At 46.8% G+C, this 60,948-nt stretch overlaps 1 protein-coding gene across 2 annotated transcripts; it reads right to left on the bottom strand.

Annotated features, from left to right (window-relative positions):
- Nucleotides 1-1,131: 1,131 nt before the first annotated feature.
- On the bottom strand, nucleotides 1,132-41,806 carry LOC140719426 (uncharacterized). 2 transcript variants are annotated; one of them, XM_073034082.1, is made up of 8 exons: nucleotides 41,300-41,356; nucleotides 24,203-24,300; nucleotides 15,213-15,400; nucleotides 13,249-13,838; nucleotides 11,177-11,299; nucleotides 10,574-10,653; nucleotides 4,319-4,573; nucleotides 1,132-2,368 (listed from the first exon to the last, which is right to left on the bottom strand). In XM_073034082.1, the coding sequence occupies exons 3-8, from the start codon at nucleotides 15,374-15,376 to the stop codon at nucleotides 2,321-2,323; spliced, it is 1,260 nt and encodes a 419-aa protein (XP_072890183.1). In that variant the 5' UTR covers nucleotides 15,377-15,400; nucleotides 24,203-24,300; nucleotides 41,300-41,356; the 3' UTR covers nucleotides 1,132-2,320. The 2 variants fall into 2 exon arrangements, with proteins under 2 accessions (XP_072890183.1, XP_072890182.1); XM_073034081.1 differs by lacking the exons at nucleotides 24,203-24,300; nucleotides 41,300-41,356 and adding an exon at nucleotides 41,704-41,806.
- Between the last annotated feature and the right edge of the window lie 19,142 nt (nucleotides 41,807-60,948).

Genomic DNA, 60,948 nt, shown 5'->3' with positions numbered 1-60,948 from the left:
TTACAATGCGTTTTCACTGATACCTCCAGATGCTCTTCTGCTTTATAATCATATTGGACCACTGAGCCTCTTGTCCACAGATACCCACAGGAGGTAATACCTATAGATATGGCACTAGTTTCACCGTACTCATCTGTCAATCAGAGGGCCCATTATAAGACCATAAGACATAGGAACAGAAATGGGGCCATTCAGCCCATCGAGTCTGCTCCATCATGGCTGATTATGCTCCATTGTCTCTGGAAACTTTGACACTCATACTAATCAAAACATCTGTTAGAAGTTGAGGAGATTTGGTATTTCACCAAATACTGTTGCAAATTTCTACAGACGTGCAGTGGAAAGCATTCTGACTGGTTGTATAATTAATGTAAGCCCCCCCCCCCCCCCCCGGCCTATGGAAGTATACAAGAAAAAACATCAGGCACTTCTTAAAAAACCAGCTACATCTTACTGAACCTCCAGGAGGACCACAACTTTGTCATAGGGTTTGGAGGCTTGCGTGCCTCAATGACCTGGAGTCAGGGCTTTATGCTTTGGCTCTTGTTAGGGTCACCCATGCCAAACAGGTCAAAGGGTAAAGGTCAGTCTAAGTGGTCCACCAATCCTTCAGGTTTGTGGGGTCAGCTCAGGGCTAACAACCTTGACTGGTAAAACAAAATTGTTACAGAGATAGCAATGAAGATTCCTTCTACATCTGAGTGCAAAGGAGTCCTGAGTCTCCGCCCAGGAGTTGCACGACTGACCGTCAAGAAAACCGAGCTACTGGCACGATGAAGGAAGCCCTGAGCACTGTCAGGGGTGGAGGACCTTCATTGCTGCCCGAAACGTCAGTGGCGTAACAGTCAGTAGGTAGGTAGGTACATCTTCCTGAACTTAGTTTGATTTACTCATGGACATCCACTAAAGTTACGGACCATCAACATGATCCAAACCTTGTTATGTACAGCTACATACTACAGGCTACTGAAACAAATCAACAGATTAAAACTTTAAGTGGCAAATCCTTTACATTTTAAACATTAATGTACGCATCATGAAGAGTGTAGGTGAGAACGAGGTAGATTTCTGAGCAAGATTGTCAGGTACATTTCCCCCCCCCCCCCCCCCCCCCCCTCAATAACTCCCTGCTCATCCATTTTCCTTGAATCAATGATATTCTCTATGGTATTGATAAAGTTTCATATTTAGAAATCAAGATATACAGGAAAACTCCATTAATCTGCTACAACAAAGAAATTCCAAACTGGCACTTTGTTTGGACCACCAGATATTATTCCAATTAATACTCAAAACTTTTTTTTTTAATCTTAAAAGGGAGAAATAATGTTCTACACTCAGTGGCCCCTCTATGAGGTACACTTGTTCGTTAATGCAAATATCGAATCAGCCAATCATGTGGCAGCAACTCGATGCATCAAAGCATGCAGACATGGTCAAGAGGTTCCGTTGCTGTCCAGACCAAACATCAGAATGGGGGAAGAAATGTGATCTAAGTGACCCTGGCCGTGGGATGATTGTTGGTGCCAGTCGAGGTGGTTTAAATATCTCAGAAACTCATGAGATTTTCATGCACAAATATCCAGAGGTTACAGAGAATGGTCCGAGACACAAAATAAAACCATCCAGGGAGAGCAGTGCTGTGGACAAGAAACCCCGATAATGTGAAATGCCAGAGGAGAAAGGGCAGGCTGCTTCAAGCTGACAGGAGGGCGACAGTAACCACACGTTACAACAGGGGTGTGCAGAAAGGCACAGTACACTGAACCGCGAAGTGGACGGGCTACAGCAGCAGAAGACCACACCGCAGTCCACTCCTCTACCTAACAAAGTGGACACAGTGTACCGTAGACTAAACCCCCCCACAGTGAACCCGGTGAGCTTGAAGGGAAACAGGTGCCAAATCTCCAGGATTTGACAATGATTTTCGGGAATTTTACTGCATATATTAGTAGGATGGAAATTTCCTCCTCTGGATTTTCCCAGAAGGATAGAATGGAAAAGAGTGCATTTAAAAAAAATCATGTACACTCAACGGCATACACTCTACCACAGCTTATAACAATCTTCCCATCATCAGTAGCAACAATAAACACAACTTCTCTGCGACAGTCCCCACACGAAGCTGGTTTCTTCACCCTCATTTGGTTTAGGTCACCTACCCACTTTACCCACTTGCATGTTTGATGGCTGAAATCCATTTGAATACCTTTGGCATTTTCCAGCTTTAAAAGACAGTTTCTTTCCTTCGTTCGAATAGCCGAGAGCAAACTTGTAGGAGTGCCCGAGTTTCATCTTAATTCCCTGGGTTTGGCTCAAGTCAGTCTACCGGGTGTTTGGCGAAGTCATCCAAAGGCAGAACCTTTTTCTGTTAGAGGAACAAACAAAAACAGCCAAGGTTAATAAACCTTAAACACCAACAGTCTGCAGATGTTGGAAACGGAAAGCAACACACACAAAATGCTAGAGTGACTCAGCTGATCAGGCAGCATCTATGGAAATGAATAAACAGTCGATGTTTTGGGATGAGACCCTACTTCAGGACTGAAAAGGGGGAGGCTGGCAGAATAAAAAGGTGGGGCGGGGGAGACAGGAAGGAGGCTAGCTGCAAGGTGATGGCCTCACACCATCAGGTTCAGGAACAGTTATTACCCCTCAGCACTTCAACCAAAGGGGATAACTTCACTTGCCCCATTATTGAAATGTTCCCACAACCAGTAGACTTACTTTCAAGGACTCTTCATCTCATGTTCTCAATATTTATTGCCTATTTATTTATTCATTATTATTTCTTCTTCTTGTATTTGCACAGATTGTTGTCTTCTGCACTCTGGTTGACTGTCACGGGCGGTCTTCCATTGACTGTTATGGTTATTATTCTGCAGACTGACTGGCTATGCCCACAAGAAAATGTATAGGGTGACATATTTGTACTTGGGAGGATAAAATTTACTTTGAAAATTCAAATCGTGGTATTAAGGAGGAAACAGGGTGCAGAATTTCGTGTTACAGTTACAGAGAAAGTGCAAAGCCCGTCAATAAATAACGTGCAAGGTAGATGAGGAGATCCTGAGTTCATTGTTCAGCGTATGGGAGGTCTGTTCAAGCGTCTGTATCTCTAAATAAAATGTATTTACTGTATATGCATTTTATAACGTATTAAAATAAAAGATCCATAGAAGAGATGTTTCTTTGTCAGTTAGAAATATCAGAACAGATAATCAAAGTTTGGTCAAAGTAATAGATATTGAGGGCATCTCAAAGGAATAGCAGAACCAAAGTTCAAAGTACATTTAGATCACAGAACAGAGATCTACAGCACATTACATGCCCTTCAGCCCACCATGTAACCTATACTAGAAACTGCCTAGAATTACCCTACCGCATAGGCCTCTATTTTCGAAGCTCCACGTACCTGTCCAAGAGTCTCTTCAAAGACCCTACTGTATCCGCCTCCACCATCACTGGCAGTGCATTCCACACACCCACCACTCTGTGTGAAAAACTTACCCCTGACATCCCCCTGTACCTTCTTTCAAGCACCTTAAAACTGTACCCCCCTCGTGTTAACCATTTCAACCCTGGGCTATCCACACGATCAATGCCTCTCATCTTTTACACCTCTATCAGGTCCCCTCTCATCCTCCGTCGCTCCGAGGAGAAAAGGCCGAGTTCACTCAACCTGTGGCACACATTTACTGTCAAAGTGTGCAAGTGTCTAGTTACTGTCGAGCATTATATAACCTTGAGGTTAGTCTCCTTTCAGGCAGCCACAAACAAAGAAACCCCCAAAGAACTTGAAAACTGTGTGAAGATAGTCCATTATCTGCACTAGGTGTCTGCGCCGATTTCCTTCATTTACAGTCGATCAAAAGAACACGTCAGTGTACACTGGGTGAATTCCTCCACTGATAGCTATCGGGAACTAACACACAGTTTTATAGCACTGTTGTACTATTCGTAGTGTTCTAATTTGTTCTGTATTTCATTTAAATAGATAATTTGTTACTTAGTTAAATGGTAGTTGACCTTTTTAACTATTTTAAGCCAACTGGGGCAGCTGCTTCATTGGACCAGAATGTGCTGCCCCGATGTATCCCAGAGCGGGGAGTGTGGGAGCGGATTTGGGGCAAGGACTAGATGGGTATTGCCTGGGAAGCTGCCTGCCACAGTCAATTTGCTCATGAACACTCATCAGTTGCTGGAGGAAGTGGAAACTTTAAGCAGTTGGGTTTTTTTTTTGGAAATGAGGATCGGCCGCCGGGATCTTGGACTTTGTAAGCGAGGTGTCCTTTCAGAAACGGGCACGTGGACTCACCCATCCGCCTTGCTCCTGCAGCCAGGGGACGAACATGTCCATGTACTGCATACTGTATCCCATCAGCTGCTGCACCGGGTGGCTGCTGATGCCAGCCACCCTCCGAGTGAGCTCCATGGTCAGCGCGATCTTTGCCAGCTCAGGGCTGCTGGCCTGACACTCCATCTGTCCTTCAACATCGGCCGTAAAGGCTTCGACCAGCTGCTTAAAACTCCTGAAGGACATCGGACGCTGCAGAATAGGGTCGTCCTTCACCTATGAGGGGGCAGGCAAACATTAATAGGTTTCCGACATCAAATCTGTAGAACATTACTGAGGCCACATCTCGGAGACATCGCAGGAGGCCAGCCAACCCTAACCCTCGTACTGAAACCCTCTAAATTACCGAACTAATCTCTTCTCCCTAGACCATCACATCAACAGTGGAGGGCAATGATATACAAAAGCTTGTTTTAGTGAAAAAAAAATCCTTTAAAGGTTCAAAGGTTAATTTATGCAATATTTAACTCTGAGATACTTCTTCTCAAGATAGCCACAAATACAAAGAAAATAAAACACCAAACCCCAGCACAGGAAAAAAAAACAAACAGGCAAAAACACAGAATATATAAACTATAAAACTGAACAAGTCCAAATCCATGAACACAGAACATCAGTAACATCCTCCGACGAGACAGAGAGACAGATCTCCCCTCTGGGCACAGTGATGGGCAACTCAGGCTCTGTCACCTGTCCTCTTACTGGTTATCCTCCAAGAGGACCACAGCCTTGTCATGGTTAAGAGGCTCGTGTATCTCAATGACCCCGGAGAGCTGGAGTACACTGGCTGGAGTCATAGCTTTGGCTCTTGGTAGGGTCACCCATGCCAAGCATAGTAAGCATGCCAAACTAAGTAAGGATAGAGGCCAGACTAACAGTGGTTCACCGGTCCTCCAGGCTTGGGGGTTCAGCTCAGGGCCAACCACCCTGACTGGTAATGAAAACAGCACCGAGGAATTCTTCTACATCTGACTGAGTGTGACGGTATTTCCGAGTTTCCACTTGGGACGTATGGCTGACAGTAGTGAAAACTGAGATGATTAAGGAAGCCCTGAGCTGGAGGAGATTCGTTGCTGCCCTAAACGCCACCAGCGTAGTGGGCAGCATTAGCAAATTAAAAACATTCTGTAGAGTCACAGGAGGTTACACTTGGAGGAAAGGACCAAGTCCAGGATATGGTGGGAGCACAAAGTTTGAATACATTATTAAAGTACTGTATGCAAACCTTGAGATTCATCTTCTTGCAGGCAGCCATAAAACAAAAGAATTCATTACAAAAAACCCACACAAAGACTGCCAAACACCCAACTGCAAAAAAAAAACCCAAATAATGCAAGCCATAAACAAACAACACACAGGATGTGAACCATAGAGACGTTGAAAGACAGGCCACAGCTAACGGGTCAGTTCAGTATTGAACCGGGTGCCAATGGCTGCAGGCCACAGCTAAAGGGTCAGTTCGGTATTGAACCGGGTGCTGATGGCTGCAGGCCACAGTTAAAGGGTCAGTTCAGTGCTGACCAGGTGCCGATGGCTGCAGGCCACAGCTAAAGGGTCAGTTCGGTATTGAACCAGGTGCCGATGGTTGCAGGCCACAGCTAAAGGGTCAGTTCGGTATTGAACCGGGTGCTGATGGCTGCAGGCCACAGTTAAAGGGTCAGTTCAGTGCTGACCAGGTGCCGATGGCTGCAGGCCACAGCTAAAGGGTCAGTTCAGTGCTGACCAGGTGCCGATGGCTGCAGGCCACAGCTAAAGGGTCAGTTCAGTGCTGACCAGGTGCCGATGGCTGCAGGCCACAGCTAAAGGGTCAGTTCAGTGCTGACCAGGTGCCGATGGCTGCAGGCCACAGCTAAAGGGTCAGTTCAGTGCTGACCAGGTGCCGATGGCTGCAGGCCACAGCTAAAGGGTCAGTTCAGTGCTGACCAGGTGCCGATGGCTGCAGGCCACAGCTAAAGGGTCAGTTCAGTGCTGACCAGGTGCCGATGGCTGCAGGCCACAGCTAAAGGGTCAGTTCAGTGCTGAGCGGGTGCCGATGGCTGCAGGCCACAGCTAAAGGGTCAGTTCAGTGCTGAGCGGGTGCCGATGGCTGCAGGCCACAGCTAAAGGGTCAGTTCAGTGCTGAGCGGGTGCCGATGGCTGCAGGCCACAGCTAAAGGGTCAGTTCAGTGCTGAGCGGGTGCCGATGGCTGCAGGCCACAGCTAAAGGGTCAGTTCAGTGCTGAGCGGGTGCCGATGGCTGCAGGCCACAGCTAAAGGGTCAGTTCAGTGCTGAGCGGGTGCCGATGGCTGCAGGCCACAGCTAAAGGGTCAGTTCAGTGCTGAGCGGGTGCCGATGGCTGCAGGCCACAGCTAAAGGGTCAGTTCAGTGCTGACCGGGTGCCGATGGCTGCAGGCCACAGCTAAAGGGTCAGTTCAGTGCTGAGCGGGTGCCGATGGCTGCAGGCCACAGCTAAAGGGTCAGTTCAGTGCTGAGCGGGTGCCGATGGCTGCAGGCCACAGCTAAAGGGTCAGTTCAGTGCTGAGCGGGTGCCGATGGCTGCAGGCCACAGCTAAAGGGTCAGTTCAGTGCTGAGCGGGTGCTGATGGCTGCAGGCCACAGCTAAAGGGTCAGTTCAGTGCTGACCAGGTGCCGATGGTTGCAGGCCACAGCCATGGAGCCATCTCAGTGCTGGAGCGAATAAAGCCTCCCACAGCAGTGAGCTGAACACTGGCCTGTCCTTCGCCCTCAGCCTCGAACACTCCATATTTTAAGCCTGGCTTGGCGTTTAATTGGTGATATGTCAGATCTTTATCTGCTTTCAGACCTGGGCTCCGCCACTTCGATCTGGCCCCAAGTCTGCTTCAGCGATGGCTGCCACGGCTGTATCTGCACTCTCACCAGTCCAGTTTGCTGAATCGCTCAGGATACCGCAAAAGCGCAAGGTCGTACAGACACTTCGAAAGCACCAGTCCAGAAGGGGAACTACACAGTCATCGTGTCCAGAAAAAGAACAGAAGGGCTCGTAGTTTTGTTTGCTGACCACCAGGTGTCGCCGTGACTCACCAGTGACTGTGGAGTCCTGAGGCTCAACCTCACCATGGCAGGTTGTGGAGTTTCAGGAAGAACAAATCGCCGTAGGCAACGATTACCGGATTGTCGTGTTAAATGAAACACTGGAAGTTCCTCCAGCATTTTGTGTGCGTCCATATCTCTCTGCAGTTTGCTGCGGCCACCGGATAGGACGCTTTCAAATCTACGCTAATTCCATTTTACTGAGCCCTCATTCCTCACCTACACACCAGTGACCGAGTTTCCGACCAGCACGCGTTTGGGGGGGGGGGGGGGGGGTGGTCATGGGGATAACACCGAGGGTCAGGATCGAACCTGCCTCACTGGAGATGAAGGCTGCGCCATTTGTGTTTACCCTCACGGAGACTGGCGCATTCTCCACATTTTTTCAATTACTTGAATTTAAATTCCCAGCTGTTGTGGGGAACTTCAAGCTCGCGTCGCTGACTTGGTAGATCACGACTCCGGTTGTCAAATTAGCAACCTAACCTTCATACTCCATGCCTCTCGTGTATTTGCTATTTAATTAAGGAGTTAGAATAAAAAGTTAAAATAAAAAAAGCAGATTAATGACTTTAATATGACAACCCAGTTAGAAGTTTACCACAGGATCAGTTTCTCCACTTTCTTTCTACAGCTGCGCGGGCCAACCATCGCTCTGAGCGGGTTTTTTTCTTTTAAATATACACAGCCTGAAAACTGCCCGGCGCATTATACAATAGAAATAGCCAGCTGCGCGGCAACAAGGCCACGTGCGCGGGAGCATTTCGGTTACCGTGTGGCCGCGCATCCCAGTGCAAGGGATCCAATTAATCCTTCAGTTTTTTGGGCATAAAGTGTGGAATTAGGAAGTATGACGGGGGGGGGGGGGTGGGGAAATGGGAGAAACCTAGCGGGTGAGGCCTGACGCAGATTGGGGGACTGCTTCATCTGCCGCAAAAAAAAAGACAGGATCTCCCAGTGGCTAACCATTTCAATTAAACTTCCTGTTCTGACAGGACTGTTGATGGCCTCTTTACTGTCTCAATGAGGCCAAATTCAAGTTGGAGGAGCAACATCTCTTATTCCGTGCCTGACAGCATGAACATCGATTTCTCCAACTTCCAATAATTTCTCTGCCCTCTTTCCTATCTTTCTCCATTCCCACTTCTCTCTGCACATCACCTCCTCCTTGTTGCCCTCCTCATTCCCTTTTAGTCAATGGCCCTCCGTCCTCTCCTATCAGATTCCTCCATCTTCACCCCTTTATCTCTTCCACCTATCACCTCCCAGCTTCTTACATCATCCCATCTCCTCCACCCCTACACTTCCCCCCCCCCCCCCTCTCATTCTGGCTTCTGTTCCCTTCCTTCCCAATCCTGATGGGAGGTCTCAGCCCGAAACATCCCCTCCATAGATGCTTCCCGACCAGCTGAGCTCCCCCAGCACTCAAAACTTGGCACAATTTCTCTTTCAAAGAGAAGGACGTCCCCCGAGAACGGAGAAGAGGAGGAATTTCTTCAGCCAGAGGGTGGTGGGATGTGTGGAATTCATTGCTGCGGACAGCTGTGGATGCCAGGCCACCGGGTACATTTAAAGCGGGTCGGTTCTCGACTCACAAGGGCGTCAAGGGTTAGGCGGGGACGGCAGGGGAATGGGCAGAAATGAAATAGCAACGAAGGAACGCAGGAGAAAACTCAAAGGGTCGAATCTGTTCCTGTGTCTTATGGTCTTAAAGAGCTGGTACTGAGAAGAGCACCTGCGTTTTGCAAGTCCCCATAATCCTCAGACACCACATGGGAGTGCGGCACATGTCCGATCACTGGATCTACCTCATACCCCTGGGCACGGCCACTGTGGCATTAGAACTTCAAATAACATTTCTACGTTACGAGGAAGCAGGTTCAGGGGTTTGGTGAGCGAGATGGAAGACAGTGGCTATGAATAAGCATATTCAACACTTATGTACAAACAGTAAAAGATTTGACCAAACATCCAAGTCCCCCCCACCCCCCCTCCGAAGTTACACAAACTACGAAACTAAGTATTTCACAAACAGGTTCTCCACTTGCTTTACGCCCATGACTGTGGGGTTCAGTACAGCTCCAACACCACGTACAGGTTTGCTGACGGCCGTGTCAGAGGTGGTGACGAATCGGCAGACGGGAGGGACACTGAAAATCTGAGTGGCATCATAACAACAATCTCTCGCTCAATGTCAGCGAGACTAAGGAGCTCAGAGTAGGCTTCAGGAGAGGGAAAGCAGAGGTCCTTGAGCCGGTCCTCACTGGAGGATCAGAGGTGGACAGGGTCAGCAACTTGAAATTCCTGGGTGTTATTGTTCCACAGGACATGTCCTGCACCCAGCACACAAGCATGGCAGCCTCCACTTCCTGCGGAGATTTGACACGACAGCAAAAACTCTGACAAACTTCTATAGATGTGTAGTGGAGAAGTGTATTGAATACCTGCATCACGGCCTGGTATGGAAACACCAATGCCTTTGAGTGGAAAATCCGACAAAAGGTAGTGGATTTGGCCCAGTACATCACTGGTAAAGCCCTCCCAACCACTGAGCACATCTACACGAAATACTGTTTTAGGAAAGCAGCATCCATCATCAGAGATCCCCACCACCCAGGCCATGCTCTTTTCTCACTGCTGCCATCAGGGAGAAGGTACAGGAGACTCAGGACTCACACCACCAGGTTCAGGAACAGTTACTACCCCTCAACCATCAGACTCTTGAACAAAAGAGGATAACTACACTCACTTGCCCCTTCCATTGAGATGTTCCCACAACCAGTGATCTCACTTTAAGGAATCCATCTCATGTTCTTGTTATTTATTGCTATTTATGTATATTTGCAGAGTTTGTTGTCTTCTGCACTCTAGTTGATCTTTCACTGATCCTGTTCTATATCTGCAGCGTACCTTCCCAAAGGTCGTGACCTCAGGGTGAAAATGAGTGCCCGAGGATGAAAGGCAGAGACAGAGCCACCCACTCATGCTATTCTTATGCCCCCGAGCTGCCTAAAATTGGACACCCCTGCTGGAGCATACGAGTGCTTGCCACATACTTCAAACGGGCCAATCGACGACCGGCGCGGCAGAAGTGGCTTTTGACAACCCCCCCCCGCCCACACGCGACACCACAGCGAGCCTTTGTGCCCACCGCTGCCCCTCACCTTCTCGTTGATTTTGTCTCCTTGATCCTGCAGCACCTGCACGATCTTCTCGATTGCGCTCTGGTGGACGTTATTGTTGGCTAGAGCAAGTCAAAGGTCAGTGGACGTGAGAGGTGGTACATTGAGAATTTTGTCGTTCCTCCTAATCAACTGTCCACCTCTTTATTCCAGAACTAGAAATGTAAGAGCTATAATCTACCAAGAACAATACCTAGAAGCATCGAGTCCCATTTATACCTTCCATTCTTCCCAACCCTCCACTGATTTTCCACTTCTCCCTCCCTCCTTTTTGGTGTGTTTATATACCAGCGGCACTTTGGCGCAGAGGTAGCCAACAGAAGGGCTTCAGTGTTGTTCAAATGGGCCACTCGATCACTGATACGATGGCAGGGGCTTTCAACCGGGAGAAGGCGTTACATCACCCCACCCATCACAATTCTCAAACCCGATACCTTTCGTCCCAGGTACATCAGGCCTCCAACAAGAGACCATTCCCCCCTCCTCTCCATCCTACTCCCCCCTCCCACTGCCGAACGCCGACGCTCTCTCCCCCACCAGATCACATCTTCTTCCACCAGACCCCAGGTACCACATCACTGTTACCTATCACTGGCCCCTGTAAATGGATGCTTGGACTGTGATCATTCCCAGTCCGGGTGAAGCACTTTTGCGCCAACTTTTCCAGCTTCTTTGCCGCTTCTGTGTAGAATTCCGAATTTTCATCCTCTGAAATCAACAGGAAGAGAGCACGATTAAAAAACCGAGGTAAATAACACGAAAAAGAATGACAAACCATCAGATACAGCAGCAGAATGTGGCCACTCAGCCCATCGTGTCTGCTCCGCCATTCCAACATGGCTGATTTATTAACCCTCTCAACCCCATTCTCCTGTCTTCTCCCCGTAACCTTTGACACCCTGACTAATCAATCTCCATTTTAAATGTACCCAATCATTTGGTCAGACAAGTGACTCCAGCTCTGGAGAACACACACAGAGTATTAGCCCTGCTGCTCTCGTCACTGAGTCACAAGGACCAGGATTCAAGTCCAACTCCAGGATGCCCACATCCACACTGAGCTGCCTTTCAGAACGGACATTAAAACCAGAGTAGCTCGGGAGTCCCATGTTGGAGGCAGTTTGGAAGATTATTAAGTGTTCGGGTGGTGCTTGGAAGCACTTCTTCACACAAAGAACACTCTCTCCTTAAAACAGCTGCCAAGCCAGAGACTGAAAACTTAAAAAGCAAGATTGAGAGTGGTGAGCGAGAACAAAGCATTTGGAACTGCGGTAGGCAAAAGAATACGACTTATTTATAGAGATAAAACACAAAAACAGGCCTGTCCAGCCCTTTGAGCCAAGGCATCCAGCAACCCACCCATTTAACCCTAGCCTAATCACGGAACCACTTACCATGACCAATTAACTGATTCACTAGTACGTCTTTAGTTGTGGGAGGAAACCTGAAAACCCGGGGGAAACCCACGCACACACGGGAAGGATGGAATATCAGTGCAGACTCGATGGGCTGAATGGCCTACACTGCTTCTATGCCTTTTGGTCGTAAAAGCGGGCCCAAGGGGAAAATATTTCTACCCGGAGGTTGGTGAGTGGAATGAGATGCCAGCGGAAGTGGTACAATTGCAACGTGAGAACAGATTTACCGACAGGATAGGTTTAGAGGGATATGGGCTACGTGCAACTAAACAGGAGGCACCTGGGCTAGCATGGAAGAGTTGGGCCGAAGGGCCTGTTTCTGTGCTGTATGACTCTCTGGGGTAAAGGGGCCCATAGGAAAGAGTGACCATGATACCATAGAATTTTATATTACACAATGTACTTGGAAGCTCAACGTTCCGCCGCCTGCTTAGCGTGCCTAGCCTCGCCCCAGCACGCCTCCCCATTGCTAGCGGTAATCGTTACTAATAAGGTGCTTAGTAATTTTCTCTGCTTTGCATCTTGCGGCTGCTGCTAAGTTGTCGCTAAGCATGACTTACATTTCAATCGGCATCAGGGTTTGCATTCTGAAAATATGAAGATACAAAGAGCAGGCTGGCAATGATAAATTGGGAAAACACGAGTTGAACAAGCAGTGACTCGCGGTTAGAGAGATAAAGCATGGTTCGTACAACAAATGTACATTCCTTTAATGCACAGGCTCAGCAAGAGTGTGGACCACAGGATATTATTAGGCCAAAGGAAAAGGCTGACAAGGTTGCCCAATTCTGAATGAAACCTAATCCTTGGACTTCCTGGCAAAGGATAAAAAAAAAGATAATTAAAGAGAAAAAATAGTATTGGAAACTATACCAATCTCAGGGTTCTATACTGCACACACACACTCTGATAGTAAACCCTTGAAATCTTTTACACTGAAGCCAATTCTGAAACCCACGTGGTCGTGGGGAGAACATACAAACTCCTTACAGGCAGCGGCAGAAATTGAACCGGGGTCGCTGGTACCCCAAGAGCATCATGCTACCGTGCTGGAAAAGAGAAAGGCTAGCCTCGGCAATGTTAGCCCGTCTGGTTTCACTAGTATCTCTCAGGGGAGAACCTCAACCTTTTCACACAGTCCTGACCCCCAGATCCACCAGAGCTGGACAGCCTAACAATCCCCAAGTGGCAACCGGCCGATACCAGTCGATAAAATAAATTTTTGAAAGTATGACTGACCTGTAGGAGAGAGTTTTAGGGCTAGAGTTGTAGGCCGTGATGGCGGTGAAGGCACTTGGTCTTTCTCTAGGAGGTTATCACCACTTTTCTTGTGCCCTTTCCGTAAAAGATTTAAAAACCATTGTCCATTCTTCTTATGCTTGCTGCTCTCCTCCCTGATATTCAGTCCCTCGGAGACAGATCCCTCGAAACACTCCACATGTGCAAAATTACTTGCAGGCATAGTGGTTTTAGTGTTTTCCAGCCCCTTTAAGGAATTGGCCTTGGAGTCGGGCTTAGTGGTTCCTGCTGGAGGCCCATAGGCCTCAACGAAGTCCAAAGAGTCCTTGGACTTTACCAAAGTACTGCTTCCCTTCCTCTTCTTCTGTCGTTTAATCAGTTTCTTGATGGCTGTTTTGAAGCCATGTTTTTTTTCCTCGGCCTGGCAGATTTCCTCATCGGATGTACCCCAACCGGTATCATCCTCGGTCCCTTGGGAATGCTTCAGACTTCTCCGCTTTTCCTCATCTTCTCGCTCCAAGGTCCCTTTCCAGAGTGACCGTCTGTGCTTGTGGACTTTTACGGAGATGGAATCCTGGCTGTCGGGAGTCCTTTGGTCAAAAATGGGAAAATGTTAAGCGAATGAAGTGACTTAAGCATTGCACCATGCATGGTGTCGAAGGTTACAGGGAGAAGGCAGGAGAATGGGGTTGAGGGGATAATAAGTCAGCCATGATGGAGCAGACTCAATGTGCTGAATGGCCTAATTCTGCTCCTATGTCTGACGGTGCTAACGTCATAAGATCACAAGATATAGGAGCAGAATTAGGCCATTTGGCCCATCAAGTCTGCTCTGCCATCTCATCATGGCTGATCCATTTTCCTCTCAATCCCAATCTCCTGCCTTCTCCCCATATCCCTTCGTGCCCTGACTAATCCAGAATCTGCCAACCTCTGCCTTAAATATTCGTAAAGACTTGACCTGTGCCAAAAAATTCTACAGATTCACCATTCTGGTCTTAGACTCCCCCATGATAGGAAACATCCCCTCCACATCCACTGTATCAAGGTTTCAATGAGGTCAACCCCATTCTTCTGAACTCCAGTGAGTACCAGGCCCAGAGTCATCAAGTGCTCTGCATACGTCAAGCCGTTTCATCCTGGAATCGTTTTCACGAACCTCCTCAGAGGCCTCTCCATATCTTAGATAAGGGGCACAAAACTGCTCACAATACTCCAAGCAAGGCCTCAAACCTCGGCCGACTGGATCCTTTCGAATCCATCTATAGGGGAGATGCTGAACAAAAATGTAGCTTTTCTAAACACGTCATATCTCAAGGATCTGCTGAGGGAAGCATAAAAACTTAAGAAATAGAAGATGTTGCATGACACCTTAGTCACTCAATAAAGCTATCTTCTAAACCAGCACTATTTTCTTGTACCAATTACATATCCTACAATTCTCTTGATATCTAATAATTTTGTATGCACCTAAAACTGTTGATGCGGTGGTGGATCACGCAGTATGGAATGCATCGTCAGGAGAACTTAAGTTCTACACACCGCTGGCCACTTTATTAGGTACACCTGCTCGTTAATGCAAGTATCTAATCAGCCAATCACATGGCAGCAACTCAGTGTATAAAACCATGCAGGCATAGTCAAGAGGCTCAGAAGGGGGAAGGAATGGGAATCTGAATTTGACCGTGGAATGATTGTTGGTGCCAGATGGGGTGGTTTGAGTATCTCAGAAACTGCTGATCAAACTGCACAACAGATCAGACCTCGAAGTGGATGGGCTACAGCAGCCGAAGACCACAGTGGCCTCCTGTACCTAATAAAGTGGCCAATGAGTGTACATACACAACCCTAGATATTCCTTGCTCTACACTTTCGAACTATACCTCTTTTTCCACCCCACCTCTCTTGTCAACTGCCCCCAAACATCTTGCAAAGACAAGGGAAGACCGTGACAACAGACTTACTTAGCTTTATACTTCTTTTCGTCGTGGTAGTAGCGTCCAACATGGCCGATGATAGCACCCTCCATCTGCACCCTCCTCAGGAAGGCCTCCATGATGAGCTTGGTCTCACTCTTCAGGACCGTGAGGCTGCACGTCTCCTCCCCGACGCTCGTACTCTCTGCCATCCTGAAATTGAGCAGGCTTCCGTTCTGGAAAAGAACAGCCACTGTGTCTTACACCCCCAACGAGCAAACAACATTTACAGAAAATGTCAAAGGCCGCAACAAGTTGTGCACGCAGCCCGGTCCATCGCGAAAACCAGCCTCCCTTCCCGCTAACTCCATCCACACCTCCCACTTAGTCAGCTGGTGGTACAGTGGAATCAGCTCTGAACCTCGGGGCAAATGGTCCCGGGTTCGAATCCAGCCGGCTCCCTGCACGCTTTCCATCCATGCTGGGTAGTAAAAAAAAAGTCAAATGCTACAGAAATGGCAGAAGGCCTGTCCAATGTGCCACAAGGCGCGGAAAGGAACAAAAACCCTTCCCACTGCCACAGGCAAGCGAATGCCTCCGTGCGTTCTCTCCCATCGGGCAAAACATACGGAAGGATTGAGGAAACATATTTACCAGGAAACACACACAAAACAGAGCTCAGCAGGCCAGGCAGCAGCTAGGGCAAGAATACAGTCGATGTTTTGGGCTGAAACTCTTTTCCTAGACGCTGCCTGGCCTGCTCAGTTCCTCCAGCGTTTTGTGTGTGTGTTCTGCGTGCTCCTCAGATTTCCAGATTTTCTCTTGTTTGTACAGCTTCCACCCTGCTGTTACAAGAGACTTGAATAAACTTCTTGTATGATAAAGAGAACTCATTTTCTCAATCTGCCTCATCATGGTCTGTGCACAGTGTCTGCCTGCATGGCACTTTCTCTGATATTCTGCATTTCTATTATCCTCTCAATATGCTTGTGCAATACAGATCGTCCCCCACAATAAAAATACACAAAAATATTTTGTGGTTTGCGCCGCACTGCCCCGCCATCAGGTCTCTGAATGGGCCGACCCATGAACATTGGCAGAGCGCAGGAGTTTTGCAACCCGTCTGCCTAAACCGGGAGCCTGGATCGACCCAAGTGCCAGGCCGATTTGTAAGGGTTGGTTTCGGGCCAAAACGTGGTGGGCCGGGGGGTAAGAAATATGATCGAAGTCACTTTGAACACGGACAGGGTGGTTTGAATATCTCAGAAACCGATCTTCTGGAATTTTTACGCATACAGTCTGGAGCAAACGGGTTTCCCAGCAGATCATATGCCACAGTTCTCCCCAGCGTCTTCTCTCTCTCTCAATCTCCTCTCGAACAAAACCACCCCCCCCCCCCAGGCCCAAACTTAATTCTCCTTCGCCAAGAAAACCTCGCACTAATTGGACACATCCCACATCATCCCTTATCTTCAACAATAACCCAAACAGGCTGAAAGCAGAACAGCTGTTACAGAGATGCCAAATGAAATACCTGCAGCATAACAGTAAAGATGTGAACCAGGGCATACACAAAAAAACCCCACAAAGACACCTTGTTAATGAGAGAGGTCACTGGACAATGGCCAGACAGGAAGACGACAGTAACTCAAATAACCACACGTTACAACAGGGGCGTGCAGAAACACAACTCTGAATATACAACGCACAGAGCCTTGAAGTGGATCGGCTACAGAAGACCATGAGCATACAATAAGTGGCCACTTTTAGCTACAGGAGGTACCTAATAAAGAGGGCAGAAGGTGTATTTTATTGTCCTGCTCTGTACAGCTGTTGCAAAACAACTAATTTCATAACACACATCAGTGATAATGAGGCTGATTCCAGTTTATAATTTACAAATTAGTCATAAAACTGAATGCTACAGGGTATAATTATACAAGAGGTTTATCAGCATTACATTCCGAGTTACCTTTGACAAGCATTTTTTAAAATTAGTGACTGAAGAGAAAGAAAACAGACGAGGAAGGAAAAAAAAAGTTACCCTGAGATAAATTCACTGCAGAGTCCGAGTCCACCTGTGCCCGGATGGTGGGATTGAGTTTGAGTTTAATACTCGAGAGGTAATGTTGCAGCTATACTGGATGCTGGACAGACCCCACTTGGGAGTACTGTGCTCAGTTCTGGTCGCCTCACTACAGGAAGGATGTGGAAACCATAGAAAGGGTGCAGAGGAGATTTACAAGGATGTTGCCTGGATTGGGGAGCATGCCTTAAGAGAATGGGTTGAGTGAACTTGGCCTTTTCTCCTTGGAGCGACAGAGGATGAGAGGTGACCTGATAGAGGTGTATTAGGTGATGAGAGGCATTGATCGTGTGGATAGTCAGAGGCTTTTTCCCCCAGGGCTGAAATGGTTGCCACAAGAGGGCACAGGTTTAAGGTGCTTGGAGGTAGGGACAGAGATGTCAGGGGCAAGTTTTTTTAAAAATATGCAGAGAGTGGTGAGTGCGTGGAATGGGCTGCTGGCAATGGTGGTGGAGGCGGATACAACAGGGTCTTTTAAGAGACTCTTGGACAGCTACATGGAGCTTAGAAAAATAGAGGGCTATGGGTAACTCAAGGTAATTTCTAAAGTAAGGACATGGTCGGCACAGCTTTGTGGGCCGAAGGGCCTGTATTGTGCTGCAGGTTTTCTATGTTTCTGTGAGACCCTGTGCTTTCAAGCTTATGTGGGGCATTGGTGGTGTGGTGTAGAAGGCAGAGAATTTGGGGCGGAAATAGCAAGAGAAATTTAAGTGACTGTTCAGGATGGACCGAGCAGAGATGTCATCCAAAAATGAGACTCCCTGCCTTCGGTTTCTCAAGTGCTTAAACGATCACTGAAGTGATTATCAAGGGCATATTAGTAAATTATCTCCAACCTCAAGTTCAATTGTCATTCAACCATGTACGAGTATCCAAGATTACAGACAAACAAAAGTGTTACTCTGGGGCCAAGGTGCAAGACACAGTACCGACAATCACACACAGCACACGTAAGATATCAGCAGAGTATAGCGCACACACACACACACACACACAATAGTCCAAGGCCGCGAGTCCACAAATGCAGCAGCAGTTGCAGTCGAACATGATGCACCTTGTATTCTGCCGGGAAAACACTAGATGGCAGCACCAGCTTCAGCTCTGACGCCGCCTCCCAACTCCAACGCCTCTCTCCTGGGTGTCTGTAAACAGGCAACACTGCGGCTTGAGGCCCGCTCAGAGGCCACGCAGCTCCCCCGCCCTCCGCCAATAAATCAGGAATTGGACTTGCAGCGCTCCACACCAACAACTTCCAACAGGGTCTTGTGATCACAAGAAAAGCGACTAAGACGGTCACTCGCTGTTGGACTGCACACCACCTTCGCACACCGAGGCCTCTCCAACACAGGCAATAGCGTGATTCCCCACCAAGTCCAGCTCCTTCAGTTTCACCATCAACGAGCAACTCACTGATAGGATGGACCTGCAGTACTCCGCGGGGTCTTGCGATCATAAAAGATGCACTTAAAAAGGACAACAACACCCTTAGTTGACCTCGTAGAAGCCGCTGTGATCAAATGCACAGATGTCTTTCCAGAAGGTGATTATCTATAGTCTAGCTCCGATCTCACGTTATCAGACTCTTGAATGGTCCCCTCTTTAGCCAAGATGAGTTTTCGATCTTCCTATCTACCTTGTCATGAACATTGCACTTCGCTTGTTTAGCCACACTACACTGTAACTGAGACACTAAATTTGCATTGTTTCTTTTAACTACTTCAATATACAGTCGATTCCAGTTAATTGGGCCATCAGTTAATCAGTGTAGCCAATTATTTGGGAAGAACAAACACGGATTGAGAAGATTGCCAACCTCTGCTTTGTTTGTTTGTGACACTATGCTGCAGAATGTTGTCAAACAGGTTCAAACTGACATCAGTTGCACGCACTTATGTAGCCATTAGATGCTACACCGTGCTTAGAACTACAGCTTCTCAATAGCATCAGTTGCGTGTGCTTATGCTCAACAAACAGTGATTTTTGTCACTGATAGCTGGCAAGGAATAAACAGTAAGAGAATTTAGTCCTGACGAAGGGTCTCGGCCCGAAACGTCGACAGCGCTTCTCCCTATAGATGCTGCCTGGCCTGCTGTGTTCCACCAGCATTTTGTGTTGTTGTTGTTGTTAAGAGAATTTAGAACTGTTTTGCTCACTGCAGTTTCAAGCATTGAGAATTGGAGATGCCAGAAATGGCCGGGAGTGAAAATGAAACTATTTCACTACTTCAACAAGTTAGGATCTACAAAGAATTTGAAGGTACCGATAATCATCTGGAATGTTACAATGAAAATGGAGATTTGGAGGATGCATTGTGTGCAGAAAGCCCATTATCCGCACTAGGTGCCTGATCTTGTTTATTTACAGTCAAAGGAACACGGCAGCATACACAGAATAAATTCCTCTGTCAATAACTATTTGCAACTACAGTTTTATAGTACTAAGGTAATATTATTAGTGTTCTTATTTATTTCATTTTCATACATAATTTGTCACTGCCTTTTTAAAAAAAAACCTTTTTAACTATTTCTAAGAAACTTCAGCTAATTGGAACAGCGGCTTAATTCAGCCAATATGTTCCAATTAACCGGAATCCAATTCACTTGTGTATGGCATGACCTTTAGACAGAGTGCTGGACTATAATGTGTCCAGCATTATACCCTCCCCTCTCACTGGTGAGCCCTCCCTCTCTCACTGGGGATAAACTTATGGGTTTATGGGTTTATCCCTCCCCTCTATCAGTACTATCAACAGGAGATGGTGTCTCAAGGTAGTAATATCCATCATTAAAAATTCTCACCATCCGGGCCACGCCATCTTCTCGTAGTTACCATCAGGCAGAGGGGGTACAGAGACCTGTGGACTCTTCTACAGATGGGGCAAAAAGCACCCTATGGGGCAGCAGTGAGCCAGTGAGGGACCTCTGCTGATATCCCAGGGGGCTTGTTCCCAGTGCATGGCTTCAAAGTCCTCAATACCATCCCGAATGGTCTTTGTCCTTTGAGCAGTCACAGGCCAGGGACGTGGAGGCATGGCTGCTAGCGTGCCTATGAATCTCTTCCGTCCGTCTCCCAGACAGATGGAAGAGGCTTCCTATGACAGATCTTGGAATAGAATATCTATTATAGGAGTCTAGTGTCAGTCATGATAATAATCTGACTGTTCAAAAGAGCTGAATGCCATTAGGGACCTCGACATGCAGAAGTCAAATTTATTGTCATTTAACTACATCCACGCATGTAAAGCATACAACCATATAATGTATATAGAAACAAAACAACATTTCTCACTCTTGTGGATATCTTTCAAGTGTTTTAAAAAAAATTATTTTATCTAATTAGTGATACAACACACAGCAAGTCTTTCCGTCCCTTCGAGTCGTGCTGCCTCACCAACCCCCACCCCCAATTAACTCCAATCTAATCACAGGTCAATATTACAATAACCCATTAACCTACCCGCTGGGTCTTTGGGCTGTGGGAGGTAACCAGAGCACCCGGCGGAAACCCGCGCATTCCACAGGGAGAACACAGACTCATTGCAGAGGACGCTGGAATCGAACTCTGACACCCTGGGCTGTCATAGCGCTGTGCTAAACGCTACGCTACCATGGCGCACACGCCCGTTTTAACGTCCCTGTCAGAAGCAGTTTAAAGCACATGGCAGGGGTGTGGGGCGCAAGGGCGATGTGTATGTGGGGGCGATGTAAGTGTGACCGTCTTTGGGAAGTCCCTCCTGCCTGCCACAGGTGGAAAGTCACCTCCTTAACCATCCTTCCCACCCCTACTAGCTGAAGTCACTGGTGGAACCACCATTTGATTTCTGTCCTTCTAGGTGTTCTTCAACTCCGAAGGAAATGCGTTGTGCCACCACAGAAGCAAAAAACTAAAGTTTTTGGCAGGGGCGGAGAAAAATCAAGGGACATGCAGGTTCGGGAACAGTTACTACTCCCCAACTGTCAGGCTCTTGAACAAAAGGGGATAACCACACTCATTTGCCCATCCATTGAGATGTTCCCACAACCAATGATCTCACTTTAAGGAATCCATCTGATCTCAAAAGTTATTGCAATTTGTTTATATTTGCATTTGGACAGTTTGTTGTCTCCTGCACGCTGGTTGATCTTTCACTGATCCTGTTATAGTCACTATTCTATAGATTTGCTGAGTTTGCCCACAGGAAAATTAATCTCAGGGTTGTATATGTTGATATATATATATACTTTGATAATAAAATTTACTTTGAACTTTGTACTTTGAATAGTTTTGAAATGAAACATCGCCCAGGAAATGCATGCAGAGTGATGGGGGAAGGGCGAGTTTGTACAGACGCAGACAGCAAGGTCAGCACATTCAAAATAGAAAGTAGGTTTATAATCAAAGTATGCATGCAGTGTACAACCCAGAGATTCGTCTTCCCAGACAGTATCCCATAAAACATCAAACCCCTCCCGTGCCCAAAAATCAAACTGTCCACTCTGCAACAAAGCAAGAATGAGAGAAAATATAAAAACTGAAAATCAAGAGTCCAGTCAAACTGACGTCCTACATGAGGCAGAGAGAGACAGAGAGACAGAGCCTCTGGAGCAGCGTGCAAGACGGTGAGAGAGAATGTCACACAGACACCTTCCTCCATATTAACTGTAAATTGTCACTGGGGCATAGCTGAAAGGTAGAGGTTTGGAGGGTTGGGGGAAATGGAGGGGAGAAAATGCACACTTGATGTCTTTGTGAGCTTAAGGCCCCACTTTTGTGTTGCTGTCAGCAGCAGTCAAAGCCAGGGGCGCCGAGTTGTTTGGGAACAGGAACAGAGTTTTGGAGAACAACACTGAGTGACCTCGAATGGCCCGCCCTTCTTCCCCTCGATGACAGCCTCTGATTTTGCAGAAGCCTGTCCAGAGTAAAAGTAAAACAGGCCGGCACACATCCATACTCGGGGGTCTGAGAACAGGGAGGATGCAGAGTCCACGGGACTTTGGGGACCTCCTGGGACGGGTGGGCACTGCAGGGGCCAGAGAATGGCTGTGGTTTGATTTGACATCCGAACTGAGAATGATGCACCCATGTTAACATTTATATTATTCAGAAATACAGCACGGAACAGACCAATCCGACCCAGCTACAAACCGATTAACTCCAGCTTAACCACAGGACAATTTACAATGACCAATTAACCTACTAACCAGTATGTCTTTGGACTGAGGCACGAAACCAGCGCACCAGGAGAAAACCCGCGTATTCCACAGGAGTGGGCGTACGTACTCCTTACAGGGAACGTCGGAATTGAAATCCAAACTCCGACACCCCTCCCCACCCCCGGCTATAATAGCGTTGCGTGAACTGCCTCGTACCAGAGGTGCCCTTATTATAAATCTTTCTTTTAAAATAAAAATGCGACTCAGGCAGTTTACAAACAAGTCTGAATGCATTTCTGTTCCTTCTGAAAGGGGAAGCAAGAATGTAAACCTTCGTAATCAGTGAAAGTCAAACAATAGAACTCCAGTAGCCACAGAGACTGGCAGAGACGGTGTGGGGGGGGGGGGGGGGAACTATGTTCAACTCTGCAGATCAGGGGGCATTTATGGAAGGGAAAACAAATGTGACATTTCAAGCCGAAACCCCATCGGGACCAAAGGGTCTCAGCCCGAAACATTTACTGTTTATTCCCCTCCATAGATGCTGCCTGAGCTGCTGAGTTTCTTCAGCATTTTGTGTGCGTTGCTCTGGATTTCCAGCATCTGTAGAATCTGTGTTTGTCATCAAATCAATTGGGGGGCTTCAGACTCCCAAGATGTGGATCTGCGAACACTGGCTCACAGGTAAAAAAAGTCTTGGTTCTGGAGTTCTAAACATCAAAACCCTCCTTGCTCCGTATTCCCTTCCCATCCATTACCTCATCACAGTGTCCCTCCAACTCGAGTCGCCACCCGCGAAGATCGAGAGGGGCACAAATTCGACTGGGCATCAGTGAACGTTGTGGCACAAGCGGACACACAGCATGCAAGGGAATTCCCCGAAGCGCGGTTTTCCCTGAACAATTCTGTAAACAGACCTGTAGACCTCGATCCTAAGTGGGCAAAATTCCTGACCACAATGCCACACAGCCAATCAGCAGCGAGCTCTCGTCCCTACATCCCGACAACCGATCAGCTGACCAATACTTGTATAAAGGCCAAGCATTCAGAGGACGTGCCACAAATTAACAGCGCACCGATGATGTCTCCTCACACGGTGACAAGACGTTTGCAAATGGATTGCCAAGATTGGAGAACAACTCAACCCAGTCACTCCAGATTAAAGATCGATTAGCTTTATCAAAACGTAGTGATGGGCATCGCTTGAGCCAATGGCCAACACAAAACTAGGACATGCTGCGGGCAGCTTGCAAGAGTCACCACGCTTCCGATGCCAGCATAGCACGCCCACACCTCACTAATCCTAACCTGTGTCTTTGAAATATGGGAGGAAACCCGAATACCCACAGGAAATCTGTGCAGACACAGGGAGAAGGTATAAGCTCCAAGCTGCTTACAGACCGCGGCGAGAACTGAACTACAATCTTCTGTTATAAAGTGGTTCTACTAACCATTACACTACTATGCCAACATTTAATCACTTCACCAGCAGTGGGGTAGTGGCATCAGCGCCAGACTATAGAGCGAAGGTTCCCGAGTTCAAATCCAGCCAGCTCCAAAAAACCTGGAGAGGGATGGGCTCCGCCAGGTTTCAGATGCCCAAAACACGCCGTACGATGAGCAATCGCCAAAAAGATCAGTGCAAAAAGCTTGTCATGACGGTGCCCCGACAACTCCACCGGGAGTTAAGGGCGCGCGCACACATAGTGGGGCTCTGCTTTAAGCTGCCTATGGACCCAAAGCTCAGGACTGTCTGTCCGAATCTCTCCTCCCTCATGATTCTCATTAAATCCTCTCCCTTTGACCACTTTTTTGCCTACCTGTTTCCAAATATCTGCTCAAAGTGTTTGGTCAAATTTTAGATTGTTGGTCGCTCCAGTGAAGAACCTTGGGATCAAGAGTAAAGGTCAGGCCACTCCTGTGGGAAGAGAAACAAGAGTTGATGTTGAAGCAAGGTAAAATTGTCTGGTTTTCACTCCACAGATGCTGACCGACATGCCGAGCGTCGCACACAAAATGGCGGAGGAGCTCAGAAGGCCAGGCAGCATCCGTGGAAAAGAGTGAGTAGTCGACATTTCAGGCCGAGACCCTTCACCAGGTGTTCTGTTCACTATTCCCCCCCCCCCCCTCAGACGCCGCCTGGCCTGCTGAGTTCCTCCAGCATTTTGAGAGTGCGTTGCTTGGATCTCCAGCACCAACAGAGCTTCTCGTTTTGTGCTGCTGAGTGGTGCCACCATTTTGTGCTTTCATTCTAGATTTCCTGCGCCTGCAGACTTCCACCCTCACGCCTCGCATTGTCAACGGCAGTGGATTCCGATTAAGTGGGACCTGTACATTTTGGCCCAATTAAGCAGCTTCCCCAATTAGCCGAAGTTGCATGGAAATGGTTAATAGAATAAAAAGGACAAACCGAGTACCAAATCGTGTTTGATGTTGTGGTATTCTACGATCACAAACCACTCTTGCCTATAAGAGACACTAGCACCAACAGCTAAAAGATGCTTGCAGTCTCAAAATTGGTATGGGGAAATAGAGATTTAACTTCAGGAGTCACACCTCCAACTCCAGCCTTCTCCACTCTGGGGTTCCAATTCCAATTCAATAACTTGGACCTTTTTCTTCCAGGACTGAGAGAATCTAAAGAGGTCGGTTTAACCAAGAGTCACGCAAGAAAATAAAAACACAAACAACGAGAGATTCTGCACATGCTGGAAATCCAGAGTAACACACACACACACACACACAAAACGCTGGAGGAACTCAGCAGGTTGGACAGCATCCATGGAAAGGAAGGGGAAATATGCCAGAATAAAAAGGTGGGGGAAGGGGAAGGAGTCTGGCCATTCTCCTCTGACCTCTCTCATTAACAAGGCGTGTCTGCCCACAGAACTGCTGCTCACTCGATGTCTTTGAGCACTAGAGACTGATGTGCATGATAATCCCAGATCAGTAGTTTTTGAGATACTCAAACCACCCCATCTGGCACCAACAATCATTCCATGGTCAAAGTAACAATTCTTCCTCATTCTGATGTTTGGTCTGAACAACTGTACCTCTTGACCACGCCTTCATGCTTTTATGCATGGAGTTGCTGCCACATGATTGGCTGATTAGATATTTGCATTAACGAGTGGGTGCACCTAATAGAGTGGCCATGGGGGTGCTCCTTCACAGAGGTAGACATTTCTTAAATGTAAACCAAAGTCATTCATTTCTTCAGTTCCCTCAATTACAAACCTCAGGAGCTAAATTTAACATCACTATGGCAACTATTCCCAATAATGACACCTTTTAAAAATCATTTCAGTTAACTAACCGTAATTATCACTTTTGCCCATGAATGGCTGCAACTGTCCTGCATGACATACTACAAAATGCAACGCCAACCTTAGAACAGGGAAGTAACAACTGAGGCACGCAAGCCTCCAGATCCAACAAGGTTGTGGTCTTCTTGGAAGAGGGAAGTTAACACTATTACCTATTATAAAGGCTACTAACTTGCCATTCTGTCCTTAACAACCACCTTATTTACTTACAGGTGCAATGCAGAATAGGCCCTTACAACCCTTTGAGCCGCACTGCCCAGTGAACCTCCAATTTAATCTTAACCTAATCACAGGACAATTTACGATGACAAATGAACTTAACTGGTATGTCAAGCAGAAAGAGACACCAGCAGAGATGAGGGCAGAGCAGTAATTTCTGGGAACAATTTGGAAGGTGCAGCACTGAAGTAGTATTCTGAAGGCAGCATGATGCAAATGAGACTGACGAGAAGTCAAAGCCAACGTGGTGCATAGTTCCCCGAAGGTGGAATCTCATGCGGATAGGATGGTGCAGAAAGCTTTCGGTATGCTGGCCTTTATAAATCAGAGCATTGAGTATAGGAGTTGGGATGTAATGTTAACATTGTACAAGGCATTGGTAAGGCCGAATTTGGAGTATTGTGTACAGTTCTGGTCACCGAATTATAGGAAAGATGTCAACAAAATAGAGTACAGAGGAGATTTACTAGAATGTTACCTGGGTTTCAGCACCTAAGTTACAGGGAAAGGTTGAACAAGTTAGGTCTTTATTCTTTGGAGCATAGAAGGTTGAGGGGGGACTTGATAGAGGTATTTAAAATGATGAGGGGGATAGATAGAGTTGATGTGGTTAGGCTTTTTCCATTGAGAGTAGGGGAGATTCAAACAAGAGGACATGAGTTGAGAGTTAGGGGGCAAAAGTTTAAGGGTAACATGAGGGGGAATTTCTTTACTCAGAGAGTGGTAGCTGTGTGGAACGAGCTTCCAGTAGAAGTGGTAGAGGCAGGTTCGGTATTGTCATTTAAAGCAAAATTGGATAGGTATATGGACAGGAAAGGAGTGGAGGGTTATGGGCTGAGTGCAGGTCGGTGGGACTAGGTGAGAATAAGCGTTCGGCATGGACTAGAAGGGCCGAGATGGCCTGTTTCCGTGCTGTAATTGTTATATGGGAACAAAGAGGGCATATAATAGAGAAAAAAAAACTAGTGGGAAGTTCGAGGATTGTAAAGCTTTTAAAAACAGAAAGCAACTACAAAAGTCACAAAGAGGGAAAAGATGGAATACGAAGGCAAGCTAGCCAAAAATATTAGAGAGGATACCAAAAGTTTCTTCAGATATTTAAAGAGTAAAGGAGAGGCGAGAGTAGATACTGGACCACTCGAAAATGATGCTGCAGAGCGAGTAATGGGGGACAACAAAATGGCAGATGAAGTGAATAAGTATTTTGCATCAGAATTCACTGTAGATGACACTAGCGATGTGCCAGAAGTTCAAAAGCATCAGGTGGTAAAAGTGAGCAAAGTTGCCATTGTAAGGACAAGGTGCTTGGTAAACTGAAAGGTCTGGAAGTAGATAAGTCACTTGAACCAGATTGCCCACACCCCAGGGTTCTGAGAGAGGCGGCTGAAGAGATTGTGGAGGCGTTGGTAACGATCTTTCAAGGATCAATGGATCCTGGCATGGTTCCGGAGAACTGGAAAATTTAAAATGTCACTCCACTCTACAAGGGAGAGAGGCAGAAGGAAGGAAATTGTAGGCCAGTTAGTCTGACTTCAGTAGTCGGGAAGATGTAGGGAGTCGATTGTTAAGAATGTGGTTTTGAGTACTTGGAGGCACATGGTAAAGTTGGCCAAGGTCAGCATGGGTTTCCTCAATTTTGCCTGACAAAGCTGTTGGAAGTAGCACAGACAAAGGAGAATTGGTATAAGCAACGGGGTAATGCTGAGGCTTTATCAGGCACTGATAAGGCCTCACTTGGAAGATTGTGAGTAGTTTTGGGCCCAGTATCTAAGAAAGGTTGTGCTGACATTGAAGAGAGTTCAAAGGAGGTTCACCAAATGATTCCAGGAATGAAAGGGTTACCAGATGAGGACATATTGCTGGCTCTGGGCCTGTACTCACTGGAATTAGAAGAATGAGCAGGGTGGAATGGGGGGGGGGGGGGGGGTGGTGGCAGATTTCATTGAAGCCTATCAAATGTTGTAAGTCCTCAATAGAGTGGATGTTTTCTGTGGTGGGGCGTCTAGGACCAGAGGGCACAGCCTCAGAATAAAGGAACGCCCATTTAGAAAGGAGAGGAGCAGGAATTTCTTTAGCCAAGGAGTGGTGAACCTGTGGATTTTGTTGCCACAGGTGGCCGTGGAGGCCAAGTCATTCAGTACATTTAAGGCAGAGGTTGATAAGATTCTCATCAGAGCATGAAGGGATACGGGGAGGAGGCAGGAGAATGGGGCTGAGAGGGAAAACGAATCAGTCATGATGAAATGGCGGAGCAGACTCGATGGGCCAAATGGTCCGATTCTGCCTCTGTATCTTGTGGTCTTTGGAACGTGGAGGACCTGGAAGAAACCCACACATTCTACAGGGAGGACATACAAAACCAGGACTGAACTCTGTACTCCAATGCCCCGATCTGTAATAGTGTCATGTTACCATGACGCCCATTACACATTGCTTCCAGTGCAGGTCCCAACTCAGTAAGTTTATGATGTAACTCCATCTCAAGTTTCCCCCCTCTTCATTCCGAAGTATACATTTTAAAATTCTCTGTATAAAACACAGAACATTCAAGATATTTTTGTATTATTTCTTCATTTAACATGAACACATCTAGTTTTGATCCATTTATTAAAAAAAATGGAAAGTTCATGAGGTTATCAAGTAAATTTTAACCCGATTTGTGTGTAGAATGTCTCTCTCTCTCCAGCTCTTCCACCATGTGCCTATCACTTGTCATCTTGCTTTCCTACCACCTTTTTATTCTGGCTTCTTCCCTCTTCCCCTTCCAGTCCTGGAGGAGGACTGGGAAGAGTCGAATGAAGAAGAGCACTCAATGTAGGATGGTGCACTCGATAGGCTGGCACAGGCTCAGTAGGCCTGAAGGACTGCTCCCTTTCTGTAATGAGGGACATGCATAGAACACTACAGCATAGTACAGGGCTTTCAACCCACGGCGTTTAACGGTTCAATGGCTCCATTTAATATCAGAGAATATATATAGTATAGAACCTGAAATTCTTACTCCCTGCAGACATCCTCAAAAAGAGAAAACCTCCAAATGATGAATGACAAAAAAAAAATCAGAAGAGCCCCAAAGCCTCCTGCCTCCCTCCCACCCGATCTGACCTTCAACCTCCTCCAAGATCAATCTAGCCCTTCCCTCGTACATAGCCCTCCATTTTTCTATCATCCACAAGAGACTGAGTGCCCCTCATGTGTCTAACTGTGTTGCTGCCACAAAACAACAAGTTTCACTTCAAAAACACCAGAGATTCGGCAGGTGGGTGCTGGAAATCCAGAGCAATATACACACACAAAATGCTGGAGGAACTCAGCAGGTCAGGCAGCATCTATGGAGAGGAATAAAGTCGATGTTTCAGGCAGAGGCATTTCTTCAGGACTTCACAGAAATTTCACTTCATAATCGGTTAGTGATAATAAACACAATGAAATAATCTGAATCTGACTCTGAAACATAAGATCATATGACACAGGATCAAAGTTAGGCCATTCAGCCCACTGAGTCTGTTCTGCCATTCCATCATGGCTGATCTCGGATCCCACTCAATCCCATACATCTGCCTTTTCGCCATATCCTTTGATGCCTTGACCGATCGGAAACGATCAACTTCCGCCTTAAGTATACCCACCACAGTCTGGCAGAGCATTCCTCAGACACACCACTCTTTGGCTAAAAAAAACTCTTTACCTCTGTTCTAAAAGGTTGCCCCTCAGTTTTGAGGCTGTGCCCCCTAGATCTGGATACCCCCACCATAGGGAACATCCTCTCCACAGCCACCCTATCTAGTCCGTTCAACACTCGGTGGGCTTCATTGATCCCCATGGATTCTTCTAAATTCCAGAGAGTACAGGCCCAAAGCTGCCAACTGCTCCTCGTATGTTAACCCCTTCATTCCCAGAACCATCCTTGTGAACTTTCTCTGGACTCTGTCCAATGAGGACACATCCTTTCTGAGATGTGGAGAGTTGACAATACTCCGTGCGGCCCGACTAGTGTCTTATAAAGGTTCAGCATTATCTCCTTGCTTTTGTATTCGATTCCCCTTGAAATAAATGCCAACACTGCATTTGCCTTCTTTACAACAGACTCAACCTGTAAACTAAGCTTTTGGGAAACTTGCACGAGGACTCCCAAGTCCCTCTGCACCTCCGATGTTTGAACCTTCTCCCCGTTTAGATAATAGTCCGAACTATTGTTCCTTTCACCAAAATGCATCATCATACATTTCCCAACATATGATAATACAGAAAAAAATCTGTATTACTATATGTACATTAAATAGTTAATTTAAAATTAGTGCAAAATAGAAATAAGTAGTGAGGTAGTGTTCATGGGTTCAATGTCCATTTAGAAATCGGTTGGTAGTGGGAAAGAAGCTGTTCCTGAATCAACGCGCGTGTTCCTTTTCTATGCCCCACACCCCTAGGAAATGTTTGATTAATGTTCGCACCCCTTACAAAAGTAATAACACATTTGAAGATGAAGTCTAATTTCTAATTTTTGAACCACAAATTGAACCACACAATACTGCGGGCGAACAAATTGAACTTAAAAATATAAGCTTTTAACTCAGTACATAAAATGCAAATATAAACTGAGCAATTAGATTTGAATTTATTCAGAAAAAATTGTAAACAGTTAAAATCAATCCCAATTGTGAACATAAAATTCAATGACTTCTTTGCTCCTGCTTCTCATTCATGATTTTGTCAAAATGGGGAACTTCCTTGCTGACTGTGATCCGCAGGTCTGCCTGTGGATTCAGGCGATTTCTAGATTTTGTCTTGACAAAAGAGAACTGAATCCAGATTCACGCAAGTATGTTGTTGCAAATGGAATGAGGACACGGAGTGCTTTTCCACCAAGTCTTGGGAACCTATCCAGTGCTGCACACCAAAACTCCTCCAAAGTCTTGCTTTCAAATTGCATTTCAAGAGCTCGATTTGTCCACAAATCAATAAGATCTTCCTTCAGCTCATCATCTGACATTTTCTCCAAATTGTAGGAATATGGATTCATGATCCATTCTCCTGAAATCTTCAGGTCTCCAGCAGCAAAATATCCATCAAACAATTCTGACAGCATTTCCAAATGAGCCACAATTTCTTCACGCACAACAGGAGTTATGGATCCAGCATCATCAACCATCTCTTCTAGTGAAGGAAAATTTGAGAGACTGCCTCTTTCCATCCTTCGACGCCAAAGACGTAACTTTTCTTTGAAGGCATTCAACTTTTCACAAGCCTTCAATATGTTTATCCCTTTCCTCGAAAAGAAACACTCAGGTCATTCATACGAGTGAAAATGTCAGCTAAGTAAGCCAGCATTTGGGCGAATTCCTGTGATTCCATTGCCCCATCCAGATCACATTCACGCTCCCCCAGTAAAACTTTGATTTCTTCCCGCAGTTCAAATAAGCGGGTTAAAGCTTGTCCTCGTGACAACCAACGGACTTCTGTGTGGAAAAGCAAAACTGAATGCTCACTTCTCAGATCCTCACAAAATGATTTGAAGATGCGATGGTTCAAAGCACGCCCCCGATCCAGTTGATGATCTTCACACAAGTATCAACGACTTTCTTCAAATTTGGAGGCAATGTTTTTGATGCCAAAGCATGCCGATGAAGAAAACAATGGGTAACTTGCAAGTCTGGAATCTCCTTTTTCACCAATGCAGAAAAGCCAGTTTTCTTTCCAAGCATTGCAGGTGCCCTGTCAGTGAACACAGAACCAATGACTTTGATATCTAAATCATGTTTGGCAAAGACGTCTTTCACCAGCTGCATCACATCCTTTGCAGTTGTGTTTGTTTACAGATCTTTACAAAACAGGAAATCTTCCTTCACAGCACCATCATTGACGTACCTCACTAATGTGATGAGTTGACTACAACTGGAGACATCAGTTGACTCATCCAACTGAATAGAGATTTTAAGAGGACTTGCTCTGACATCTGAGATGATTGGTCCAAAATATCTTCACTCAAATCACCGATTCGGTTGTGAATGACATTTGATAGGGGCACCTGTTCAAATTTTTTTCTTGCTTCTTTGCCCAGGATAATTGTTGCCATATCCAGTGCACATGGCTTGATGAGATCTTCTGCAATTGTATGGGGCTTCTTGGATTTGGCCACTTTATATGCCACTTGGTATGAAGTAAGTAGTAGTGATTTTTCAACAGAAACAAAACCTAATTTTGGATGAGTTCCTTGTGAATCAAAACGAGCTCTTTTGATTTTCAATGACCCAGCATCATGTCCTTCAACATCAGCTCCTCCATGCTTGTTCTTGAAGTGCTCTTGAAGCTTGGATGGCTTCAGATTTGAGTTGGAAAACACAACACTACAAAGAATGCACTGGGGTTTTTGCAAGCCATCATTTCCTGTTGTGCATGTGAAACCAAAGTACACATGGTCATCATTCCATTTCCTTCTTTTTAACATGATAAATGGTTAATGAAGGGAAAAATATGAGCTAATATGAGAAAAACTATCTGACCAAGTCAGGGATGACCGCTTTACTCAACCAGACACGCCTATAGCAAAGTATCGTGAGAAATACGCTTTCAAATATTATATTACGATATTATCTGCGGTTAAGTCAAGATAAATCGTCAGGTGGAAATGCTACGGGGACGTGACGTGAATTATTAGGCTACTCTCTATTGAATTTACACACCTATTTCCGATGATTACCAGAGATATGAACTCCCATCACACGATTCAAAATCCTCGGTGCTAACCATGATACCTCCTCAACGAACACAATTCAAAATGATCAACAATTCAAGAAAACACCTTTTAAGCAAAAAACCTTTGAAATTCAAAAACTTCTTTAATGCATTGAGACAAATACGAATGAATGACATCAGCTGCTTTTATCAAAATGTAGCTTTTTAAAATTTTTATAATTGAATAATTTACCTACTGTCTGCGGGTTTGGTTTTAACGCGAAGTCGTAACTTGATGGTTGATTTGGGATATATAAAGACTTTGGCATTATGAGACGATTTTTAACTCTGAGATGTAACCTTCTAGCTAACACCGATGAGACTCCTCGACTCTGAGGTGTAACTTCCCAGGCAACACTGATGAGAATCCTCAACGCTGACTCGGGCAGCGGGAGACTGGAGTGAGTTTACATCTCTCTCGACTCGGGCAGTGGGAGATTGGAGCGTGCGTGGGACAAACGTTACTACCACTTCTCAAGGCACACTGGCAGCTGGCTGAGTGATGACTCGTGACTCGCCACTCAAGCACACAAGCCACTCTTTGTCGCACCCCCTGAAATTCCATCTCGCACCCCCTGGGGGTGTGGGCACCCCAGGTTGGGAACCCCTGCTTTAGGCTCTTTCACCTCCTATCTGACGGCAACAATGAGAAGAGGGCATGTCCTGGGTGGTGGAGGTCCTTAATGATGGTCGAGGCACAGAAGTAGTCATGGTCTTCCACTGCACCAAGGAAGATCCCAGTTTGTGATGACTACTCGTACCACAGGACCCGGACTTCCAAGGTCAAGAGAGTTGAACTGTCCCAGTGCAATGGGTTTTCCCACTTTAAAAATTCTCCCGCGCAGGTCTCCTGACATTGTTGGATATGACGGAGAACCAGCCGTAATGACGTAACTTTATTACGTTCATGCCCAAGTCAACAATACTCATAGGAATCTCAGAACTTCGAACCAGCTTTCACATTGTAACACCCTCCCTCCAGGCATCCAGCTCAGAACTTGCTCAACAAGGTGAATCAGCCTCGTAGAAACTACTTACTGCTCAACATGGCAAAGCTCCTAGAAACCTATCTGCAAGTTTTCGGGGATTCCCCAACGGGCTGGCATCTGACTCACTCATCACGGGACAGACAGCTGGACCCACGGGTAGCTTTCTGGCTGCACCCGTGCTGCAGAGCGTCTTGCTGCCTTTAAACTCACCCAGTCTATCAGGGAACTCTACTACAGGTGCACGACCGCGCAGTAACCGCAATGCTCCCGCGCACATAGGCTTCGTTGCTGCGCAGCTGGGATTGGACGCAGCTAGAAAAGGTTTATGAAAGGCGAAAAGATCTTTGTTGTACTCTATTCATTATACCCTTCAATTGATAGATAAATTGAAAAGTTTTTTCAGTTATCATTCTAAATATTCAAAGTACGGATATTAAAAAGACATTTAAAGTGCTGCGCAGTTTTCAGGCCATGTAAAAATTTCCTGCTTAGTTGTTGCAGGCATTCCCTGGGTTACCCACACCTGACCTTCTATACACCCTGATCGAACAAGCATCTGGGCAGGATGGGAGCGAATCTGCCGGCTTCTGCCGGGTGGGAAATGAGGCATTTCCGCGTGCCTCCTCTCTGCAAGCTCCCTCCGAGCTGCAGCAAGCGGAGTGGAGCCCAGCAGAGCTGGAGTGCTGAGCAGATTCACTCACTGGGTCGGCGGCCGCTCTTCCCGTGACCTTGCACTATTCTGATTCACTCCAGTTACTAACTTCCTCCGAGACTGGGACCCTGCAATAACCTGGGGAACACCGCTACCAAGTAACATGTATAACAGAAGTACTGTGTTTGGGCAACATTCAACAGTCTGGAACGTCTGCTCGACTGTCACCAAAGTCTCATGGTTGCCGGACTATCCGTGTTCTACTTTAACTCGCGAAACAAAAGATTTGGCAGACACCATTATTTTTCCTCAAGCCTCGTGCATTTTCGTCCACGGCAGCACAACCCTGTTCCAGAAGGGGAAGGAAAGTCTCAGTGCATGAAGCTTCTCTCCTTAACGGCAGAAGCGCATCATGGCAGAGAGGTCATCAAGAACCCTCTCCACCCCCCCCCCACCACCACCCAGGTCAGGCTCTCTTCTCACTGCTGCCATGCGGAAGGAGGTACAGGAACCTCAGTTCCCACACCACCAGCTTCAGGAACAGTAATTACCCTTTAACCATCAGACTTCCGAACCACTGCGTATAATTTCACTCACCTCAACACAACCTATGGACTCACTTTCAAGGACTCTACAACTCACGTTCTTGGTATTACTTATTAATTATTATTATTTTTTGAATTTGCAGTTTGTCAATAAAATGACAAGCACATTGGTTGCTACTGATAGTGCAGCTTTCTGTTGGTTTTTTTGTATTTCTTTGCTCCACTATGAATGCCTGCAAGGAAGTGAATCCCAGAGTAGTAGCTGGTGACATATACGCACTTCGATGACTTTACTTTGAACTTTGAAACTATGATGTCTTGAGCTTTCCGAGCCACACCCATGAGCTGCACGGACTGTGAGAATCCCCAGCGCTCCAATAAAGGAACATCACGGCCCTCACTGGGAACTAGATCTGCTCCGCACAAATCTGGAGAGGGAGAATCTAGGAGCAGAGGGCACAGCCTCAGAGTACAACAGAGATGAGGAGGAATTTCTTCAACCCAAGGATGGTAAACCTGTGGAATTTATTACCACAAACAGCTGTGCCAGCCGAGTCAGCGAGTTTATTTCAAGCAGGGGTTGCTAGGTTATTGATTAATCAGGCTGCCAAAGGTTACAGAAAGCAGGAGAATGGGGTTGAGAGGGATGATAAATCAGCCATGATGGAATGGCGGAGCAGACTCGATGGACCACATGGGCTAATTCTGTTCCTGTGGCTATGCTGACCATCCACGAGTCCTCCATTTGTCTCACTTTATTCTTCTTAGATTCCCATTAACCCCTCCAGAGTTAAACTAGTGTTTATCTTCTTGCTGCCTAGTGGCAGGGAGGGAAGCAATGAAAGTCCTCCATCTCTGGTGGTGTTCAGTGGTTTTCCTTTCAGATTTCTGTCAGTCACACGGGTCCCAGGTGGAGATTCAGGAATACCGTCGCACTCAGCTGTAGAAGGATTCTTCATTGCTGCTTCTGTAACAGATTTTTTTGTCCAGCCCCGAGCTGAACCCCCCCCCCCCCCAACATGGAGGACTATTCTTAGTCTGGCCTCTCCCCTTTGACCTGTTTGGCATGGGTGACCCTACCAAGAGCCAAAGCATAAAGCCCTGACTCCAGCCAACATAGCTCTCTGGGTCGTTGAGGCACGCAAGCCTCCAAACCCTACGACAAGTTTGTCTCCCTAGTTCTGATGAAGCACACTTAAACATTAAATTTTTCTCTCTCCAGTCACCGTCTAATCGGAGACCTTCCAGGACTTGGTTTTTGTTTTACAGTTTTCCATTTCCATTACTTTGTGCTGTCTCTACACTGTTGACTATACTCATACTTCGGCCCAACTTGTTCTGCTGATCAAGATGGCATCTAAGCTCGACCCATATCCCTCCATTCCTATTCACATACCTGTCCAGAGGGGTGTATAGGATGTCACGGGAGGGGCGACACCCCTGGTAAAAGGGTTTGTCGTGCCCATTCCAGGGCAGCTCACTCACCTTTGGTCCCCACCGGACACTCAGCTCTCGCTTGCATCTCCAAGTAGCTCTTTGCAAGTGATGGTGGTCACACCTATTAACCAGATGAGGGCATCCGGCAGCATTATACCCCAGTGAATTAGGGCCATGCTTGTCCCAGCACGCGACGTCAGCTCTGGGGGGACTGGGCAGACGAGTTCCAAAGGCCAGGAAGGCGGTTCTACAGCGCTCCATGGGGAGTGGAGGGCACGACAAGGCACAGAAGACGTCGTGGTCATCCACCGCAAACAAGGATGACCCAAGTTTGTGACGCTTGTTTGTACCACTAGACCCGGACTTCTGAGGTCGAGAGGGGTGGGAACTGCTCCAGTGCAAGGGCTTTTCCACTTTAAAAACTCTCCCGCACAGGTTTCCTGTCATTGTCGGACACAATGGACAACCACCACCTCGATGTACGATGTCTATTAAACGTTGTTACTGTAAGTGCTTAAACCACAACCACATGCACTGGCAGCCTGTTCCAGGTGTCCACCATCCTCTGCATGAAGATTCCCCTTTTAAATCTTTCCCCGTCACCTTAAACCTACACCCTCCTCTACAGAAGACAGAACCACCTTCAAGTGGAGTTGAACACCTCCACTCAATCTGCCAAAAGCGGGACTTTATGGTGGCCAAATATTTTATTACAATTCCTGTTCCGACATGTCAGTCAACGGCCTCCTCTTGTGTAAAGATGAGGCCACCCTCAGGGTAGAGGACCAACACCTTGGATTCTGTTAATGTAGCCTCCAACATGATGCCATGAATATTGACCACCTCCTTGTCAAAACAATTTGCCTCCCCTTCTCTATTCCCCATTCTGGCCTTTTACCCATCCTCACCTGGCTATCAGTTCCCCTTGGGTCCTCTCCTCCTTTCCTCTCTCCTCTATCAGATTTCCCTTCTCCAGTCCTTGACCTTTCCCATCCACCCAGCTTCATCTATCACTTTCTAGCTGTCCTCCCTCCCCTCACCAACTTTTATATTCCTCCCTCTTCCTTTCCAGCCCTCAAGAAGTATCTCGGCCCAAAACGTCACCTGTTTATTCATTTCCACGGCTGCTGCCTGACCTGCAGAGTTCCTCCAGCATTGTGTGTGTGTACCTCTAGTTACTGTTTCACTCTCTCTGGAGGGAAAGACTGTACGCTCATCTTATCTACATCCCTCATGATTTAAAAAAACTGCTATAGACACACCTCATGATAATATGCTCAACGCTACTCCTCAATCTCCTACACTCCAAGGAATAAAGTCCCAGCCTGCTCTAGTTCTCAGACCCTCGAGCCCTGGCAACATTCTAGTTAAATCTTCTTGGTGAACCTTGCACTTTGGCCAGAAGACACAGGAGAAAATTAGGCCATTTGGCCCATCAAATCTACTCTACTTGATTATGACTGATTTATTTACCCTCTCAACCCCATTCGTCTATGATGTGCTTACTAATTAAGAACCGATCAACTGCTGCTTTAAATATACCCAATGACTTGGCCTCCACAGCTTCACTACCCTCTGGCTAAAGAAATTCCTCCTCATCTCTGTTCTAAAGGGACGTCCTTCTATTCTGAGGCTGTCCCCTCTGGTCCTAGACTCTCCCACTATAGGAAACATCCTTCACATCCACTCTATCCAGGCCTTTCAAAATTTGACGGGCTTCCATGAGATCCCCACCATTCCTCTAAACTCCAGTGAGTACAGACTCAAAGACTCCCAATACATTAACCCCTTCATTGCCAGGAAAATTCTTGTAACCCTCCTCTGATCTTCTCCAATGCCAGAACATAATTGCCCAGATACATTTTATGTATTGTTTTGAGATACAGAACGGTAACATGGCCTCCTGGCCCAACAAGTCTATTCCACCCAGTTATATCCACATGACCAATTAACCTACTAATCTGTACTTCATTAGAATATGAAGGAATCTGGAGAACCTGGCAGAAAGCCAGGGAGAACGTACAAACTCCTTACAGACTGCAGCAGGAATTGAACCGGGGACACGGGCGCTGTACAGTGTTACACTAACCGCTATGCTACCATGCCACCCCTGACTTTTAGGAAAAGGTTGTTAAGATTAAGTTTTAAGGGGGCAGTTTTTAAAATCATGAGGGATGTAGTTAAGATGAACGTACAGTCTTTCCCTCCAGAGAAAGTGAAAGAGTAACTAGATTAAGATTAAGACTTAAGAGTAGGGAAATGAGGGGAGATTTGATAGAGGTATACAAAATTATCAGGGGGTATAGACAGGGTGAAAGCTTGTTTGCTTTTTCCACTGAGGTTGGGCGAGACTAGATTTAGGGTGAAATGTGAAGTATTTAAGGGAAATTCGATGGGTAAATTCATTCAGAGGGTGGTGTGAGTGTGGAACGAGCTGAGGCCCAAAACCGTGGTCCAGTTGTGGTCTAACCAATGCCTTCTCATCAACTCTGCAGCCTCCGAGCAAACAAGGTCTGCTAACCAATTACTCTAGTCAGGGGATGCACATGTCCAACACGTAATTCTTGAAACTTTCTAGGAGTTCTGGGTTAAGACACGTCTTCGGTATTTGGTGCAATCTCTTCGCTCATCCATGGTTTCACCACACGATTGGACTTGTCAACCTGCAGCACGTCGAGGTGGCTACCCCTGCAGCAGCCTCCCAGAGTCACACTCCATTACGGGAATCCACCCCCAAAATCCCGATTATGTGCATCTCAGATCAGCCTCCGAGGACCCCTTGGGGCAACATCTGACCGACTTGAGAGATCGCACTACCAACAACAGCTAGATCACCTTCATCTTTTTATGTACAGTTAGAGTCACAACGCACTGCAGCACTAAACCAGGCCCTTCAGTCCATCTAGTTCCTGATGGGCTTCCTCTGCCTAGTATTAGCTACCTACAGGTGGACCATAGCCCTTCCCTCCCCTCTCATCCTTGTACCTATCCAAACTTCTCTTCAATTGTTACAATTGACCTCACCTCTACCACTTCTGCTGGCAGCTTGTTAGACACCCCGAGTTAAGATACCCCTCAGATGTACCTTAAAATTTCACCTTTCACCCTTCAACCTAGTCTCACAAACCTGCAAGCATTCACCCTGCCTATACCTCTCAAGTATTGTATTCCTCTATAAAATCCCCCCTCATTCTCTTGTGCTACAGTGAGAGATGTCCCAACCTATTCAATGTTTCCCTATAACTCGGGTCAAGCCCCAGCAACGTCCTTGTAAGTTTTCTCCGAACCCTTTCAAATACCTTTCCTGTAGGTAGGTGACCAGAACTGTACACAGTACCCCAAATTCAACTTCACCAAAACATCGCAATTCCTGCGCTGCTGCATGATACCCTCCAAAGCCCCCCCTTCTTGCAGGCCAACCATCACTCTAAGCAAGAAACTATGTTTTAAAACAGCCTGAAAACCGCGTGGTACCTGAACGAAACATTGTACAAAATAAAATCCCAGCTGCGCGGCAACAAAGGCCACGTGCGCGGGAGCATTTCGGTCACTCGCGGCGGCGCACCCCTACAGCTTTACAATGGACAGCATTCCATCACGGTCGGTAGTATGGGGGTGGGGCTACTGCTCAGGATAGAAATGAACTGCAGTGAGTTTGTAAACTCATTCAGCCCCATCATGGGCTCCAGCCTCCATCGTAGCCAGGGCACCTTTAAGGAGGGGCACCTCAGGAAGGTGGCATTCCACATTACGGACCTCCACCCTCACCCAGGACATGCCCTCTTCTCATTGTAACCATCAGGAAGGAGGTACAGAAGCCTGATGGCACACACTCAGCGATTCAGGAACAGCCTCTTCCCCTCTGCCATCTGATTCCTGAATGGACATTGAACCCATGAATATAACCCAACTACTTATTTGTTTTTGCACTAAATTTTAGTTAAACTATTAATATACTCCTACATGTCAGTTTCTTTTTCTCTATTATGTATTGCACTGCTCCCACAAAAGTATGCTGGTGATATTAAATGTGAATCGGAGCTCTGACTGTTGTGTAGCTCACCGAGCCGTCCTGTACACCCACTACCCACCATCATTACTGATTGCCAAACAGAACAGTGCCCCAGACAGCACCATTATCATGCTGTCCCTGCCAAGGTAATGGGGGGGGGGGGGGGAGAGAAAGGTTATGTGGGTTGATAAGACCATGGAGACGAGGGCACCCAAAGGCGGGGGGGGGGGGGGGGAGGTGGAAGACCAGGGCACCCAAAGGCTGGGGGGGGGGGGGGGTGGAAGACCAGGGCACCCAAAGGCTGGGGGGGGGGGGTGGGTGGAAGACCAGGGCACCCAAAGGCTGGGGGGGGGGTGGGTGGAAGACCAGGGCACCCAAAGGCTGGGGGGGGGGTGGGTGGAAGACCAGGGCACCCAAAGGCTGGGGGGGGGGTGGGTGGAAGACCAGGGCACCCAAAGGCTGGGGGGGGGGGGGAGGAAGACCAGGGCACCCAAAGGCGGGGGGGGGGGGGGAGGAAGACCAGGGCACCCAAAGGCTGGGGGGGGGGGGAGGAAGACCAGGGCACCCAAAGGCGGGGGGGGGGGGGAGAGGAAGACCAGGGCACCCAAAGGCTGGGGGGGGGGTGGAAGACCAGGGCACCCAAAGGCTGGGGGGGGGGGGGGAGGAAGACCAGGGCACCCAAAGGCGGGGGGGGGGGGGAGAGGAAGACCAGGGCACCCAAAGGCTGGGGGGGGGGGTGGAAGACCAGGGCACCCAAAGGCTGGGGAGGGGGGGTGGAAGACCAGGGCACCCAAAGGCGGGGGGGGGGTGTGGAAGACCAGGGCACCCAAAGGCGGGGGGGGGGGAGGAAGGTGAGAGGCAAAAGATGGAGAGCGCGAATGTGGGGCGGTGAGAAAGAGGGGTTAGGAGGCAGCCGAAACTTCTTTTGAGCGGTACAGAAAGACAAAGTGGGATCGCTGCCGGTCCGGTCCGGTCCGGCCCGGCCCGGCCCCTCACGGAACTCACCCGAGCGTCCGGAGCGGAGAGTCCAGCGGCGACCGAAACTCGCCGCAAACTTGTTACAATGACACGGGCGAGCGCGCATGCGCCGCAGCCAGGACTCGCCTCCTCACTTCCTAATTGTGAAGGGGGTGAAACTTGCCGGTTGATGTCCTCCGAGCGAAATAAACAAACTCCAAGAATCCGGCCAGGCTCACGACCCCAACCTGGTTTGAACGTGTTATCCCGGTGTTTAGAACAGCGCGTATTGCTGAGCTACGAACCCAAATAGATCCCAGTGGGCAACTCCGTCTTCACTTTTTTTTAAAAAAGTAAGCACAATTAAAACGCTGGCAGAGATAGCGTTACCAATTAAGCAAGAGAGTTGGAAAAAGCTAACGAAAGCTAGGAAGGGAAGCTGCCGTATTTACCTGCCCGGGTTTCTGTGAAACTCCACACCCAAACACCATGGTCGATACTGAGTCGATCAGCTACAGGACCTCCCCCTACGAACAGTGCCCACATCCTGTAAATGGGCCGAAATAAAATAAATAGAAATTTCCTCTCCAGGAAGAAGAGAAAACCCCTAAATGCAGCTGGCGGAAGAAGAAGAAAAAAAAAACCAGTGTTGGAATTTCCATTGCGCCCTGTACAATGCCCTAACCTCACTCATCCTGTGCAGAGGGACAGAAAAACACTCTTCAGCCACTGGACTGACTGACACCCATTTACACTACTACCTGCACTTTACCTCTGTTGCCTAGACGCCGCCTGAGTGTTGTGTGCGTTGCGGTGCATTTCCAGCATCGGCAGCTTGTTTGTCATTTACTGCTCTTCCTACCGCTTTTTCCACTAATTATCGTCTAGCTTTTAAAATATCTTTCGTTTGTGCGTGCGGACACTCGCGAGTCTACGAGCACTCAGTGGCCACTTTATTAGGTACACCTGTACGCCGGCTCCTTAATGCAAATATCTAATCAGCCAATCACGTGGCAGCGACTCGGTGGGTAAAAGCACGCGGACGTGGTCAAGCGGTCCAGTTGCATTATTTGGTACACAAAGTATTGGTTTATACGTCTGCTTCTTCTGCACAGAGAGGCGATAAGGGGAATGAGTGGGTTGACTGTTTAGCTGTTAAAAGTTCAGCAACATATAGGTGGCATATGTTGTGAAATTAGTTATCTGTGGTACAAGGCAATACACGATGGATATAGAAAATAATGAATTACAGTAAGGTATATATGCATGCATTTTAAATAGCTAAGTTCAAATACATAGTGCAAAAAAAAACAGAAATAAATTTTAAAAGGTATTGAGGTAGTGTTCATGGGTTCAATGTCCATCCAGAAATCGGATGGCAGAGGGGAGGAAGCTGTTCCTGAATCACTGTGTGTGTGTGTGTGTGTGTGTGTGTGTGTGTGTGTGTGTGTGTGTGTGTGTGTGTGTGTGTGTGTGTGTGTGTGTGTGAGAGTGTGTGTGTGTGTGTGTGTGTGTGTGTGTGAGAGTGTGTGTGTGTGTGTGTGAGAGAGTGTGTGTGTGTGAGAGAGTGTGTGTGTGTGTGTGTGTGTGTGTTGGAGAGCGTATTGACTGGGCGCGTCAAGCCTGGTATAGAAACACCAAAGCCCTTAAACAGAAAATCCTACGAAAAGTAGTGAACACGGCCCAGTCCAGCATGGATAAGGCCCTCCCCAAAACTGAACACATCTACAAATAGCACTATCGTAGGAAAGCGGCATTCATCATCAGGGACCCATGCTACGCAGACCGTGCTCTTTTCTTGCTGCTGCCATCAGGAAGGAGGTACAGGAGCCTCAGGACCTGCACCACTGGGTTCAGAAACAGTTATTACCCCTCAATCATTAGGCTCCTGAACCAGAGGGGATAACTTCACTCACCCCATCACTGAAATGTTCCCACAACCTATGGACTTGCTTTCAAGGACTCTTCATCTCATTTTCTCAATCATTATTGCTTTTTTATTATTGTTATTATTTCCTTTTTTTCTCCTTCTTTATGTATTTTTATGTATTATGTATTATGTGACCCCTGTTTCCATCCAAGGGGTCAATGTGGACATGGTGGAGGATTACAAATACCTGGGGATATGAATGGACAATAAACTGGACCGGTCAAAGAACACTGAGGCTGTCTACAAGAAGGGTCAGAGCCGTCTCTATTTCCTGAGGAGACTGAGGTCCTTTAACATCTGCCGGACGATGCTGAGGATGTTCTATGAGGTTGTGGTGGCTAGTGCTATCATGTTTGCTGTTGTGTGCTGGGGCAGCAGGCTGAGGGTAGCAGACACCAACAGAATCAACAAACTCATTCGTAAGGACAGTGATGTTGTGGGGGTGGAACTGGACTCTCTGACGGTGGTGTCTGAAAAGAGGATGCTGTCCAAGTTGCATGCTATCTTGGACAATGTCTCCCATCCACTCCATAATGTACTGGTTAGGCACAGGAGTACATTCAGCCAGAGACTCATTCCACCGAGATGTAACACTGAGCGTCATAGGAAGTCATTCCTGCCTGTGGCCATCAAACTTTACAACTCCTCCCTCGGAGTGTCAGACACCCAGAGCCAATAGGCTGGTCCAGGACTAATTTCCACTTGGCATAATTAACTTATTATTATTTAATTATTTATGGTTTTATATTGCTATATTTCTACACTATTCTTGGTTGGTGCGACTGTAACGAAACCCAATTTCCCTCAGGATCAATAAAGTATGTCTGTCTGTCTGTCTGTATTAGCAGAGTTTTTTTTGCACATTGGTTGTTTATTCTCCCTGTTGGGCATGGCTTTTCCTCGATTCTATCATGGTTCCTGTATTTACTGTGGATGCCCGCACAAAAATGAATCAGGGTTGTATACGTACTTTGCATAAATTTACTTTGAACCTGAAAAATGCACAAAAATCACTTGATTTGACAAGCACAGATTTGTCATGAAAGGCGTCAAACGCACAGAAGATTGATAAGAAAGAAGAATTTTTAAAAGCAGAAGGAAGGACAGTAGTGTAGTGGTCAATGCAGTGCTTTACAGAGCCAGTGGCCCAGGTTCAATTCCCGCCGCTGTCTGTATGTTCTTCCCATTCAAAGTTCGAAAAAAAAGACCATCAAGCACCCAATGTGCCATGACAGAGGAAAAAACAAATCGTGTCAACAATAAACATGAGAATTCAGAACAAAAGCAGACATCTAACCCTGCAAAAACTCATTTCAGGGAGGTAGCACCACCACTCCCACCACACCCCCCCCCGCAACCCCATATCCCCCCACCCCTGGTCAACCGGGAAATTGGGTTTCGTTACAGTCGCACCAACCAAGAATAGTGTAGAAATATAGCAATATAAAACCATAAATAATTACATAATTATAATTATAATGTGTATGTATACAGGACATTTATTATATTATATTATGTTATCATGGAGTCATTCTTTTATTCTATTAGAACTTTAAGCAAGTCTACAGGGAGTTTGGCCTCATCACGTAGGACATCAATAGAGTGGCTCCTTAGCAGCTAGCCAGCTAGTTTAAACAACGTTCGCTGTGCTAATGAATGAATGACACCTGTTAAACTCACCTCAACATGTCATTTACATTTTAACCCACCGTGGGCATTAGAAAAGTCACTGTTGTAAACAGTGCAGCGAGCAACACTGTCATTATTTTTGAGGTCGACTGTAAAGCCCGCCCCCAGAGAAAAACGATAGGTCTACTTAGCATGAAGAGAGACCAATCAGGATGCTCCCTCTCAAAAAAAATCGATTTCCGGGATATTGTACATAATTTGTCAGGGAGCCACTATCAATACGCGGGAGACTCCCGGAGCTTCCGGGAGAGGTGGGATGTCTGGTATGGGGAGAGCAACTGGACCGTGAGGGAGGCCGGTACTACTCCACTGCTCTGGGGTTCTTGTTTTAGGTGTTTGCAGTGTAAGGCAGGGGTAGGTGCAGCTTGACACCCTGCGCCCAGGAGCACTTTTCCAACAGGTGGCCATGGACAGTGCTGGCAAAGAGGATGCCAAGATGCCAAGATGCTGGTGCCCTTGCTGAGAGGTGACCATCGAGATACAGGAAGCGCTCATCGTCAACCTGGCTCTTGTCCATAAGATATTGGAGCAGAATTCGGCCCATCGAGTCAGCTCGGCCGCTTCATCGCGGCCGATCCATTTTCCCTCTCGGCCCCTGTGCTGCCTTTATGGCAGTTATTTAGTTTATAATATTTTCGCTTAGTAATTCGTGTGTTAGCATTTTTTAGTTAAAGTTAGGATTGTTTAAGTAAATTCGTTGTCTGTAATATATCGCGGCATGCGATGACGTCACATCCGGTTTCGCCGCGTCTTGTGGGAAAGTACCGGTTTGGGAAAACCGGAAAGGTGGGGGCTCACGTGTGCGAGTCCAGCGCAAGAAAAGTTGTCTCTCTACGCATTAGAAATCATAGTGGAGCAACGCTGTAAGTTCATAGATAATCGATATGTTGAATTAAAATGTTAACGCTGATTCTGTTAAAAGTAACGACGGTCGATAAGGTTTATGTTTTCGTTAGTTAAAGAGTTGCGGATAGTTGTGTTGAAGTGTATTTAAAGCAGTCAATGGCGTAAGTAGATTCTGACTGTATGCTGCACTTTAATGTAATGTAGTTGTTGTAGTTTTACCTTTGCAAGTATTCACGATGTAAATGTGATATCAAGAAGGAAACAAATACTGTACCAATCTTGTATTGTTTTATCAACAGTTTTCACCATACGTTAATGTGGAAGAGTGAACAGTAAATGGTTAATCTTACTGCGACCCTGTTTTCATTGACGACGGTTTACCTCGGTGTTTAGTTCGGGTTCCATTACACCCGAGCGAGAACACTACAGTGAAAAGGCGGCATTATCAGGTGTTTCAAGTGCAGCAATGACAACTCGGTCCAGCATCAAGTCGTTGCCATCCAGCGACAGGGGCAGTAGGGCATCATCGCAGGCCGCCCAAGCAAGAGCTAAAGCAAAAGCCGCCAATGTGCGAGTGCGCTACGCCAAACAAGAAGCAAAATTGAAAATGAAAGCGGCTGCCAGAGAAGCCGAAAACCAGAAGGAAGCGGCTGCCAGAGAAGCCGAAAACCAGAAGGAAAGGGCAAGGATAGTGGCAGAGTTAGAAGTGCTGACGCTAGAATGAGAAGAAGAAGCTGCCAGGGTGGAAGCAGATTACATAGAAGAGGCTGGAGGAATGCATGATCTGGTCGACGGAAAATCTACTTCAGAAAAGATCAGGTTGGAACGCACAGGCGACTATGTCCAATCTCAAATAGACTGGCAGACTCGTCCTTCCTCTCCATACTTATCTGACAACGTCCCACATCATGAGGAGCCTCAGAGAGGCCCGATCACATCACATCCATCCGAGGAAGACAATTTACCCTTGCAACTCCGCGACGAACTCAAGAGTGAAAGGGCTCACGACAAGTACTTCTCGACACCAAACTTACCAGATTTGGGGAGAAGAGAGGCAAAGACCAAATTCAGAACAGCAAATTCCATAACAGATGTATGCCCTCAGTCGTATACCCGCCGACATATTTCCCCAGCCTGCATGCCACTTGCAGTCGAACCCATGGCACGGTATTTAGCACAACAGGATCTCATCACTTCAGGACTATACCAGTTCGACGATAAACCTGAAAATTACCGCGCATGGCACTCCACATTCACCAACGCTATCAACGGAGTCCAGCTCAGAGCAACCCAAGAGTTGGATCTTATGGCAAAATGGCTGGGAAAAGAATCATGCGAACAGGTGAGATGCATACGTTCAGTGTACATCAACAACCCCAAGCTAGCCTTGAGCAAAGCATGGGAGAGACTTCGGGAGGGCTATGGGGCCCCCAAAATTATTGAAGCGGCGCTATACCGACGTCTGGAAAATTTTCCTAAGGTGTCAGCCAAGGACCACATTAAGTTAAGAGAGCTCGGAGATTTACTCATGAAGATTCAAGGCGCCAAAGAAGATGGCTACTCAACTGGTCTAGTATACCTAGATACTCCATCCGGGATTAGACAAATCGTGGACAAACTTCCATTTGGGCTGCAGGACAGGTGGGTGTCTGTTGCCACAGAGTACAAGGAAGATCGCAGAGGTCGATTTCCCCCCTTTGAGCATTTCACTAGGTTTGTGTGCAAGGAGGCGAAGAAGCGAAACGACCCTAGCCTCATGGGTCCAGGAAGCAGTACAATTTACACCAAGCCAGATGAATCCTCTTCGAATAATTTCAACATTAATAAACCAGTCTCAATGCTTAAGACTGAAGCCTTTACAACTAACAACGACCCTAGCAAGAATTGTCCATTGCATAACAAACCCCACCCCCTCAAAAGATGCAGAACGTTTAGGGAAAAACCCCTTGAAGAGAGGATGGCCCTTCTCAAGGAGAAAAGAATATGTTTTAAATGCTGTTCCTCGACCTCTCACTTTGCTAAAGAGTGTACGATCACCGTGAAGTGCCCGGAATGTAATAGCACTAATCACGACAGGGCCATGCATCCCGGCCCGTTACCGCGAACCGACAACGCTCCTTCACCCCCACAACAGGACGGCGGGGAGGGAGAAGCTCACTCCAGGACAACTGTTGTCAGCTCGAGCTGTACAGAAGTTTGCGGTCAAGCTCAGTCAAGCCGTTCTTGTTCAAAGATCTGTCTCACTAAGGTGTACCCTAAGGGAGCCAAAGACAAGGCCATCAAAGCCTATGTAATTCTGGACGATCAGAGCAATCGCTCACTAGTCAGTCCAGAGTTCTTTAACTTGTTCAACATTGAGAGTGAGCAGTTCCCATACTACCTTAGAACTTGCTCAGGCAACATGGAAACTTACGGAAGGAGGGCCGAAGGCTTCCAGATCGAGTCCCTGGATGGTAAAGTCCTCATCTGTCTCCCTCCACTCTTTAGAGTGCAATGAAATCTTGAATAACCGCACTGAGATCCTGACGCCGTGCGGTGCTACACCAGCCACATCTCCACCACATCGCCAAACACATCCCAGAACTGGATCCAAAAGCAGAAATACTCCTGCTATTAGGAAGAGATGTTCTCCGGGTGCACAAGGTTAGGCAGCAGGTCAATGGACCACACGACGCCCCCTTTGCGCAACGCCTGGATCTGGGCTGGGTGGTGATAGGAGAGGTGTGCCTTGGCAATGTACACAAACCGACGGTTAACACACTCAAGACCAATGTGCTACAGAGTGACCGCCATTCGATTCTTCAACCCCGCACAAGTTCCATGTGTATCAAGGAAGCACGACAAGGCTTTAACAAGCGCAAAGTAACTGACGAGACGCTGGGTCAGTCAGTCTTCGCTCAAACTGAGCATGATAATAAACTTGCTCCATCAGCTCAAGATGCCATTTTCTTAAAAACAGAGGACACCAAGGTCTTCAGAGATGAAGCAAATAATGGGGTCGCCCCACTGCCTTTCAGAGAACCACGCCAATGCTTGCCAAACAACAAAGAGCAGGCAGTCAAGCGGTTCACGCCCTTGCAAAAAACCCTGAAAAGGAAACCTGAGATGCAGCAATGCACCCGATTGACCCACGAGGTACTGTGCACACTAATGGCAGAGGTCACAGCCATTATAAATGCACGACAACTCCTACCCGTGTCTTCTGACCCAGAAAACCCCTTCATACTCTCGCCATCAATGCTCCTTACGCAGAAGGCAGGAGCTCCCCCTCCACCAGGGGACTTCTCTGATAAGGATCTGTACACAAAGCAATGGAGACAAGTCCAGGCTCTGGCAAATCGGTTCTGGTCTCGTTGGAGACAGGAATATCTACCTTTGTTGCAACACAGACAAAAGTGGACAGAACCCGGCAGGAATCTTCAAGTTGGAGATTTAGTCCTGCTCAGGGACAAGCAAATCGCCCGCAACAGTTGGCCAATGGCCAGAATCACTGCCACATTCCCTAGTAGGGATGGACATATCAGGAAAGTCGAGTTGAAAACTACCAACCAAGGCGATGTGAAAATTTACCAAAGGCCAGTTACAGAAGTCATTCTACTTCTACCTAATGACTGATTTAGAGACAGAAGTTTGTATTATGTTCATTGTGACCTTACGAAGGTCAAGCGGGGAGTGTGCTGCCTTTATGGCAGTTATTTAGTTTATAATATTTTCGCTTAGTAATTCGTGTGTTAGCATTATTTAGTTAAAGTTAGGATTGTTTAAGTAAATTCGTTGCCTGTAATATATCGCGGCATGCGACGACGTCACATCCGGTTTCGCCGCGTCTTGTGGGAAAATACCGGTTTGGGAAAAACGGAAAGGTGGGGGCTCACATGTGCGAGTCCAGCGCAAGAAAAGTTGTCTCTCTACGCATTAGAAATCATAGTGGAGCAACGCTGTAAGTTCATAGATAATGGATATGTTGAATTAAAATGTTAACGCTGATTCTGTTAAAAGTAACGACGGTCGATAAGGTTTATGTTTTCGTTAGTTAAAGAGTTGCGGATAGTCGTGTTGAAGTGTACTTAAAGCAGTCAATGGCGTAAGTAGATTCTGACTGTATGCTGCACTTTAATGTAATGTAGTTGTTGTAGTTTTACCTTTGCAAGTATTCACGATGTAAATGTGATATCAAGAAGGAAACAAATACTGTACCAATCTTGTATTGTTTTATCAACAGTTTTCACCATACGTTAATGTGGAAGAGTGAACAGTAAATGGTTAATCTTACTGCGACCCTGTTTTCATTGACGACGGTTTACCTCGGTGTTTAGTTCGGGTTCCATTACACCCGAGCGAGAACACTACAGTGAAAAGGCGGCATTATCAGGTGTTTCAAGTGCAGCAATGACAACTCGGTCCAGCATCAAGTCGTTGCCATCCAGCGACAGGGGCAGTAGGGCATCATCGCAGGCCGCCCAAGCAAGAGCTAAAGCAAAAGCCGCCAATGTGCGAGTGCGCTACGCCAAACAAGAAGCAAAATTGAAAATGAAAGCGGCTGCCAGAGAAGCCGAAAACCAGAAGGAAAGGGCAAGGATAGCGGCAGAGTTAGAAGTGCTGACGCTAGAACGAGAAGAAGAAGCTGCCAGGGTGGAAGCAGATTACATAGAAGAGGCTGGAGGAATGCATGATCTGGTCGACGGAAAATCTACTTCAGAAAAGATCAGGTTGGAACGCACAGGCGACTATGTCCAATCTCAAATAGACTGGCAGACTCGTCCTTCCTCTCCATACTTATCTGACAACGTCCCACATCATGAGGAGCCTCAGAGAGGCCCGATCGCATCACATCCATCCGAGGAAGACAATTTACCCTTGCAACTCCGCGACGAACTCAAGAGTGAAAGGGCTCACGACAAGTACTTCTCGACACCAAACTTACCAGATTTGGGGAGAAGAGATGCAAAGACCAAATTCAGAACAGCAAATTCCATAACAGATGTATGCCCTCAGTCGTATACCCGCCGACATATTTCCCCAGCCTGCATGCCACTTGCAGTCGAACCCATGGCACGGTATTTAGCACAACGGGATCTCATCACTTCTGGACTATACCAGTTCGACGATAAACCTGAAAATTACCGCGCATGGCACTCCACATTCACCAACGCTATCAACGGAGTCCAGCTCAGAGCAACCCAAGAGTTGGATCTTATGGCAAAATGGCTGGGAAAAGAATCATGCGAACAGGTGAGATGCATACGTTCAGTGTACATCAACAACCCCAAGCTAGCCTTGAGCAAAGCATGGGAGAGACTTCGGGAGGGCTATGGGGCCCCCAAAATTATTGAAGCGGCGCTATACCGACGTCTGGAAAATTTTCCTAAGGTGTCAGCCAAGGACCACATTAAGTTAAGGGAGCTCGGAGAGTTACTCATGGAGATTCAAGGCGCCAAAGAAGATGGCTACTCAACTGGTCTAGTATACCTAGATACTCCATCCGGGATTAGACAAATCGTGGACAAACTTCCATTTGGGCTGCAGGACAGGTGGGTGTCTGTTGCCACAGAGTACAAGGAAGATCGCAGAGGTCGATTTCCCCCCTTTGAGCATTTCACTAGGTTTGTGTGCAAGGAGGCGAAGAAGCGAAACGACCCTAGCCTCATGGGTCCAGGAAGCAGTACAATTTACACCAAGCCAGATGAATCCTCTTCGAATAATTTCAACATTAATAAACCAGTCTCAATGCTTAAGACTGAAGCCTTTACAACTAACAACGACCCTAGCAAGAATTGTCCATTGCATAACAAACCCCACCCCCTCAAAAGATGCAGAACGTTTAGGGAAAAACCCCTTGAAGAGAGGATGGCCCTTCTCAAGGAGAAAAGAATATGTTTTAAATGCTGTTCCTCGACCTCTCACTTTGCTAAAGAGTGTACGATCACCGTGAAGTGCCCGGAATGTAATAGCACTAATCACGACAGGGCCATGCATCCCGGCCCGTTACCACGAACCGACAACGCTCCTTCACCCCCACAACAGGACGGCGGGGAGGGAGAAGCTCACTCCAGGACAACTGTTGTCAGCTCGAGCTGTACAGAAGTTTGCGGTCAAGCCCAGTCAAGCCGTTCTTGTTCAAAGATCTGTCTCACTAAGGTGTACCCTAAGGGAGCCAAAGACAAGGCCATCAAAGCCTATGTAATTCTGGACGATCAGAGCAATCGCTCACTAGTCAGTCCAGAGTTCTTTAACTTGTTCAACATTGAGAGTGAGCAGTTCCCATACTACCTTAGAACTTGCTCAGGCAACATGGAAACTTACGGAAGGAGGGCCGAAGGCTTCCAGATCGAGTCCCTGGATGGTAAAGTCCTCATCTGTCTCCCTCCACTCTTTAGAGTGCAATGAAATCTTGAATAACCGCACTGAGATCCTGACGCCGTGCGGTGCTACACCAACCACATCTCCACCACATCGCCAAACACATCCCAGAACTGGATCCAAAAGCAGAAATACTCCTGCTATTAGGAAGAGATGTTCTCCGGGTGCACAAGGTTAGGCAGCAGGTCAATGGACCACACGACGCCCCCTTTGCGCAACGCCTGGATCTGGGCTGGGTGGTGATAGGAGAGGTGTGCCCTGGCAATGTACACAAACCGACGGTTAACACACTCAAGACCAATGTGCTACAGAGTGGCCGCCATTCGATTCTTCAACCCCGCACAAGTTCCATGTGTATCAAGGAAGCACGACAAGGCTTTAACAAGCGCAAAGTAACTGACGAGACGCTGGGTCAGTCAGTCTTCGCTCAAACTGAGCATGATAATAAACTTGCTCCATCAGCTCAAGATGCCATTTTCTTAAAAACAGAGGACACCAAGGTCTTCAGAGATGAAGCAAATAATGGGGTTGCCCCACTGCCTTTCAGAGAACCACGCCAGTGCTTGCCAAACAACAAAGAGCAGGCAGTCAAGCAGTTCACGTCCTTGCAAAAAACCCTGAAAAGGAAACCTGAGATGCAGCAACGCACCCGATTGACCCACGAGGTACTGTGCACACTAATGGCAGAGGTCACAGCCATTATAAATGCACGACAACTCCTACCCGTGTCTTCTGACCCGGAAAACCCCTTCATACTCTCGCCATCAATGCTCCTTACGCAGAAGGCAGGAGCTCCCCCTCCACCAGGGGACTTCTCTGATAAGGATCTGTACACAAAGCAATGGAGACAAGTCCAGGCTCTGGCAAATCGGTTCTGGTCTCGTTGGAGACAGGAATATCTACCTTTGTTGCAACACAGACAAAAGTGGACAGAACCCGGCAGGAATCTTCAAGTTGGAGATTTAGTCCTGCTCAGGGACAAGCAAATCGCCCGCAACAGTTGGCCAATGACCAGAATCACTGCCACATTCCCTAGTAGGGATGGACATGTCAGGAAGGTCGAGTTGAAAACTACCAATCAAGGCGATGTGAAAATTTACCAAAGGCCAGTTACAGAAGTCATTCTACTTCTACCTAATGACTGATTTAGAGACAGAAGTTTGTATTATGTTCATTGTGACCTTACGAAGGTCAAGCGGGGAGTGCGCTGCCTTTATGGCAGTTATTTAGTTTATAATATTTTCGCTTAGTAATTCGTGTGTTAGCATTATTTAGTTAAAGTTAGGATTGTTTAAGTAAATTCGTTGCCTGTAATATATCGCGGCATGCGACGACATCACATCCAGTTTCGCCGCGTCTTGTGGGAAAATACCGGTTTGGGAAAAACGGAAAGGTGGGGGCTCACATGTGCGAGTCCAGCGCAAGAAAAGTTGTCTCTCTACGCATTAGAAATCATAGTGGAGCAACGCTGTAAGTTCATAGATAATGGATATGTTGAATTAAAATGTTAACGCTGATTCTGTTAAAAGTAACGACGGTCGATAAGGTTTATGTTTTCGTTAGTTAAAGAGTTGCGGATAGTCGTGTTGAAGTGTACTTAAAGCAGTCAATGGCGTAAGTAGATTCTGACTGTATGCTGCATTTTAATGTAATGTAGTTGTTGTAGTTTTACCTTTGCAAGTATTCACGATGTAAATGTGATATCAAGAAGGAAACAAATACTGTACCAATCTTGTATTGTTTTATCAACAGTTTTCACCATACGTTAATGTGGAAGAGTGAACAGTAAATGGTTAATCTTACTGCGACCCTGTTTTCATTAACGACGGTTTACCTCGGTGTTTAGTTCGGGTTCCATTACACCTGAGCGAGAACACTACAGCCCCAATCTGCCGACTCCCCGTATCTCTTCATGTTGAGGCTGATCAAGAATCTTTGTACCCAATGATCTGGCCCCCACTCTAATTGAATTGACTTTATTTCTTACATCCTTCACATATGTTCCTGGTTGGTGGGGCTCTAACATCAGCGCCGGACTCCGGGGTGAAGATTCCCGAGTTCGAATCCAAGTCGGGTTGAGCGTCGAGCTAGCAACTCAGCCTCGTAAAAACAAGAATAGCTTGCTACGGAAATACCGTCATGGCGGTGCCCCGCTGCCGAGTTAAGGGTTATCTTTCTTCTTCTTCACATACATGAGGACTCAAAATCTTTATGTTACGTCTCCGTTTAAACGTGCAATGTGCAATCATTGTAATTTATAATAAATAGAACAGTCAGTGTAACATAGAAATACAGCATGAGTTAATCAGTCTGATGGCCTGGTGGAAGAAGCTGTCCCGGAGCCTCTTGGTCCTGGCTTTTATGCTGCGGTACCGTTTCCCAGATGGTAGCTGCTGAAATAGATTGTGTTTGGGGTGACTCAGGTCCCCAGTGATCCTTCGGGCTCTTTTTACACACCTGTCTCTGTAAATGTCCAGAATCATGGGAAGTTCACAACTGCAGATGCGCTGGGCTGTCCACACCACTCTCTGCAGAGTCCTGCAGTTAAGGGAGGTACAGTTCCCAGTGATGCAGCCAGTCAGGATGCTCTCAATTGTGCCCCTGTAGAAAGTTCTTAGGATTATGGGGCCCATGTCAAACTTCTTCAAACGTCTGAGGTGAAAGAGGCGCTGTTGTGCCTTTTTCATCACACAGCTGGTGTGTACTGACCAAGTAAGATCCTCAGTGATGTGGATGTTGAGGAACTTAAAGCTGTTCACCCTCTCAACCCCAGATCCATCGATGTCAATAGGGGTGAGCCTGTCTCCATTCCTCCTGTAGTCCACAACCAGCTCCTTTGTTTTTGTGACATTGGGGGAGAGGTTGTTTTCTTGACACCACTGGGTCAGAGTGACCTTTCAACATTCAATATGTTTCAATGAGGTCACCTCTCATTCTTCTGAACTCCAGTTGAGTTCAGGCCCAGAGACATCAAACGCTCTTCATACGACAAGCCTTCATTGCCAGAATCATTTTCGTGAACCTCCTCTGAACTCTTTCCGATATCAGGGCATTCTTTCTAAGATAAGGGGCCCCAAAACTGCTCACGATACTCCAAGTTAGGCCTCACCAGTGCTTTATAAAGCCTCAACATTACACAGTTGTGGTTTTTGATTGTTGGGGGGGGGGGAGCAGAGCTCTTTGGTGGGGACAATCTGGTGGAGGATCTCAGTCTTCCACGTATTTGGTGTGAGACCTACCCAATCATTTGCGCTAAAGAAGGATTAGGGAGCCCCCGTGTGTGCATTCGCACACTTTGCGTACTGTGTCTCAATCTCTGAAGTTGGGTTTGCGAGCAGAGAGTAAGAGGTCCAAAGTCAAAGTCAAGTTCATTATCAAAACTCTTGCGCTGTGATTCATTTTCTTGCTGGCATTTAGGGGAGAATCGAGAAAATAGAGGTAAGTAGAGAAACACAACAGAGCTTGTGAAATATATACAAAGATTGGAAAACAACCAATGTGCAAAAAGAAGACAAATGGAGCAAACAAAAATAATACTGAGAACATGAGGAGTAAAGTCCTTGAAAGTGGGTCTGCAGCTTGCCAGAGAGGCAGCGAGTGAGGTTGTCCACGCCGGATGGTTTGCAGGGTAATAACAGTTCCTGAACCTGGTGGTGTGGGACCTAGAGCTTCTGTATCTCCCTCCTGACGGTGTGATGCACCATCAATAACTCACTCTGAGACTTAGGAAGCGAGGTATCGGCTTTTATTGACTGGAAGAATGAACAACACTACATCCTGTAGAATGAGGCCGGGCATCAGGCCTCAATCGCCTTTATACAGGGGTCTGTGGGAGGAGCCACAGAAGCAGTCTAGACAGGTATATGTAGTTCACCACACGGTGGGAATGAGAAGAGAGCATGGTGGTGGAGGGGTGGGGGTGCCTTTGACGATGGATGATGCTAGTGGTTATGGTGGGTTAGTTTCTCAGGATCAGAATCAGGTTTAATATCACTGGCATGTGACGTGAAATTTGTTGTTTTGCACCAGCAGTTCATTGCAAGACATTAAAAAACTCCAAATTACAATGAGAAATATATACATTTTTCTTTCAAATTATTTATTTATCTATTTATAGTCCTTTAAAAATATTTATCTACTTATTTTTAAGCACGCGTTTAGGGCGGCAATGAAGGTCCGCCATCTCTGGCGGTGTTCAGGGCTTCCTGCGTCCTGTCAGTAGCTTCCTCTCGGTTTTCGTTCTATCAGTCACGCAAGTCCCAGGTGGAGACTGTAATAACGTCACACTCAGATGTATAAGGTTTCCTCATTGCTGTTTACGTAACAGTTTTGCTTTAGCAGTCAAGGCTGTTGGCTCTGAGCTGAACAGCTGACCCTGGAGGACCGGTGGGCAACTCTTAGTCTGGCCTCTCCCCTTTGACCTGTTTAGCATGGGGGGTCCCTGGCAAGAGCCAAAGCATGAAGTCCTGACTCCAGCCAACATGGCTCTCCGGGTCATCGAGGCACGCAAGCCTCCAGACCCTACGACAAGGTTGTGATCCTCTTGGAGGAAGTGGTGCAAAAAGAGGCCAAAACGAAAGGGAGGTACGACAGTGTTCACGGGATCATGGGCCATTCAGAAATCTGCTGGTGGAAGGGAAGAAGCTGTTCCTAAAACAATGAGTGTGTGTCTTCGGGCTCCTGTACCTCTTTGAAGGTAGCAATGAGAAGAGGTCATCTCCTGGCTGATGGGCATCGCCTTTCGGAGGTGTCCTGGATGCTGGGGAGGCTAGTGCCCATGATGGGATTGACTGAGTTTACAAGTTCCTGCAGCTTTTTCCAATCCTGCGCAGTGACCTTCCTGTACCAGAAGATGCAGCCAGTTAGAATGCACTCCACGGTAAACTGCTCGCACCTAGACTATCTCTACTTCAGTGGAGATGAGACAAAGTATCACACTGAGGAAAATGAAAAAGAGTTTTGATGTGATGACGTTGCTTTGCTAGACCTTAAACATCACTAGGACTGTGTCAATGTGAATCTGTTAAAAACCGTAACACCATTAATCAAGGATTATGGAAAATCTTGCTCAAATTTGATACAAAAACAGAAAATGTCCCAAAAACCCAGCAGGTCAGGCAGCATCTACACAAGTTTTGATGAAGGGTCATAGAGAGCCTGCACAGAAACAGGCCCTCCAACTCATCTAGTCCCATTGACCCGCACCGGGACCACTCCCCTCCCATCCACGTACCTATCCAAACTTTCATAAAGCAAACTCACATCACCACGTTCCACACTCGCATCAGCCTCTGAGTGAAGCAGGTTTAATATCACTGGCATGTCATGAAATTCATTAACTTTGCGACAGCAGTACAATGCAGTACATAATAATAGAAAATAACTGAATTACAGTGAATATATGTATATAAAGTTTGAACAAGTTAGGTCTTTATTCTTTGGAGCGTAGAAGGTTGAGGGGGGGACTTGATAGAGGTATTTAAAATTATGAGGGGGATAGATAGAGTTGACGTGGATAGGCTTTTTCCATTGGGAATAGGGGAGATTCAAACAAGACATGAGTTAAGAGTTAAGGGGCAAAAGTTTAAGGGTAACATGAGGGGGAACTTCTTTACTCAGAGAGTGGTAGCTGTGTGGAACGAGCTTCCAGTAGAACTGGTAGAGGTAGGTTTGATATTGTCATTTAAAGTAAAATTGGATAGGTATATGGACAGGAAAGGAATGGACGGTTATGGGCTGAGTGCGGGTCAGCGGACTAGAAGGGCCAAGATGGCCTGTTTCCGTGCTGTAATTGTTATATGGTTATATAAAATAGCTAGTGCAAATAAGTAGTGCAAAAACAGAAATAAAAATGTAGTGAAATAGTGTTCATGGGTTCAATATCCATTCAGAAATTGGACGGCAGAGGGGAAGAAGCTGTTCCTGAATCACTGAGTGTATGCCTTCAGGCTCCTGTACCTTCTTCCTGAAGGTAACAACAAGAACAGGGCATGACCTGGGTGATGAGGGTCCTTAACGATGGACTTGTCTTTTTGAGGCGTTGCTCCTTGAAGATGTCCTGGATACTCAGGAGGCCAGTACCCATGATGGAGCTGACTCAGTTTACAACTCTCTGCAGCTTGTTTCAGTCCTGTGCCCTCCCCCTCCCCCCCTCCCCATACCAGAGGGTGATGCAGACAGTCAGAATGCTCTCCACGGTACAGCTGTAGAAGTTTGCGAGTGTTTTTGTTGACAAACCAAATCTCCTCAAACTCCTAATGAAATATAGCCACTGTCACGCCTTCTTTGGAGCGGCATCAATATGTTGGACACAGGTTAGATCCTCAGAGATATTGACACCCAGGAACTTGAAATTGCTCGCTCTCTCCATTCTGTGTCCTTTATGGTTTATCAATGTTACTATCACAGACTTACGTTGTTAGGGGAACATACCTTCTCCCTGCGACCACGTGGGTTTCCGCCAGGTGCTCTGGTTTCCTCACACGTTCCAAAGACGTACGGTCTAATTGGCTAATTGGGCAGCTCACTCTCACTGGGCCGGAAGAGTCTGTATTTCTAAATAAACTAAAAATAAAAGACAGTAAAATGCCAGCTCCTACTGCAGAACTTCAAGTCATTTGCTCAGTGCTGTCCCCGAAGACCTTTTGCATAGAAACAGATGAGAGGTCCTGGGCCAAACTCGAGCATTTGATCTGCAGGTCATTTACAAATAGCTTCACTCACCGCAGGTGCTATTGCCACGGCGGCCACAAGATGGTGCTCTAGTATCAGGAACTTGGCCCTGACCTGCTGCAATATCGGAAAGGGACCGGGGTTTAGATGCTGTTCCTGGTGGTAACTGGCTCCACTCCTCCCTCCATGGGCAGAGACCTATGCATTCCATCCTGTTGGCTAGACAAGCTCGTCCTATACTGTTTCTAAATGATCACGTTGCTATAGGATTCAGATGCAGAGGTTGGTAGCGGATGGAGTGTCAGTGACCAGAGGCGGTACACAGGGATCTGTTCTGGGACCTCTGCTCTTCGTGATTTTTATAAACGACTTGGACGAGGAAGTGGAAAGGTGGGTTGGAAAGTTTTCAGGTGGCGATGTGGATGGGGTAGAAGGTCATCATTGGTTACGGTGAGACATTGATGGGACGCAGAGATTGGCCGAGGTGGCAGATGGAGTTCAGCCCGGAAAAGTGCGAAGTGGTTTAGTTTGGAAAACAGAGTATAGGGTTCATAGCAGGATTCTTAACAGTGTGGAGGAACAAAGGGATCTTGGGTTCCAAGTCCATAGATCCCTCAAATTTGCCGTGCCAGTTGATAGGGCTGTTAAGAAGGCAATTGGTGTGCTGGCCTTTATTAATCGGGAAATTGAGTTTGAGAGCTGTGAGGTAATGTTGTGACTCTATAAATCTCTAGTTGGACCACATTTGGAGTATTGTGTTCAGTCCCAGTCACCCCATTATAGGAAGGATGTGGAAGCTTTAGAGCTTGTCTTACGAGGAAAAGTTGAGTGAGTTAGGGCTTTTCTCTCTGGAATGAAGAAAGATGAGAGGTGACTTGATAGAGGTGTACAAGATGATAAGAGGCATCGATCGAGTGTGATTGTGCTAACCACCACGCTACTTGGCTGCCCTATCAGGGGTCATGTCCAGGTTTGAGTGCAGTGCTACAGGACGAAACTTTCACCAGACAACTGTGCATGAGATTCGTGGCTACGGTAATGTCAACAGATGTATGACACCCATTTGACAACTCGTGTGGTAAATGTCACCACACATGGATTCTCCCCAACTAGGGGAGAATCCCCAATTCTCCCCAATATAAGGTTACGTCACAGAAAAAGATCTCCTAGTCTATCCAACCTCTTCCTACCTTGTAGGCCCAACATACTGATGCAATTACAAAGAAGGCATGCCAGTAGGAGTTTGAGGAGATTTGGTATACCACCAAAGCTTCTTGCAAATTTCTACAGATGTTCCTTGGAGAGCATTCTGACTGGTTACATCACCTGGTGTGGAGGTGCCACTGCACAGGATTGGAAAAACCTGTAAAGCGTTGTAGACTTTGCCATCGTGGGCACAACCGTCCTCACTGTCAAGGACATCTTCAAATGGTGATACCTCAAGATGCTGCATCCATCAAAAAGGACCCTTGGCATCCAGGACACACCCTCTTCTCATTCCTCCATCAAGAAGGAAGACACACCCTCAGTGTTCTAGGAAAAGCTTCTTCCTAATCCTCTGCCATAGATTTCTGAATGGACAATGAACCTATGAACACTACCTTGCCATTTTCTTTTCTTTTTGCACCAAGTATTTATTATAATTTATATTAATTTTTATGAAATTTCATAAAAATATTTTAATGAAAGGCAAAGTACTGTTGCTGTAAAACAGTAAATTTCATTACAAACATCAGTGATGATAAACCTGATTCTGAATCTAAGTTTTTCTTGATTACAGTTTTGCTATAACTATGGCGACCTATGTAATCCAAATCACGTTCCTTGATCCATCAATTGTGTTGTAATCAAGTCATGTCAGGGAAACAAGCATTACAGTAGAACTGACTATTGGTAACAGCGACCATGAAACGAATCGATTTCATAATAACATGCTAGGTTCACTAATGTCCTTCAGTGAAAGGGCGGCTGTTATCTTCATCTGCTCTGGTTTATGTGACTCCAGATCCCAATCAACAGGGTTGACTCTTGATCACCTCGAAATTGGTGGAAGTCTCCTGGTCCAAGAGAACAAAGAGATGGGCAATCTAACCACGGACAGGTGGGATTAAATGTGTGGTGCACATGTTGGGAGGCACACACTCCTTGTCGGACAGTACTTTATTTATTGAGATAAGGCGTGGAACAGGCGTTCTGGCCC

The sequence above is a fragment of the Hemitrygon akajei genome, chromosome 31 (genome assembly GCF_048418815.1).
Source record: "Hemitrygon akajei chromosome 31, sHemAka1.3, whole genome shotgun sequence".
NCBI lineage: Eukaryota > Metazoa > Chordata > Chondrichthyes > Myliobatiformes > Dasyatidae > Hemitrygon > Hemitrygon akajei.
Note: the sequence above shows the minus strand (reverse complement) of the source record. Positions and strands in the feature narration are given on the sequence as shown.

Excerpts from the sequence above, each read along its gene's own strand:
- LOC140719426 (XM_073034081.1), bottom strand. The coding sequence starts at position 41,742 with ATGGTGTTTGGGTGTGGAGTTTCACAGAAACCCGGGCAG. Across the intron at positions 13,839-15,212 it reads GAAAAGAAGTATAAAGCTAA|GACTCCCGACAGCCAGGATT; the intron begins GTAAGTCTGTTG and ends TTTTGACCAAAG. Across the intron at positions 10,654-11,176 it reads TTTACAGGGGCCAGTGATAG|CCAACAATAACGTCCACCAG; the intron begins GTAACAGTGATG and ends GACTTGCTCTAG.